The 67,640-nt window shown below is 64.2% G+C and overlaps 3 protein-coding genes across 4 annotated transcripts; 2 read left to right on the forward strand and 1 right to left on the reverse strand.

Moving 5' to 3' along the window:
- Positions 1 to 5,400: 5,400 nt before the first annotated feature.
- LOC144367639 (uncharacterized) lies at positions 5,401 to 8,183 on the forward strand. Its single transcript, XM_078024734.1, has 3 exons — positions 5,401 to 5,500; positions 5,818 to 6,187; positions 6,297 to 8,183. Exons 1-3 carry the CDS (start codon positions 5,401 to 5,403, stop codon positions 6,901 to 6,903), a joined length of 1,077 nt encoding a protein of 358 aa, XP_077880860.1. The 3' UTR covers positions 6,904 to 8,183.
- Positions 8,184 to 18,653: 10,470 nt separating this feature from the next.
- Positions 18,654 to 26,354, forward strand: LOC144367593 (uncharacterized). 2 transcript variants are annotated; one of them, XM_078024650.1, is made up of 3 exons: positions 18,654 to 19,384; positions 20,032 to 20,844; positions 20,879 to 26,354. In XM_078024650.1, the coding sequence occupies exon 3, from the start codon at positions 24,277 to 24,279 to the stop codon at positions 25,204 to 25,206; it is 930 nt and encodes a 309-aa protein (XP_077880776.1). In that variant the 5' UTR covers positions 18,654 to 19,384; positions 20,032 to 20,844; positions 20,879 to 24,276; the 3' UTR covers positions 25,207 to 26,354. The 2 variants fall into 2 exon arrangements, with proteins under 2 accessions (XP_077880776.1, XP_077880775.1); XM_078024649.1 differs by having other exon boundaries at positions 20,032 to 26,354.
- A 2,104-nt stretch (positions 26,355 to 28,458) lies between these two features.
- Positions 28,459 to 52,727, reverse strand: Litaf (lipopolysaccharide induced TNF factor). Its single transcript, XM_078024652.1, has 4 exons — positions 52,619 to 52,727; positions 34,251 to 34,475; positions 31,989 to 32,145; positions 28,459 to 29,125 (listed from the first exon to the last, which is right to left on the reverse strand). Exons 2-4 carry the CDS (start codon positions 34,468 to 34,470, stop codon positions 29,017 to 29,019), a joined length of 486 nt encoding a protein of 161 aa, XP_077880778.1. The 5' UTR covers positions 34,471 to 34,475; positions 52,619 to 52,727; the 3' UTR covers positions 28,459 to 29,016.
- Between the last annotated feature and the right edge of the window lie 14,913 nt (positions 52,728 to 67,640).

Genomic DNA, 67,640 nt, shown 5'->3' on the forward strand with positions numbered 1-67,640 from the left:
TAGTGACATTTTTAGCAAATGGATTCCACGTGCTCAGTAGCCGCGAGGTTCTCTGATTTCTGGGCCAGTTGGACAAGTCCGGTTTCCCAGGAAATGGCTGGATCTCCTTCAGGAGCTGGGCTCAGTCCTGCGGAGCTCCCTCTCCCTGGGCCCGGGGCTGTCCGACTTCTTCTTTGGGTCACACCAGGGTTGAGCCTGCTTTGTCCTGGGAGGACCAGGAGCCACGTGGCCGGTCACGGACGCTGCGGGAACAGGCTGCCCGCGCCTTCAATCTGGAACTGGGCGTGAGGTCTGACTCTTGGCTTCTTTCTCTCAAGGCTTTTGGGACTTATTGTCCCCTGTCGAGGCTGGCGGGAGGTGACTTGTCCGCTGGCTCTTCTTGGAGAGCTCCCGCCCACCCCCTGGGTGGGCCTGCAGCCCGTCCTGGTGGCTCTACGGCCCGTCCCCACGCAGTCACCCTGTCAGACACCGTGGCCCTCCCCACTGCTGGGTTCCAGTTCCAGTCGCGGGTCAGCCTCACGCCATCACTTTTCAACCTGGGGGTGGTTTACCGGGCCTGGGCCGGGCCCACAGGGAGCGGCACCCCGGCCCTTCTATTCTCTCAAACTTGGAGGCGGGGTCTCACTCGGTTGCTGGCTGCCCCCACCTTCCATCCTCCTGAGGTGCAGGGACACGGGTGTGGCGGCTCCGAGGACCTCGCCCCTGGAGGTCCGGGTGCCCTTCCCGGGCTGCGGGAGCCCAGGGTTCGAGGCAGTGTGGCGAGAGCAGGGCTGTGGGGGCCGCCCTCGGGGCCCACCGCAGAGCTCCAGAGTGTGGTTTGGGCTCCTAGCCCATCTAGGGCCAGTGCCGTCCTCCAGGGCAGGGCTGCTGGGCCGCCTTACCACCCGGGGGAGGGGTCGGGGCACAGGTGGATGGCGGCGGCTGCCAGGTTGCAGGTGGATGGAGCTCCCCGGGGTCACAGGCGTGCTGGACGCACAGGTGAGGGACGGTGCAGGGTCCACCTGCAGTCAGTGCCAGCCCAGGCCGTCCTCGCCTCCCGCTGGTGAGGGCTCCCACTCGCCCCATGGAAGCGGGTCCCCAGGCTGGAGGGGCCCTGGAGAGGGCGTGGCCGGGGAGGCTCTGTCCTGGCCCTGCAGCTGCCCCCTGCCTGGGGGACGGACAGGAGACCCAGGGGTGTCGGCCTCACGGGGCGGCCATCCGGAGCACCCCAGCTGGGCTCTTCCCTCCAGGGCGCCTCCCCTGCAGGCTGCGGGCCACGGTGCCGTCGGGCAGCGCCAGCTCGTCCCCTGCCTCGTTGTCGTTGGGGCCCAAAGGCCAGCACCTGGGCAGGAAGGAGGCCCGACCCCCTGGGAGGCCTGCTCTGGCCCCAGCGCAGGGGGGACAGCAGCTCTGCCTGCGCTCCCTGGACTCCCAGGGCCTCGGGAGAGAAGGAGGGGATTGGGGACAGCACTTGAGCCCCGTCACACTGTCCTGAGCTCCAGGGGCCAGTCCCCAAGCTCCCCAAGGCAGAGTGGAGCCAGGAGGGCAGCCCCACCCAGGGCCAGCCGGGCGCAGCAGGCAGCTCCCCTCGGGCAGCCTGGGAGCCGGGCGACCCGTTCAGCCTCGGCCTGGTCATCTGCAAACCCGACGAGGACCAGGGGTGGGAAAGGGAAGCTGTCACTCTCGAGTGAGGCAGGGGTCACCGCGCTCCTCCTGGCTGACACCCGAGGGGAGCAGGGGTGCAGATGCCTCTGAGCCATGTGGCCGTGTGCCCCCAAGGGGCCTGGGTCTGGACAGGACAGGGGCGGTGGGGGCTGGCTGTGTTAGAGGCCGTGGTGCCCGAGGCCCCGCGTCAGGCTGCAGAGGCCAGCTTGTGCATCATGGAGACCGAGACGCCATCCTCACTGGACAGTGGGCCTCAGCCCCCTCCTGCCTGGCAGCCAGGCCTGCAGCTGCCGCCCGGCCACCTCTGCCCACTCAGCCACACCTCGTCCAGGGGCCCTGCAACAGCAGCCAGTGCCCACATGAGCCCTGGGGCTCCTGACCGCAGGCACAGGCCGGCCCCCTGGAATAAGGCGGGGACGAGGAGGGGACCCAGGGCCTGCGAGAGTGGCTGAGCTCGCAGCCCTGCGCTGGAGGCTGGCCGGCGGCGGTGCTGCCAACCCCCCAGCACTGCCCGGCGGGGGTCCCCGCACCTCGACTGGGTGCAGCGGCCCGGGCCAGCGCAGCCCGGGAGGCGGGACCAGCCCGGCTGCAGGACCCCGGGTGCTGCTCTCCAGGCCTCCCGGTGGGCGTCATTTCCCACCGCCCTGGGTCCACGCTCGGGGGGACTCGGTGCCCCTGCCCAAGGCCTTCCCTGGTCACCCACGATGCCAGGGATGCGACTGCGTCTTTCTAGCCCATCACTTCCCCCGAGGGTGGCTGTGGGGCCTGGCCCGGCCGTGAACGGGGAGACGTCACTTGGCCCAGCCCCAGGGCCCCTGAGGGCAGGGGCACCGCCAGGCGGGTGCCCGTCACGGCACCAGGAGGAGGCCCTGGAGCCCGCGGCAGAGCAGAGCACCTCCTGTGGACGAGGCTGCAGGCCCAGGGCGAGGGAACCTGGGCAGCGGCCATCAAGGATGCCACCCGCCAGGACCAAAAGCTTCAGGTCCCCAGGACGGGGGCGTGGGGCATGAGGACAGCTGGGCTGCAGGCCGAGGGGTCACGGGCCAGTCCCCTCCGCAGCTGCTCCAGGTCCTCTTGCACCCTTCCAGGTGGAGTGGCAGGGGACGGGTCCGGGCCTGGCTCTGTCCATGTGTGGTGGCCACTGCCTGGGAAAACTGGGGGAGGAGGCCTGCTGGGCTGTCCAGGGGAAAAGAAAGCACGGTCACTGTGAAAGTCAGGGGCACAGGTCACTGCAGACCCTCAGGCCTGGGGAGGGACAAGGCAAAGTCCTGGGCCCTCTACAGGTGCTTCCTGCTCTCCCCACGGTCCACCCACCAGGGGCTGGACCTCCTCAGAGTCGTCCAAGTCCCAGATCTTCGCCTCCAGCTGGGCTTTAGCTGGGACCTGCTGCTGCTCATCCTGGACGACCTGGGGGAGGGGCAGGGTGGGGGCAGCCGCGAGGCCCCCAGGAACGGGGGAGGGAGGGGTCTCGGGGCCAGCAACAGGGGCCTACAGACAGGGGCTGTGTCCTGGGCACCGCTGCAGCCCGAGGGCTCCTGGCTCGCTGGCCTCGGCCCCTGTCCCCCCGCCTCGGCCCCCAGGGCCCCTCACCTCCACGTGGCCCAGTCAGGCGTAGGCTGAGGTTGGTTGCCTGCAGGGTCAGGTGTCCCAGGGGCTGGACGGGCTGCCCACCGTCCTGGAGCAGGGCCTGGGCCTCTGCCATCCGCCCCTGGACGCAGGCTCACAGCACCACTCTCGTCTCTGCGCCCTGGGCCTGGAAGGGCCCCGTGGTGTAGCCACAGCTGCCCCCCAATCAGCCTCCTGTCCCTCACCTCTGCTGGCCCAACCAGACCCCCAGCTGCACCTGGCCTGGCGCAGTCGGGACAGGTAGGTGGCAACGGGACGCACGTGGCCACCCTGAGCAGGGGTCCTGGGAGGTCCTGGCAGGACCCATCCCTGTCCCATCTCAGACCAGCTGGGACCTGGACATGTGGGCCACTTACCCTCCATGTGGGCCACAGGGGCTGGGACAAGGACAGCCGCACTGTTTCCCACCTCGTGTCCACGCGCCCCTCCGGCCAGGCCAGGCCATGAGAAGCCCAGGTGGAGGCCTGGCCACTGGGGCCTGCCCTCTGCCCACCCCACACCCACCTCCTGCAGGCGCTGGGCGAAGGCCGTTCCCCTACCTGGACAGGGGAAGACGGAGGCTCAGAGGGACAGTCCTCGGCCAGGGTCACCCAGCGGGGACACAGCGGGGGGCAGCACTGAGGACGCACTGTGCTCTGGGAGAAGGGCACCCTGAACCCACCTCGTGAAGTTCCTGAGGCTCAGAGGGGACCCGTCCCCAGACCCTCCCTCCGCTCCTCCCCTGCCCTCAGCTGGAGTCGGGGACCAGACCCCGTGCTGCCACAGCAACCTGCACGCACCAAGGTCAGTGCCCGCGTGTGGCCCCCGGGGGGCAGGACCGGGCAGTCCTCAGCCCACTGCAGGGGGCAGCTGAGGGGGCTGGGCCAGGTCGGCGGGTGGCCAGTCAGCAGGCCACCTCTAGGGAAGCCCTGGCCTGAGCTTCCATGGCTGGCCACCAGATGGCGGGGCCGCCCACTGTCCAGGGAGAGTGGGGAAGGACATGGGCATCTTCCTGCTGGACATGGGCCCTGCCCTGGCCACTCACCTCGAGTGCCCCAGGGAGGTCAGGGGCGGAGGACCTGCTGTGGTCGTGGAGGGTCAGGCCAGGGTCCAGGCCAGCGTCCGGGGCCAGCCGGCAGCAAGGCCGCAACAGGAGCCCACCCGGCCCAGCCTGTGCTCCGGAGACGGGAGCAGGACCCGCGGCCCCCAGCAGGTGCGCTCTGCAGTGGGCAGGCCTGGGCCTCACCTCCCGCGCCGTGTTCTGCTGGCCCTAGGACGGCCGGGGTCCAGGTTAGGACCCCCAGGCCCCAGGTTGGGGACCCCCAGGCCCCAGGTCTCCTGCAGCCGTCAGGAAGAGGGGGTGTGGAGGCTGGGCCAGCGGGAGAGGCCCGGCGGAGAGGCCCGAGCAGGCGGCCAGCACCTGCCTGCCCCAGGGAGGCTGGGCCCAGGAGAGCCCAGGGTCACGGCTGTCCCCTGCTGCAGGCGAGTGGCCTCTGCATTGAGGGTAAGAGGAGGAGGGCTGACACCCCACCCTGGGGAGCCAGAGCAGGGCAGGTGGCCCCTGCCGGGGGCTGGGGACAGATGGCCCACCTCCCACCCTTCTCTGCAGGAGCTCCGAGCCCAGACCGGGACCCCAGGAGCATCTGGGGGACCGCCTTGACCCCAGACTCCTCATCTCCAAAGACAACCAGGGGCGGCTCCCCGCCGGGGTCCCCCATGGTCCCAGCCCATGGCCCTCTCCCTTGTGTCCTGTCCCCATCTTCTGCGTCTGCACTCGCTGCCCCTCCCCCCTCGTGATAAGCCCCTCCCCCAGGAGGCCCTCCTGTCTGCCTCTGTCCCACACATGGAAACGGAGGCTCAGAGAGGCCATGTGAACCTCCCAAAGACACACAGCGAGGTGGGCCTCAGCTGCTGGCCCACCAGCCGACTCGGCAGTGACGGTGTGGAGGGTGCGGGGGGGGGGAGTCAGAGCACAAGCTGTCCTAGCCCAGCCACGCGGGAGGCCTCGAGTTTGAGGCCAGCCTCAGCAACTTGGGGAGACCCTGTGTCAAAATAATCAAGGGGATGGGGCACAGTGGGTCAGCACCCGGGTTCAAGCCCCAGAACTGCATCAAAAACACCACCTCCACTGCCCTGGGAGCCCTGGGAGCCATGCCTGTGCCTCCAACGCGGCCTGGCATACAGGAGGTGCTTAATAAAGCACTGATGAAGGAACAGTCGAATAAAGGACCCTCAAAGTCTCCAAGCCCCCGTAACCTGGGAGTCCGGGGAGTCCTCCTCCCTCTCCTGCTGAGGAGCCCCCAACCCCACCCCAGGTGCCCGGATTTTCCCTGCCCACCTGCCTGCCGACCTGCTCCAGGTGCAGAGGGGAGGATGGCTGGGCCAGCGCCCGCCCGCCCGCCCGCCCTTCCCTCCTCCCTGCCCACACGCAGCCTTCTCCCTGAAGGCCAAGGGCCGGGAGCAGGTAGCTCTGAGCACAGAATCCCAGTCCTGGGCAAGGCCCTTGGAGACCATCAGCCCATTTACAGAAGAAGAGACCGAGGCTCAGAGAGGAGCAGACAGAATAAGCACGTGACAGAGACGGGGCTGGTGGTGCCCGCAGGGACTCAGGACGAGCCTGGCAGCCCTGCCTTCCACAGGCCGCGAGACGCAGGGTCGCTGCAGCCCTCTGTTCATCTTCTGCAACCAGGGCTGACAAGGACACCAACGGGCTGGCCTGGGCACTGCCGGCAGCCGGGTACCTGTGGCTGTTCCGTGTGGGGACCAGGTCTCCCGCCCCACCCAGTGCCTTTCCTGCAGTCCCCTGGGGACCTGGTACAAGAGGTTGGCCCCAGGGCCGCTCAGGCTGCAGAGTGCAGCTTGGCTCCGCCCAGGGCTCCGCGCAGACCCCTCCCCGGTCCCTGCTGTTCCTGGTGGTCTGGTGGCTGCTCCAGGACAGGTAGAGGCTGCAGTGCGGGGGCAGGGTGAGGGCACAGGGTGGGGACAGGACACGCCCAGGTACGTCTGCAGAACCCAGAAGCTGGGTGCTCACGTGCTCCTCCCTGCAGGGGCGCCGTCACCTTGGCTGGGACAGTGGCTCAGGAAGGCGGTGCTGGCCCTGGAAGAGCAGCTCCTTGCTGGGGACAGGAAAGAAGGCGTCTGGGCACCCAGGAGGTCAGAGCTGCAGAATGGCTGCGGCCAGGGCTCGAGGGCCCTGCCATGTGGTGGTCAGGGCTGGACATGGTCAGGCTGGACTCGGGAGCCTCGGCCTCCCCTGGTGTGAAGTCCGAGGGTCTGGACAGCAGCGCTCCAGGCCTGGCCCCTGCAGGAGCCCGTCCCTCCCCTGCAGGCCAGCGTGGACTCTCCAACCCCGGAGATGTCCCACCTCAAGCCTCTCGCCTGGGGGCCCCTTGCCTGGGCGCCACGACATCTGGGGTGACCTGCGCCCAGTCAGCAGCGCCCAGCACCTCCTCCTTCCAGTGTAAGTGCCAGAAACTGCCCAGTGTCCCTGGGGACAAACGCCCCCAGGTGAGGGTCACTGTGGCCCATTCACCTTCCTCAAGGGGGCTGGAGTTGGAGCCAGGCGGGGGGCTGACCAGACCCAGCAGGCGCCACCAAGCCGCCTCCACAGCCTTGGGAGCGGCCACTGGTAAGCAGGGAGGCCTGGGAGGGTGAGGAGGGCCCTCGGAGCTGCCCCGTTCTCACCACTGGGTCTGGGCCTGGGGACAGAGGCCTCCCCACCAGGCCGCCCGGGCCTTCTGCCCTCGCTGGGCACACCTCGGGCTCTGGACGCCCTTCTGCAGGATCCGTGGCTCCTCCCAAACCCCAGGGCAGGGCTCGGAGGAAAGGACCGTCCCCTCCATTCTGGAAGGGGAAACCCGATGCCGGCTTCTCCCCCAGGGACCGACCACTTCCTTCCAAGTGACCGCTGGGGGCCAAGTGATCGCAGCCGGGAGGGGAGGCCGGGAGGGGAGGCCAGGAGGAGGGAGGACGCCAGGTGGGAACCAGGCCGTTCAGCTGCAGGGAGGCCTGTGGGGGGCCGAGGAAGAGGAGGCTGAGGAAGAGGGGTCAGAGGGAGCAGGGGAGGTGCTGGCCAGGCACCAAGAGGGACAAGTCACTCCAGGGTTGTCAGCGCTCGTCCCCACAGAGGGCAGAGGCTCCTGTCCTCCCGCTCCTCAGGCAGAGCCACCTGGAAGGAGGTCCAGACATGGGGCTGGGGACAGCCCAGGACCCCAGGCTCCCTGCCGTTGGGCCTCCTCCCCTGACCGTGAGCCAGGGCCTGCTCCTGCAGCTAAACCCTCCCCACTTCCAAGTCAGCCAAGGGGGCTCCCCGCTGTACCCCGAGTTCACTCCGCCACTTAGCAGCGGCAGCGGGAGGTGACCTTGAACGTGCACCACACCCACGAGCCCACGAGCTGGAGACCCCTGGGAGATAGGGACAGAGACCGCGTCACCTGCGCACCCCTGCGCCTAGCAGAGCTGGGCGTGCCGCAGACACACTGTGTGTGCGGAGGACCCACGGGCAGACTGGGTGGCTGTGTCCACTCCCCCACCCCATCCCCTTGTCCTTCAGGACACGCGGCTCAGCCACCCTTCCCAGGCCCCTGCATGAGGCGGAGCCTCGGATGAGTCTGCTCAGGAGGATACGGGCCAAGTGACATGTGCAGGGGACAGGCCTGGTCCACAGGAATGTCTGCAGAATTCTCCACCCTCTGTCCCCATGGCTGCCTGGATCCCGAGCACCCAGGGTAGGGGGGGACAGAGCCTGGATCCTCACGTGCCCCCGGCGGAGCAGAGCCTGGATCCTGGAGCACAGGGGAGGGACAGAGCCTGGATCCCGGAGCACGGGGGGGACAGCAGAGCCTGGATCCCAGAGCACAGGGGGGCGGGGAGCAGAGCCTGGATCCCGGAGCACAGGGGGGCGGGGAGCAGAGCCTGGATCCCGGAGCACAGGGGGGCGGGGAGCAGAGCCTGGATCCCAGAGCACAGGGGGGCGGGGAGCAGAGCCTGGATCCCAGAGCACAGGGGGGCGGGGAGCAGAGCCTGGATCCCAGAGCACAGGGCAGGGAGCAGAGCCTGGATGCTGGAGCACAGGGGGGCGGGGAGCAGAGCCTGGATCCCGGAGCACAGGGGGGCGGGGAGCAGAGCCTGGATCCTGGAGCACAGGGGGGCGGGGAGCAGAGCCTGGATCCTGGAGCACAGGGGGGCGGGGAGCAGAGCCTGGATCCCGGAGCACAGGGGGGCGGGGAGCAGAGCCTGGATCCTGGAGCACAGGGCAGGGAGCAGAGCCTGGATGCTGGAGCACAGGGGGGCGGGGAGCAGAGCCTGGATCCCGGGTGCCCCCAGGGGTGGGGGCAGAGCCTGGATCCCGGAGCACAGGGGGGCGGGGAGCAGAGCCTGGATCCCGGAGCACAGGGGGGCGGGGAGCAGAGCCTGGATCCTGGAGCACAGGGGGGCGGGGAGCAGAGCCTGGATCCCGGAGCACAGGGCAGGGAGCAGAGCCTGGATCCCGGAGCACAGGGCGGGGAGCAGAGCCTGGATCCCGGAGCACAGGGGGGCGGGGAGCAGAGCCTGGATCCTGGAGCACAGGGGGGCAGGGAGCAGAGCCTGGATCCCGGAGCACAGGGGGGCGGGGAGCAGAGCCTGGATGCCGGAGCACAGGGGGGCGGGGAGCAGAGCCTGGATCCCGGAGCACAGGGCGGGGAGCAGAGCCTGGATCCCGGAGCACAGGGGGGCGGGGAGCAGAGCCTGGATCCCGGAGCACAGGGCGGCGGGGAGCAGAGCCTGGATCCGGGAGCACAGGGGGGCGGGGAGCAGAGCCTGGATCCCGGGTGCCCCCGGGGGTGGGGGCAGAGCCACGCTGAAGCAGGACCTGACCAGGCAGGAAGCGTCGCCTACCGTCAGCGCAGCCTGCCGGTCACTAGCGAGCCACACAGAGTCAGGGCCCTGCTGTGGCTCTCCAGGGCAGCTTCACTCTAACACCGAGAGCCTTCCTCGCCCAGCGAGGGACAGTCCAGCTCCTGCCCTGGGGCGTGGGGGGTCAGCGGCAGCTCCGCTTCCACACCCAACTCAGCGGCTCCCGGGGACGCCCTGGAACACCCTGTTCCCACCCAGGCTCAGGCCCAGGGAGACCAGAGAGCTGGGCTCCGGGAGGAGGGCAGAGCCAGCGTGTCCAGCCCTGGACGGGGCCCTGCGAGGACAGGCTGATCCAGGCCACGCTGCGGCGGGTTAGACCCCTTCGGTGCAGCTTGGCCTTCCGGTCACTCTCAGTGGCCTCGATGGCCCTGCCCTTAGCCTGGGTGAGAGAGAACCAGAGGCACCGAGGTCACCTTCCCCCTCTGTGCTGGCCGAGCCACCCTCAGAACCCAGGACCCGGGGTCTACACTCCTCCTACTCACAGGAAGTGGCTTCAGGCCGCACAGAGTGGGCGCTCAAGGAACGGCGGACAGGGCAGAGTCCCTCCTCCTACCGGCCACCCCAGGTCAAGGCCCCCCCAGAAGAAAGCCCGACCCCCGCCCAAGGACGCCTGCACCACAAATGTCACCACCCGTGACAAAAGGGACCGTGGGGACGTGGCTGGGTGAGGGATCCTGTCCAGGTGGCCGGTGGCCCTTAAGAGGGAGAGGAGGGCTGAAGGGGGGTTGGAAGGCCTCCCCTCGAGGTTTAGGAGACAGAAGCCGCTTCTAGAAGTGGGACGCGGCCTCCTGCAGCCCCCGGAAGAACCTGGCCACCTCCCGCTAGCCACGCCAGGCCGTCTGCAACCGTGACCCCGAGAAGCGCTGGACACATTTCTGTGGCTTCAAGCCGCTGAGTCTGTAGCGATTTGTAACTGGACAATAGGAAAGAAGGTGCGGAGTTCCACGGCACCATGGCCACAGGCCAGCACACAGCCCACCTCTGCCCGCCTTCCCGCCTGGACTAAGCTAACCCCGGCCCCAGGCAGCCCCACTGAGGGGATAGAGCGTCTGTCTTAGAATCAAGATGGGGGACAACACTGTCCCTGGATAACCAAGAAGCTCAGGAGAACAGGCCGCCAAGCTGCGTGCAATTAGGGGTCCCCTCCCGCGGTCCCAGCGTGAGCTGTCGTCTGGGACGGGAGGCCCGGTGTGGGCAGAGCTGACGTTTCTCCTATAAACAGCAGAGATCGGGTCTCACCCAGAGTCTTACTTCCGATGTTAGCATTGAAACAGGACGCAGTGAGGGCAGGCTGCACAGAGCACGGCTGCAGGTCCGGCTGGGCCCAGGCGCCACGATGCAGCCCCCGGCCAGGACCTGGCCGCCCCGGGAGCCCTTGCTGCAGGGCCTGGGTTGTCGGCCTGTCCTTCCTTTCCCCTCGGAGGCTCCAAGGGTGGCCCTGCCCAGCCCCTGGAGAGCCACCTGCAGCCCCCGCTGACAAACGGGAGGGAAGCGGGAGGAGGCGCCCACCCCGTATCCCTTCCAGCAGCCGAGACCTCGTCTCCGGGGGGCGGGGGGCGTGGAGCAGCCCGTGGTGGGGGGATGCACGCTGGGGAGTGCCGTCCCCTCCCGGTCACTCCTCGAGGGGCCAGGAGGATTCTGAGGAGCCCTGGTGGCCGCACCTGAAGTCCTCAGGGGAGGGTCAGTGGCTTCGGTTCTCAGCCTCTGCACAGAAAGCCCCGCTGTCCCCGTCACAGAGTGGCCACTGCCAGGGCCTCAAGTCACGGCGGCAGACGGCGAGGCCCAGCCTGGACTGACCTGAGTCTCCCTGGGTCCAGGGCGAGCCCCCGCCCAGCCGTTGTCCACGGAGCCCAGTCCACAGGGCAGGGCTGGGCCCAGCTGCCCAGTCCTTCACAGGTGGCCCTGGCCTCTGCTCGGGGTCAGGCGCACGCTGACCTCACAGGGCCCACGGGCAGCACCGAGTCGTTAAGCACCGACTTTGCCCGAGGGCTACCAGGGTCAGAAGGCGGGAGCGGAACCCTCACGCTCCAATAGGCTGGCCGCGTCCTCACACCTGGACAGAACCAGGGATGGTGCCGGGAGCCAAAGGTCTAGGACCATACGGCCAGGGGCAGGGGACCCAGGGGCAGCCGAGGGGAGGCAGGTGGGGGCCACGTGGCCCAGCGTCACCCAACAGAGGCACGTCCGAGGCCACTGCGTCACCATCTCAGAAGGAGCACACACAGACCCAGGGAAGGACACTCTGCGGCATGATGCCACAGGCCACCGTCAAACATGGGACTTGTCATTGACCCGCCAGCCATCATGCTGTGTGTGACCGGGCCCGTGTTTGCTGTCTCTGTGTCAGAATGGCTCAGAGATCACCTTCAGGAAACGGGAGCCAGACCCCGAAGGAGGCCTTCCCTAGTGCCCGCCGCCCACGGTGACATCTGCCCAGTGTGACCCTGGGGCACAGCGTGGGGAACATGAACACGAGTCCCCTGCCCCGGGCCTCCTGTCCTCAACGTCCCCCTGTGGTGACCCCTTTCCTCCTCCCGCCACGAGGGAGGCAGCAGCAGCCGTCACGGGGTCTGGCGCTCTGGCCCCGGGCACAGCAGGGGTGGCTGAGCCAGGATGGGAACGGCTCCCAGGTGCACTGTGTCCCCTCATCAGCGAGCTCTGCCTCGGGGACCCCGCCCACAGTCCTCCTGGTTAAGGACCTTCCGACCCCGAGGAGCCCAGATCCCCAGGACTGTCCCTCCTCTGTCTCGGGGCTCCTTAAGGGACCGCGGGGACCGGCCACACCCCATGTCACAGATGAGGAAACAGACCTGAGAGGAGAAGAGGCTTGTCACCTCCAACTGGGCGGGGACCAGGGGCCACTCGTCCAGATGTGTGGCCAGGGAAGGGGCCCAGCATGGTGACTGGCGGGTCAATGACAAGTCACGTTTGACGGTGGCTCCTGGGCCCCCTGAGCCACGGGCAGGGCCAGGCGGGCAGGGCCAGGTGGGCAGGGCCAGGCAGGCCCCCGCTCACCCTGGGTGGACGGCTCGCTCACCTGGGTGTGCCGCACCCGGGCACCTCCTGGCCAGGGCACCTCATGGGGCCAGGGAGGCGAGGATGCGGACCTGGGTGTCCTCCTCGGGGCCTGGTCCAGGCGGGAGAGCGCGGACCGCTGCGTGGGCAGAGGCAGGCCATCGCTGGGTGCCCGCCCTGACCTGCTGCTCCTGCAGACCCCTGCCGTCCGGCTGTCAACAGGCCTCGACCGCGGGCAGCTCCCTGTCACCATCGCGGGGGCCAAAGGTGGGAAGGAGCAGGGCAGCTGGCAGGACCGACCCCAGTCCCACACGGCGCAGCTCGAGCCTCCAAGGCCAGGCGGGCGCCATCGCCTTCCACAGAGCTCCCTGCAGACCCACGGCGCCCGCCACACAACAGTTCCCAAGTTCGAGGCCGGCCTCGGCAACTTAGCAAGACCCTGCATCCAGCAGTGACAAGGCCGGGACGTGGCTCAGGGGTAGTGTGTCCCTGGGATCGGTCCTGGGTGCCAGAATAAGAGACGGCAGGGTTCTGGCCCTCACCCCGAGGCCCGCACTGGAGGGCGTGACGCACCCGATGATCTTGGAAATGTCCCTTGTGTGTTCTGTGAGTGGTCTGCCTTCACCCCAGACGGGCTCCGCGAGAACAGACCTGGGCGCCCTGCATACAGTCGGTGCTCAGCAGACAGCAAAGGCTGAGGGAGCAAGCACAGCAGTGAATCGTGAGACCCCTGCCAACCCCAAACCCCAGAGTGCCCAGGAGCTCACGTCTGCAGGGCAGGGGACCCTCAGGAAGGCCCGGATGGCCACCACCGGATCTCGGCCACTGCTCCCGTGAGGCCCAGGCGCCCTGCCCGGGGTGAGGGCTGCAGCGGCCAGGCCCGCGGGGCCAATGGCCTCCAGCACCCGCTGCAGCTGAACTGAGGGGGCAGAGGGACCGTGAGCCTGGCCCTGGACACCGGCCCCCCCCACTCGCCTGCCTGGCTCGTGCCGGAGCAGGGCCTGGCCACTGGCGTCCTCCCCTGATGGGCGTCCGAGGACCTCTGGGAGGTACAGCCTCCCCCAAGGCCTCTCCAGGAGCCTCACGAGGGAGCCGACGCCGGGCAGCGGCCTACAGGCCCGTCCAGGGCAGCCCACAGTTACACACCAGGACGAGATGCCAAGGAAGGCCTCTGGGCTGGGGACTGCGCGGCTCCGGCTAGCTCCAGCGCCCTCTGTCCCTCTAGCGTGGACACCCACAACGTCCCCAGGTCTTCCATGTCCTGAGGTGGCTCGGGCATGGCCCCACACGCCTGGCTGCACGTCCCACCCCGTGCCCGACCCGAGGACGTGCAGACAGGCGTGTGGGGCCACCCCGTGCCCCAGGACGGGAGCCGCACCCTCAGGCCAAAGGGGGACACATGGGAAGACCTGGGGACGTTGTGGGTGTCACGCTAGAGGGACAGAGGGCGCTGGAGCTAGCCGGGAGCCACGGCGACACCGGTCCCCGGGCAGTCCCCAGCCCAGAGGCCGTCTGTGCCCAGGCCGAGCCACGGTCAGGGAGAGCAGATGGGCCCCAAGGACGACCCAGGGAGACCTGGAACAGGGGCCACCCCTCCCAGGACGTAGAGGCCAGCAGAGGCCAGCAGAGCTGTCCACCCACTCACCCGCAGGGGCCCGCTCCTCGGCCACCCTGCCGGCTCCGCCTGCCGCTGCCTGTCCTGGGACTGTGACCACCGTCCCTCTGTGGGCCACACCCGCGGGGCCTGCCCCCAAGCCAGCCGCTCCCCCAACAGCATCTCCGCTGCACCGTGGCCGTGAGGGGGCCAGGCTGGCCGGGCTGGAGAGGGCGCCGGCTTGTCGGGAGCAACCGGCCACCGTCAGCAGAAGCCACCAGAGGGGACAGGGACAGGAAGGGGTGGTCACCCCGCCTTGGTTCTCAACGTCGTCTCCACGGCGAGCTGAGTCCTTTTAACAGCTCTCGCGCCACCCGGGTCCGGCCCTCGGCTCCCAGCCAGGCTGGACAGAGGGGAGGGACGGTACCTCGGTCACCCTGATGGCAGGTGGAGGGGCCTGGACTCCACCCGGAGCCCAGCTCCCAGGCCAGGCTGGACAGAGGGGAGGGACGGTACCTCGGTCACCCCGATGGCAGGTGGAGGGGCCTGGACTCCACCCGCAGCCCAGCTCCCAGGCCAGGCTGGACAGAGGGGAGGGACGGTACCTCGGTCACCCCGATGGCAGGTGGAGGGGCCTGGACTCCACCCGCAGCCCAGCTCCCAGGCCAGGCTCCGAACGATTCTCAAGACGCAAATTCTGAGCCCCGGGTCCTGGGCCGGGCTCGGGGTAGGACCCTGCCCAGCGTGCCCGAGGCGCTGGGTCCACCCTCAGACCACGTGAAAAACAGCGGTCAGAAAGACAGTGTCCCCGAGCCCCTGCTGTCCCCACGCTCCTTCTTTGGGATCAGTGAAGAGTCCAGTCGGGGCGCTCGCAGCCCTGGGGATGGACGTGCGTCTCCTGCCTGAGGGTCCAACCCGCCCCACTGCAGCCAGCACGCGGGTGCCCCTGTCCAGCAGGTGGCCACCCTCACGGGTCCTGTCTCTGTGCCCACATAGGTGTGTGTGCAAACCTCTGTGTGCGTGTGTGTGTGCACGCGTGTCCCTCAAGTCCTGTGGGTGTGGCGGGAAGGCTGGCTTCGCCGTGAGCGAATCCGTGTCCCTGGTCTGCGTGTCCCCGTGAGCGAGCTGTGCTGTGTACGCGCGTTCCCGAGTGTGTGCACATGCCGGGCACCGTGTCCCGCGCAGCCTCAGTGTGAGGGCCTCTGTGTGCACACGCCTCAGGGTGCGCGAGCCCTGGTCTCTCCACGTGTCCCCTGTGAAGGGCAGAGGAGCCAGCGTCCCCGGGAAAAGCACACGCCACCGTGTTTTTCTGTTTTGGCAAAAAGAAACTAGACTTTTTCCCTGTTGGGAGCAGGGAAGGGGGGCCCCGCTGGGGGGCAGGGAGGGGTGCAGAAAAGCCCCCCACCGACCAGAGGCCCCGCCCGCCTGCTGCGCCCAGGAGGGCAGAAGCCCCTCGGCCCTGCAGGACGGCCGTGCCCTGGCCAGTGCCCTAGCCGCCCAGGGGCCCTGCAGGGCCAGCAGAGCTAAGCTGAGCCGGGGCCTGCAGAGGGCTGGCAAGGGCCTCCTGGTGGCAGCCTGGGGACACGCCCAGCCCCAGCAGCCTCCTCCTCAAGACTTGGAGGCCTTGACCCAACAGGTCACCTTCAGTTCCAAGCTGAGGATGCAGAGCTGCGGCCGGCAGAGGCACAGTGACCCTGGGGACCAAAGGCACTGGCCAGAAAGACAAGCTGCATGTCACCCAAATGAGGATTTCGCCCACAGGACACCCTCCGAGGCCTCGGGCTCATCCTGACGGCCACCAGATGCCCCCGAGGAATCCAAGGCCAGGCACAGGGCGGCCAGGACGCACCAGGGGAGGACAGCGCAGGGCCCGAGACCAGAGCCTGCACAGCCGCTCAGTCCCGCCTGACGCTTTGCCCAGAGACCAGGGACACACCGCGAGCTCCCAGGGCCCCACCGACCCGCAGGCAGGGAGGCCAACACCAGGCTGAGGGCGCCCCGAGGCAGGAGGCGTCCGACTGCAGCCGGTGGCCTCCATCTGGAGCCTCTGAACCCCCGCCCAGCACCCCGGGTTTCCGTTTTGTGATTCTGATCTTGTGGCCCCAGGAGTGGAACCCAGGTCCCCCGCAGGCCAGGCCAGGCCAGCTGTCGCCGAGCTACACCCCCCGCCTTGTGTTCAGAGACAGGGTCTCACGAAGCTGCTGAGGCTGGCCTGGAGCTTGGGATCCTCTAGCCTCGGCCTCCCGAGTTGCTGGCATGACAGGCCGCTGCCACCTGCCCAGCTCAGAACTGGGCGGAGCCGTCCCTGGTCTGGAGTGGGAACTGGTGCCTGGAGGCGAGGGCCCCTGGGGCTCGGGGCCAAAGGCAGCCCCTGGTCCAGGGCGTGGACTGGGCCCTCCCCCGACTCCCACACCATCTGTCGGTGGCCGTGACCTCAGCTGGCTCGTCCACACAGGCCAGTGACAGGACCGTCCCAGGGTGACCAGGAGTCCTCTGGAGACACAGGCCACGCGGCCCGGGGAGCAGCCTGTCCTCCTCATGACCTTGAGGCCTGGCCCGTCTGGGCACCAGGCGGGGGGGGGGGGGGCAGAGTCTCCCGGCTCTCGGGAGCCTCCAGAGTGGGGAAGGGTCTTCTCCCCCGACTCCTGAGGCCCGATGGACAGGAGAGACGGGCTCTGGGAACCTCGCCTGCCTCTTGTCCGACTCGGACGCCCCGTGAGGGGGCGCTGATGTTCAGGCAGCGCGGTGAGCACACCCAGATCCAGGGACTCAGGAGGCCCAGGCGGGAGGATGGCAAGTTCAAGGCCAGCCTCGGCACATGATGGAGGCCCTGAGCGACTCCGAGAGGTCCCAGAGTTCCAAGAGCCTTGGAAAAGCCCCCAGGCCTGCGGGTCTCTCGGGGACCTGGGGGTGGCTCCTCACGTCCTCGCAGCAGTGGACTCCCGCCCTGCCCAGCACCGGCCTCCGCCCCGCCAGGAGGGCTCCAGGGGACCTGGCCTAGCACGGGGCCAGTGCGTCTGGGAGGAACAATGGCCTCTTTGTCGGCTCTGCCTCGTGGGAAACTGCAGCCTCCCACTAATCTCCTCCTTGGCACTTGTCCCCGACACAAGTCACCGTCAGGGGAACAGAATGAGGCAGCATCATCCGTCCCTCACGGGGGACCTGGGGCAGCCGCAAGACCACCCCGCCCGCCCCGAGCGCCGGCCAGCAAGCAGGGCGCTGACCAGTTCCGGGACTCTGAAGGGCAGAGCGTGGCCACCAGGCCACCAACAGTTCTGAGGCACCCCGCGCAGGGGGACCTCGGTCACCTCGCCCACCTGACTCCCGGCGGTCACAGAGGACCTGCTCCTGAGGTGTCCCAGGACCCAGGAAGACGGTGTCCAGTTTCTCCCACTGAAGCCCCAGCTCCTGGCACAGACTGGCCTGTGTGTCTCCCAACGCAAGGGACGGAGCCCAGAGCCTTCCCCGTGTCAGACACGTGCTCCGCCACCAGCTCCACTCCCGACTTCGTCTTGAGACACGTTCATCAAGGTGCTGAGGCTAGCCTCCAACTTCCAATCCTCCTGCCTCAGCCTCCTGAGTGGCTGGGACTTTAATAGCGATGGCCAATAAAGGGTACTGGGGGCTTTTTCTGCCCTGGCCTGAAGGTCCACAAACTCACAAGGAAACAAAGGGCGGTATTCAGGCGCGGCCCTCGGGTTCCGTGTCTGGGTTGGCTGTGGGGCTGGAGACCCCGGCCTCCCTCCCGGGGCCCGTTTGTCTCAGGCTGGCTGCGGTGGCCTGAACCCAAAGCCACAGAAGGGCAGTGGGTGGGGCCCAGCCGGGCTGGCTTCCCACTGCAGTCGTGCCAACCTGGAGCCGGGCCCAGGGGCACCACAGCCCACCCGGCCAGGGGTCCACCCACGGGGACCTGCCCCCAGCTGGGTCTCCTCAACTCCATGAGGCCGCCACCGAGTCACCTCCCGCACCTGGTGTCAGCAAGACGCGGCCTGCGACCCCCAGGCGCCAGGACATCTGACCTCAGGGTATAGGCGGCTGCCCACCAGCGCCTCCTGAGGACAGGGCCCGTGGCCAGCCCCTGGCCAGGCCGCCTGCCACCATCACAGCTGCCCCCACTGCTGCGACCTCAAGGCCCTCCCCAGCTCCACGTGAGGGCAGCCACCGAGGACCCTCCTGGGGTGGGCCGACTGCCCCCTCCGTGGTGGCCACTGCCCCAGAGCTGGTGGCCAGGGTTCTCGGAGCTCAGAACACTGCGCCCACATCACACTGCCCACCTGAGGGACGCCGGGTCCACGTGCCCACTCACCCTGCGCCTGGGAGCCAGGAACGGCAGAGGGTCACGGCAGCTCAGCTCGGTTCCCTCAGCAGGGAGGGAGGGAAGAAGGTCAGGGAAGGAAGGAGGTCAGGGAGGGAGGTCAGGGAGGGAAGGAGGTCAGGGAGGGAGGTCAGGGAGGGAGGGAGGTCAGGGAGGGAAGGAGGTCAGGGAGGGAAGGAGGTCAGGGAGGGAAGAAAGGTCAGGGAGGGAGGGAGGTCAGGGAGGGAAGGAGGTCAGGGAGGGAAGGAGGTCAGGGAGGGAGGGAGGTCAGGGAGGGAGGTCAGGGAGGGAAGAAGGTCAGGGAGGGAAGGAGGTCAGGGAGGAAGGTCAGGGAGGGAGGGAGGTCAGGGAGGGAGGTCAGGGAGGGAAGGAGGTCAGGGAGGGAAGAAAAGTCAGGGAGGGAGGGAGGTCAGGGAGGGAGGTCAGGGAGGGAGGCCAGGGAGGGAGGGAGGGAGGCCAGGGAGGGAGGGAGGTCAGGGAGGGAGGAAGGTCAGGGAGGGAGGAAGGTCAGGGAGGGAGGTCAGGGAGGGAGGGAGGTCAGGGAGGGAGGAAGGTCAGGGAGGGAGGAAGGTCAGGGAGGGAGTAAGGTAAGGGAGGTCAAGGAGGGAGGAAGGTCAAGGAGGTCAGGGAGGGAGATCAGGGAAAGGGGCAGAGCTGGGCTTCCCCCAGGTCCTGGGTAAGAAGCATGGCCAGGACAGGCACAAAGAACCCTAGTCCACCAAGATGCATCCCCAGGACCCCAGCGGAGGCGGGAAACCACAGATGGGCTCTAAGTTTGACTTGTAAATCAGCACAGGCCAGGTGTGGCGGCCCATCGACTCGGGAGGCTGAGACGGGAGGATCACAAATTTGAGGCCAGTCTCAGCAACGTAGTGAGGTCCTGGGTCGAATTAAGAAACAAAGGAAAGGACTGGGGGGTCCACAGCTCCGTGGTAAAGTGCCCGTGCAGTCCTCAGTACCAAGAAGGATCTTTAAGACTAGGTCCAGCTCCTAGAGGGTGAACGTGTCAGACTGACAAAGAACCAGGGCAGCCGTCCACCGTACAGTGTGGACCTGCGGAGCCAGGGGACCGCTCCCGTCCCCAGCGTGACGCGTGAGGTCGCATGCTGCCCATTCAGGACAGGACACAGCTGACGACTTAGGAATTGTTAGTTTCTGGAATTTTCCGCTGTCTATTTTTGGACTGTGGCTGACCACAGGAAACAAACTGGAAAGTGAGACCACGGAGGGGGGACGGCTGTAAACGGCCGCGAGGGCCAGCCACGTGAGCCTCTGTCGCCCGAGGAGGGCCGTCACCATCCCCTTGGCCAAGGAAGGTAGGGGACAGAGCATTAAAGTCAGGCTGAGGGTCGCACACGGGCGTGCGGCAGGGCAAGACTCGAACCCAGGCCACCAGCCCCTCAGCCTCCCGGAGCCAGCTTCCCTCGCTCCATGCCCAGAAATAAGAACCCGGCCCCACCAGAGCCCCCGGGAGGGCCCCGTCCCAGCCCCACGTCTCCCCGGGAGGCCCCCGTCCCAGCCCCACGTCTCCCCGGGAGGCCCCCGTCCCCACGTCTCCCCGGGAGGCCCCCGTCCCAGCCCCACGTCTCCCCGGGAGGCCCCCGTCCCCACGTCTCCCCGGGAGGCCCCCGTCCCAGCCCCACGTCTCCCCGGGAGGCCCCCGTCCCCACGTCTCCCCGGGAGGTCCCCGTCCCCACGTCTCCCCGGGAGGTCCCCGTCCCCACGTCTCCCCGGGAGGCCCCCGTCCCCACGTCTCCCCGGGAGGCCCCCGTCCCCACGTCTCCCCGGGAGGCCCCCGTCCCCATGTCTCCCCGGGAGGCCCCCGTCCCGTCCCCCCATCCGCTCTCCGTGCCTTGCCTCAGGCCCCGTGGGCCACCGAGATGGTCCCGAGCTCCCTGCCCCCTCCTTTTCCCAAGTCACCCCCTGAGCAGGACACAGCAGTGGACACCTGTTCATTTCGTAGGGAACCCCGAGGTGGACGGCGGCTCTCGGCCCTGCAGGGCCCACAGGCAGTGCCCGGCACCCCGCCCCCCACAAGGAGGAGACAGGACCCGGCCAGCTCCAGCCTCAGAGGTCGGTCACCACCACACAAGAGGGGTCCTGTCCAGAGGTGGGGAGCCACTCATGGAGGTCACCAGACAAGCCGGGGGAGGAGCTGGGACCAGAATCCGCCCAGAGCCTTCATGTCACCATCTGGAGGGGACGGGGGGGCACCCCTGATGGAGAAAGAGCCAGAGGCTCCCAGGTGGGGGGCTGGCAGGCAGAGCCCGGGAGGCAGAGGTGCCCACTTCCACCCCTGGGCAGTCCCTGTCCCCTCCCTCCTCAGCCCAGCTGGACTGGGGGCCTTCCCAAGGTAGACCCCGGGCCCCAGGCCTGGGCTTGAGAAATGCTGATGCTGCCCACCCTGTAGCCCAGCAGTGGCACTGGCCTCGACTTAGCATTTCTGATGAGGGGCTGGGGACAATGGCTCCCTGGGAGGGGACGGGTCCTCTGCCCCTGGCGGCACCCCTTCCAGTCTTCCTGGACAAAGCCTTTATTTCTTAACAAATGAATTTTCAATAAAAAAGGGACCTGGGGAGAGGGGTGGTCTCCAGGCCGTGGCTGCCCACTGTCCGGGAGGCCTGGGAAGGCCAGAGGGAGGCTGAGCTGGGAGCGGGAGAGGACGCGTCTCATGCCCTCGCTGGCCGGGGAGGGGAGGCCACAAGCCCGCGTGGGCCAGCAGCCCCATCAGCCAGGGCCTTCCAGAACCTTCTCCAGGGTGACGTCCCAGGGGCCAGTGGTGGACTGAGTCTGGACGTGTGGGGGGACAGGTGGGAAGCCTGGGACAACTCCCCGGCCCCGGGCCTGGTGCCCAAAACCACCCAAAGCTGCACTTCCCTGAGCTTCAGTCCACGATGGCGCCTCCCCGCTGCAGGGGGTCATCCACCTGGGAGCCCCAGAGCCCAGCTGCCCTCGGCAGACACTGCAGGGTTCACACACCCGGCCCCAGGCCAGCCGTCCTGGGCCCTCCACCTGGGACCCCAGGACTACGTCACGTGGAGAGAGCACGTGAGCAGGTGGCCACCCGCAGACCAGTTCTGGGGCCCAGGGCGGTGCCAGGCAGGAGAGCCCTCCCACACACAGAAGGTTCTAGTTCCTCATGTTGGAAGCCAGGCCTCCAACAGTAGGTGGCCGACACCCGGGGCCACAGTCCCCACAGGAGGCGTGGACAGTCGGCGTTTGCCCAAAAAGCCCTGAAGTTTGGTTGACACCCACTGCAGATCGCGAGGCTTGTCAGCAAGCGGTGAGGGGCACAGCCAATGAGGAGCCTCAGAGCCCCATGTCAACCGGGGCTCAGAGAGGTTGACTAATGGACCCGAGATCACACAGCCAGCATTCGGACCTTGGGAGCCCGGCTTCTCACACACTGCCTGCTGGGCATGCCCCAGGAGTGGGGCTAGTCCCCGATCCTGGTAGAGGACCAAGTCTGAAGCCGGCCAGCGAGAGGTTGCTCGGGGGAAGAGCCGACTCAGGAAATAGGGGCCAGAATCTGCTGGGCCGGGAGAGGCCCGACGGGGGGCCACCCTTGCAGACTCGGGCCTGGAGGACGTTCACCTCAGCTTCACGGGGACGTGGCCACACCTCAGAGAGGCCTCCGTCGGAGGAATGAGCCCGGGAGTTCTCTCACCTGCCCTAAGACGCCCGTGTCCCCTGGCTGGTGAGGGGCTGTCCACCTGCAGCCCGAGGACCGAGGACCGAGCCTGGGCCTGGGGCGGCTCAAGGCGCTGGGCGCTGGGTCTGCCCTTTGCTCCTGTAGGCCCTGCCGGCCAGCCCTGCCCCCCCCAGCTGGACTCTGGGAGCTGGCCGTCCCTGAGGTGCCCTGGTCACACCCTGCAGAGCTGCCCTCCCCCCGCCCCGCCCAGGCTCCTGGACACGGGTGGGACCAGGTGTCCCCCGAGGCTTGATGACCTGCAGGCGCCAACGCCATCCACGCAGAGGCACGCGTCCAGCCCACGTCTGCCACCAGGCGAGGCCAGAAAGGCAGGGACTGTGCCCTAAGGGCCACCAACCTGCTCCTGGGAGAGAACATTAAGGACCCAGGGGACTGAGGGACAAGAGGTGACACCAGCTACGCAGGCTCTCACAAGGGCAGAAGTGCCCCCTACTCCTGGCCCGGCCTTCGTCCCCGTCTTGGATGCTGGCCCCACTTCCCAGTGGCTCCACCGGTGACCTGGGCGTCGGTGCTTCCTTGTTCAATTAGCTGTGTGACCTCAGAAACCTTCTTGAGCTCTCTGAGCTTTTTACGGATTGGGGAAAAACAGGAATGACTTCTTTGCAGTGCTGGGATCGAACCCAGGGCTTCTGTATGCCAAGCAAGCACTCTGCCACCGAGCCACCCCCAGCCCTCACCGGCAGAATAAAACGGGCGGAAATGACAGGCCAAGTGTCTTTCGGCTTACACTTGAGGCGCACACTTGAGGCACACCACTCAGTAAGGAAGCTCAGGAGCACCCTTCACAGAAAATGGAGTGGCTTTGTGCTACAAGAGGCTCAGCCTAGGAATAAAGGAAATGCAAATTAGAGCAACCAGCTGCTTCTTCAGAGGCGGAACACACCTGCCATTTGCTCCAGTGAGACAGCGGGCGTGCACAGGGACTCCTGAGGGGGCACTGGCAGCCGCTTCAGTGTGTGTTTGTCAGAGACGGGAACAGCCCAAACACCCACCGACGGCATGAACCAAGTAAGGTTCATCCATGCAGTAGAACACTACACAGCCATGAAAAGGAGCAAGACTTGGGAACATCGTGGTCATCACCGTGGAATCCCAGGGAGGGCTCACTGGGGGATTGAATGGCCATAGCCTGGCCACGGGAGGTATTCCATTTGACCCTCACTGCACTCTGCCATGATGTGACCCACAAACCCGGGCCACTGCCCCCAGCACCCTCAGACCCGCTGACTAATTGACGAATTCCTGGCTGACATTTCTCAAAGATCAGGAGCCCAGGTCGCAGCTGAGCTGGGAGGGGTCAGGCTGGGCTCCAGGGACGCCCCAGCAGCACCCCAGAAGGCAGGCGCCCAGCCTGGGACCATCACCACCAGGACAAGCAGGAGGCTGGGGCTGGAACGGCGGCCGTGGAGGGTCAGCGGGCTTTCCAGACGCGCAGGGCAGGGCTCACTGTGGGGGAGCCCCCAAGTCAAAGGCCCGGGAAGTGGGGGACAGAGGGCACCAGGGTCCGAGGGCCTGAGCCAGGAGGATCCAAGCTCCAGGCCGACCAGTCTCCAAAGATAAAGAGGCGGGAGTGGAGCCAGCGCAGGGCACGTGGCAGCCTGCAGGGGGCGCTGGGCTGCCGCCCGCCACCCCCCCAGGGCCGGGGCCTTCTGTGGGGGAGGGGCTCAGTGGACACTTGCTGGGCCAGAGAGGGCCAGGGGCCCGGGGGTGTTCTTCTCTCTCCCCCCTAAAAGGTGGGCCTAGGGTCATCGGCACCAGAACGAGGGGCGCTGCCAGGCAGGCTGGGCCTGAGCCCTGCCCGCAGCCCTACTGTGCACCCACCTGGAGTCAGGGGCCAGTCTTCCCCACGGCCAGGCTCTGCCCTCGACCATCCCAGGCAGGCTCCCGCCCGGCCCCAGGTCGCTCACTGTTCCCACCTGGCCCAGGGGAGGGGCGTGGGCACCCCAGGTGTGCCTGGGACAGCCTGGTGTCCCCAAAGTCTTCATCCTCAAAAGCGCCTACCTGGTTCATCACAATGACTTTAAAAAGAATAGAGAAGCTGTGTGACAACAACAGAAAGTCTCAGTGACAGATACCGTGATTTACTTTTGGAGAACCGCGGCTTCCGCCCCCCCACGCTGGGGCTTGTTAGAGTGGGGCCACCCACAGCTGAGTGGACACGGTGGAATACTACCTGGGCGTCAAAAAGGACGAAGCCCCGATTCAGGCTGCGGCTCGGACGACACTCGAGGACGTCACCGCACGATTCCGTTGGCATAGAGTGGACAGCACACAGCGGTGGGTGGGGGCAGATGGGGGGGTCACATCTAACCAGCGCAGAGTGCTTCTCTCTCTCCACTGAACACCGTCTGGGCCTTCGATGGTGCTGAGGTGGCCTTGACCTTGGGATCCTCCTGCCTCGGCCTCCCCAGTGGCTGGGCGGCAGGCGTGGGCCACCACAGCGGCCAGCGGGCTGGTAAACGCGCTCTTGGGGGCTCTGAGCCCTCCCAGGCACTCATGGCTCTTACCCGGGACCACAGAGAGGGCCTTCAGCCTGCACCCGTGCAAACTAGTCACCGCCCCGAGAGTGCTGGTGGCCCGCTCCTGGGACCCAGTGACTCGGGTGTGGAGGGTCTAGGGCTGAGCTGGGGACAGAGCAGGACAGGCAGGCACAGCCCGGGCTCCGCCCACCGTTTCCGGCAGAGAACACGGAGCGATCCGGGTGCCAGGTCCCTGCCGGCTGCCCCTGGGCACAGGCCAGCCCCTGCCCCCTGGCACCCGGGTGAGGCCCAGCTCGCGGTTCTCGCGCCCCTGAGGCGGACCAGCCTCTCCCAACTGGCTTCACCTGCCTGGAGCCGCCGTGGGCGGGGAGGCCCGGCCAGCCGCTTGCCCAGCCAGGAGGAGGACGCCCTTGACACCCATGAGACCGGCCACTGCCGGTGGCTCACCCATCTCCCCACAGGATGGCCGCGGGCCCCTGGACGGGGACGGCACAGATGCACAGGGCCACCCAGACAGCGGCAGACACCCCTCACCCGGCACGTGCCACCTGTGCGCTCCCCACTGCTCCCTGGTCAGACGACCCGACGGAGACCTGAGACAGAGGCGCCCCACCCCACAGGGAGGACAGGAGGGAGGACCAGGGCAGAGCAGGTCAGCCGCCAAGAGGGCTGGCCCTGGACGGGGCTCCCCGTCACCTCCCTCGCCAGCTGCAGCCCGCAGATCCCATGGCACCGTGGCGGTGGCACGGATGTCACTCGCTGGGCTCCGAGGGCTGTGCTGTCCAGGGTCAGGGTTCCTGGCAGAAGCGCGAGGCCCAGCCCACAACGTCCCTCCTGGGGTCACGGCTTAGAGACGACTTCATTTCCTTGGACTTTCAGCTGCAGGTGGACACAGCACAATGCCCTCCTTCTCCTGGGCCAGGGCAGGCTCCACCGCGGAGGCTGAGGCAGGAGGATCGTATTCCCGCCTCCACCCTCTGCTCTGTGCCCTGGAACGTCCCACAGGACACCCGCCCTCCCAGGAAGCAGCTGCCAAGTGCGCACCACTTCCTGTTTTTCCAAAATGTCCCCATTGGGGATGGCGAAGTCTCCAGGAGTTCCGGAGGGGGTCTTGACCCTCCAGGGCACACGACCCTCCGGGCGGAGGAGACCGGGCAGGTGGGACTCCCGCTGCGGCCGTGGTCACTCGCCCTGAGATCACCCGTCAGGGACCTGTGCCAGCTGCCACTGCCCAGAGAAGGGAGAGGCCACGACCCCCTGGGGGAGGGAGAGACGCCCCAGTGACCGCCCGTCCTGACTGCCATGAGACACTCTGCGTGGACACCCAGGCCATCTCCCAGGACGAAGGACACGTGGAGGGTGAGGAGCCTCCAGCCGGCTACCACTCATGGTGTCCCTGCGGTGTCCCTGCGTCCCCACCCCGGGGCTCCTGGCTTTGGGAGTCCCTCCCCGTCCCCCACCAGCTGCCCAGTCCCCGCTGACACTGAAGCCGGGCGGTCAGGCCAACCCAGGACCACGCTGAGCCAGGAGAGTGGGTGACCTGGGCCTGGGATCCCCTGCCGGGCTCCCGGGTCACCCCAGCGCGGCGCGGGACCTTCTGGAAAAGGCCGAGCTGCAGACGGTGACACCGGTGGCCGGGAACCAGAGAAGGGGACGGCGGCAGAGTGGAGGGTTTTCAGGGCTGGGAGCATGTCACACCCACAGGACACACACCCAGGCTGAACCCCAAGGCCAGCCCCGGGCTTAGGATGGGCGGACAGTATGTGACCTAGACTGTCACTCTGGGTGACCTGTGACGGCCACATGTCCATGCAGGGCCAGCAGCTGTAGAGGAACAAGCCGTGGGGCTGTGGACAGTGGGGTACTGTCGCTGAGTGTTCACGGTGTGTTGAAAGGGAAGGGGATGGGGTGAGTGCTGGGCGCAGGGTACCACGCACAGGCCTGGGTCCCCCCACACCACAAAGGGGGCGAGTCCTTAGATGGGGGACACCTTCCTGGATGTGCGGGACCCTGCCGGGCTGCCCCTTGGGCCGTGAACTGGTTTGTTTCTTTTAAATTGCTCTAAATCTCGCTCCTTTAAAATTCTGAGATTAAGGGCTGGGGATGTGGCTCAAGCGGTAGCGCGCTCGCCTGGTATGCGCGCAACCCGGGTTCGATCCTCAGCACCACATACCAACAAAAGATGTTGTGTCCGCTGAGAACTAAAAAATAAATATTAAAAATTCTCTCTCCTCTCTCACCCTCTCTTAAAAAAAAAAAAAAAAAATCTGAGATTAAATAAAACCCTGAACCCGCTCCCGCCCTCCCGGCCCTCGCTGGATCCTTTCCGATTCCCTGGGTCCCTCCTGTCACCCCTGAGGCCTGGGGAAGGCCACACCAGGCTCCCTCTGTGCGGACGGAGGCCAAGCCTGGGAGGCTGCGAGGCCACAGTCACAGAGTTGAGCCCCGGGTGGCGACGGGAGCCATTGTCCCAGAGAAAGCATTTTCCTGGCCGTCCGTGGGGGTGACAGGTGACGGCCACTTGTGGATGAAAAGGCAGAATTCTCCTTTGAGGTCCCAGGAGGTAAGCTGACTGTGACCCGGGTTTGCATCGGACTGACCCTAAGGTCCCCAATAAATGGTGGCAGGACGGGGGCATTTTGATCCCCCAGATTCTAACCCATCAAGGACGACCCCGTCGGGACCTCGCACTCAGGCCCAGGACCCCCAGGCCTCGGGGCAGCTCCTGATCTGAGACGGCGCCTGGTGTGCGTCGGCCTGAGGTCACCTGGGCACCGTCGGGGCAACAGCCCACTCTGCGAGCCCCGAATCCCGTCCGACCCAGCACATGGGCCGGGAGCAGCCCTTCTCGGGAACCGAGAGTCGGGGTCTCGATGACAACTGAGCCACACCCAGATGCCATCATTTCCCTGCCCCTTCCAGAACGACTCTGCTCAGGTAGGAAAGGGAGTGGGGGTGGAGGCCACGGGCTGGCCGGTCCAGGGCTGGCCGGTCCAGGGCCCGCCTCCAGGCCTCACCACCCGGATCGACTGACAAAGCGCCTTCTGTTCCGCGCTGGAGGCGGACGGCTCTCCGTGTGCATTTCATTAAACCCGGAGCCGTGGCTGGCTGCCATCGTGACGCTGTGGGCTCCCGTGGCCAACGTCCAGCCGGACGCGCTGGCACCGGCCCCCACCCCTCCTGACGGCGCGGGACACTCAGCCAGTCTCCAGTGTGGTCCCCAAGACTTTTCTGCCGTCACAGAGCACACAAGGGCTCTCTGTGGCAGCCCCTGGAGACCCACAGGCACTTTCCTTCCCAGAGGGACCGATGACAGCTCACGGGAGGAACCAGAAACTGTACTGAAGCCAGAAGCAACGTGCGGGGCCAGGCTCACTGAGGAGAGCGTCGCGGGTCCTGCACGCTCAGACTTCACACACACACCGCCACGGTCACGCTCTGACTGTCCGCGAGGCCGATGTCCCTTCAGGCCTTGGTCTGTTCTACGTGTGTCAGTCCCAGGAGGGGACCCGGGGCCTGAGAAATGACCCAGCTCTGCCTCAAGGTGTGCACCACAGGGAACACACAGAGGCCCACTCTGACCTGCCGCTCCAACCACATCCCCCAACGTGAGAAATGGCGTCCACATCCGGGGCCCGAGGCCTCGGCACCGGGCCTGTGCGACGTGGTCTTCCTGCACGTCGGCCACCCCACGGGGAACCCCAAAGGGGGCCCGAACCACAGGAAGCCCGTGTAGACAGTGGAGGAGACGACCCCCTTCTTTGTCTGGTTCACGCCCTGGTCCCGGCACCCGGAGGTCAGGCAGGACGTGAGCCCACGGTTCAAGGCCAGCCTGGGCCACCCAGGGCCACCCCTGTGGAAATCACGCCCATCACACGGTTACAGAAAACGGTTCTGTAAGCCCCCCTTCAAGATCAGGCCCAACCAGGCCCCACGGTGCACACCTGCATCCCAGGGGCTCGGGAGGCTGGGGCAGGAGGATGGCCAGCCTCAGCAACTTAGCGAGGCCCTAAGCCACTCAGTGGGACCCCGTCTACATACAGTAGAAAGCAGGGCTGGGAGGGCTCAGTGGTCAGCGCCCCTGGGCTCAACCCCCAGTGATCTCCCCAAGTCAGGTCCAGAGCGTGGGAAGTCCAGGGAGGCCGGACACCACGAAAGTCACCCCCGGGACCTCCCACCCAGACACGGCACGGGGGCAGCAAAGCCTCGTCTTTTATTTTGCATCTGGGGCCCCGCGGTGTGCCTGGTGGGCGCCAATGGCCTTTCCTTGCACTTAACAACAACAAACGCAGGGGCTCAAGTGACCCATGGCCAAGGGGTCTGCGACCAGGACCCTGAAGCCAAGCCCACGAAGTCGTGAGGCAGGACCCCGTCCTGGGGAGGGAGGCCCTGGCCCTGGGCGCGCAGCGGGCAGGACCGTCTCAGGTAAGGCAGGCGGGCTTCGGAGTCAGAGCCACCACCAGAAAGGCCACTGAGGCAGGAGGAGGAGCCAGCCGGTGGCAGGTCACCCAGGGACGGCGGGCGGCCAGCGGTCACAGCCCTCCGGGACGACCTGGGGTCGCGGCTCCCTGGGACCAGCCAGCTCCAGGCCACCGTCTTTGCCTGTCCTGGGCGGACTCCAAGCAGCAGTTTATGGGTCTGGACTTTGTGACGTTTTCCCCCCAAAAGAAGAATCAAAGGTGGACTCTGCGGAGAGGAGGCCTCTCCCAGGGTGGCCTCCTGCGGCGCGGCGCCCGCTCTCCAGGGTGCCCGAGTCCTACAAGCGCTTGTAGGTGCCCAGGAGGGCTTTGCAGTTGGGACAGTAGTGGTCCACGTCCTGCAGGGCGTCCACGCAGAAGGGGATGAAGCAGCAGCCGGCCACGCACCTGGGAAGACAAAAGGAGCCACACGTCAGCAGCCGCGGCAGGTGGGGTGGGGCCAGCGTCCTGACACCTGGGAACCTGGGGGCACTAGGAAAGGGCACTTGAAATGGGGTCATCCGAACGGCCCTCAAGCCCAGTGGCGGGCGTCCTCGGAAGAGGGAAGGCTAAACGGCGCGGTGGCACTCCCGTAAGCCCAGACTCGGGAGGCTGAGGCAGGAGGATCGCCAGTTCAAGGCCAGCCTCAGCAATTCAGCAAAGAAGAAAGGCCAAGAGACACAAAGGCCCGACTGGAGTGCAGCGCCACAGCCAGGAGCACCTGGGCCACCGGAAACGGGGGACGGCGAGGACAGCTCTTCCCCAAGAGTGGCTGGAGGCAGCGTGCCCTGCTGCCATCTTAACTCTGGGCTTTTGGCCTCCGGGATCGTGAGAGAGCACTTTAAGGGTCTGTGGGGGTCAGGAGACTCCTACACCAAGCCTCCCCGCCTCCCCGGGGCCAGTTTCCAAACCTGGGAGCATTCAGCGTCTTTCAGAATCTCAGATGGGAGGCCGGTGAGTTTTGTTTTTGTGAAAAGCACACAGTGGGGGTTGGGGACCCTCTTGTTTGTTCATGGCACCAGGGCTCCAGCCCCGGGTGCTCTGCCACTGAGCCACATCCGGCCCTCTCTCTCTTATTTTGAGGCAGCGTCTTGCTAAGTTACTGAGGCTAGCCTCAAACATGTGATCCTCCTGCCTCAGCCTCCCCAGTCACTGGGACTACAGGCCTGCACGGTGACACCCAGCGACTCAACTCGGCTCTGAAGCAAGAAAACTGCTGAAGGGAATCTCCGAACAAGTGAGGCTGGCTGCCTTCACTCAGTCGTGGGCCCGTTTCCCGCCCAGGTCCCATCCCTCTCTTCACACAGCAACCAAACCGAGATCCCAACACCACCCCGCAGCCAGGTGACCCCAGGTGGCCACGTCCACACACACAGCAGGACTCCTGCAGCCCTGGAACCAACCCGGTCACCGCCAATCACAAAAGACACACACTGTGTGATTCTGCTGCTGTGGTCACATTAGAGGCAGAGGATAGAGCAGCTGCCAAGTCACCAACAATGTCGATGAAGTTCCGCCCCTGGCAGGAAGGCAGAGCCGAGGAGGAAACTTCTTGTGAAAGACACTTCCTCTTTCCTCCCTGCCTCAGTACAAAGCTCAAATCCAGGCAGCCACACCACTTGGAGGTTTCGCTACCACACATCCCCAGGCAAGCTCACAGATGGGGAAAGCCAGCACAGAGAGGCACAGCCACCTGCCCACTGTCACACAGCTGGTGTGAGGGGGTCTGGCCCTACTCTGCCACATTTAAGAAGAAGACAGACGGAGGAACAGAAAGTCGGTGTCAACCTCGAAAGCGAGATCACAGAGGCTGACTTGCAATCTTCATTTCTATTCTGTCTTCCTGTTTTAAAGATGATGTTTCAGAGGTTTTTTGTTTGTTTATTTTAGGGGTTTTGGCTGTTTGTGTGGGGAATGGTCCTGGACTCAAGGGAGCCTTACCACACTGAGCTACACCCCTAGCCCTTTTAGTTTTTGAGACAGGGTCTCTCTAAACTGTTCGAACCTCACTAAGTTGCTGAGGCTGGCCTTGACCTCCTGCCTCAGCCTCCAGTCCCTGGGATCCCAGGCCTGCACCACCGTGCAGTGCCCAGTGCCGGCAAAGTTTCACTCTATACAAACACCCGGGTGATGGACTTTGTAGCATTTTCTGTCCAGGGAGGGAAACCCACAGGCCATGGGGAGCCATGGGCAGGCGGGGGATCAGATGGCCAGGGACAGGTTGGTCTCCCAGCCTGACCTCAGGGAAGGGAGCAAGCTCTCTGGGGCTGCGAGCCCCTCTCTGAAACAAGGAAGAGAAATGGTGTTCCTTATTGCCCTGATGTCACAAGCACACGACGAGGACGTGGCACTGCCCAAGAGCAGAGGACTCCTGAGACCACTCCTGACCCCTCTCCTTCAAGGGAAACTCGGCGGTGGTTTCCCAAGAGCTCCGTGGCCGGGAAGAGGCCCGGACCTGCTGGGTGGGGTTCAGGTGTTCCCTCCAATTCCCCCCAAGAGCAGACCCTAGGGTCTTCACACATGACGCCCTGGGAGCAGGCGGAGAGCTCACTGAACCCCACAGAGGCAGCGGGGAGAGCGGCCAGTGGTGGAGGGACAGAGTTCTGAGGGTACTGGGCCTGGGTTAGTGCCCAGACCCCTGGGGCTCCTCAGAGTCAGCAAACCCACTATCAGGTGGGTCTGAAGTTCTACAAGAATCAGAGACCCCAAGGGCCTCACCCTGCGCACATGTGAGCGCCGCTGGGTCCCTCCGCAGGAGGGGCGGACGCTCAGGAGCCCGTGGGTCCCTGGTGGGTCCCTCTGCAGGAGGGGCAGACGCTCAGGAGCCCGTGGGTCCCTGGTGGGTCCCTCTGCAGGAGGGGTGGACGCTCAGGAGCCTGTGGGTCCCTGGTGGGTCCCTCTGCAGGAGGGGTGGACGCTCAGGGGCCCATGGGTCCTAGTGGGTCCCTCTGCAGGAGGGGTGGACACTCAGGAGCCCGTGGGTCCCTGGTGGGTCCCTCTGCAGGAGGGGTGGACGCTCAGGAGCCTGTGGGTCCCTGGTGGGTCCCTCTGCAGGAGGGGCGGACGCTCAGCTGCGGGGCTCCCAGCCAGCGGAGTCTGCACCCCGGGGCATCTGGGGTGTAATGCAGCAGGGGGGGCGGGGGTCCAGTGGGGACGGGTCAGGGATGCGCCCCGTTCCCCACGGGATGGGTGCAGCCCAGGGGAGGAGCGATGGCCTAGGGGCCAGGCCCTGGGTCCAGCCCGGCCGCAGCCCAGCGCGCGCAGGACTCACCCCAGCAGGCACAGGCTCCCGCAGGACAGCCAGGTGAGGGCGCCCGCGTTGTAGGACAGCTGAGTCACGATCATCTTGCTGCACGACGGGCAGCACATCTGGACCGGACGGTCGAAGAAGGTCACGGGCTGCTGCACGTAGACGGTCTGCACGGCAACTGGGCGGGAGGAGGGAGACACCTTGGCTGGGCTCCGCGGCGGCGGGATGCAGCTGGCCACGCCCAGAGCCACGCCCTCACACCTGGCCCACCCCGAGGCTGGGGGGTCTGTCCGCTGGCAGTCGGATCAGCTAAACGTGGTCAGTCCACATGGTGGACATCAGCTTCAAAAAAGGAGACTCCCACATTCGCTGGCCACAACGTGGATGACCTCCAGGACATGGGGCAGGGTGGCCTGATCCAGCCACGACAAAATGTCGTGCTTCTACTTATAGGAGGTCCCAGGGCAGTCGAATACAGAAACGTGGCACGGCCGTGGCCAGGGCCCGTGGGGCAGGAATTAGATGTTAGTGTCCAGGGGGCATTTCGGTTTGGGGAGACGACCAGTCTGGACATGGGTGGTCGGGATGGCCGCACAACTCTGTACCTGAGGCCACAGAGCTGCCTCCTAAAGGTCAAGGATTGTGTGTCTGGAGATTTCACGGTCAAGGAAGAGACAGCGGGCAGTGGCCAGGCCTGTAATCCCAGAGGCCGAGAGGCAGAGGCTCAAGGCCACCCTGAGCAACTCATCCGGGCCCTAAGCAACCTAGTGGACCTGCCTCAAAATAAAAAGGGCTGGGAGGGGCTCGGTGGGAGAGCACCGGCTCCAGGCCCAGGTACCACACACACAAAAGTAAGAAGCCGTAGAGGAAACGAACGGGGCAGCTTCGTGGGACCCTACTCCACGGCTCTCAAGACCTCACCCAGGAGGCAGACAGCAGGTCCTCCCACTGCCCTGTCCACTGAGAACGGCGGGATCCCGGCCCTGCGCCAGGTCCGCCCGGGAGCACCCACTGACAGGCGTGTGCCACCAGGCCCGGCCTCACAGACCTGGATGGGAGTCCAGGGTCCATGACGGGGCAGTCGTGAGAGCAGGGACCGTGCACCCAGCTCTGGGGGATGCTGCAGCCCAGGTCAGGAGGAGAGCGCATGAGGTGACGTGAGGGACCCCACGCACAGGCACGTGGCCATCACAAGACGCTCTGGGAGGGAACTGCTGCGCACTCAAGTTCCCAGAGCTGAGTGTCTGGTCAAGTGACTTCTTCTTCTCCTTTTTATGTCCTCAGGAGGCCACGGGTGAGGCTGTTCTGGGGGACTTAAGGACTGCCCAGAGAGCACTGGACAAGTGACACCCCAGTCCTTTTCTTCAGTCCTGACACAGGAGCTGGCTAAGTTGCTGAGGCTGGCCTTGAATTTTCGATCCTCCCACCTGAGCCTCCCAAGCTGCTGGGACGACAGGTGTGTGCCACCGTGCCCGCTCGTCACGGTGTACTGAGCGTCTACAGTGGTCACTGGTCCTCTTCCCCAGCCCAGCGCCTATCCACAGACAGAGGCTCTCCCGGGGCTCAGGAACCCCGATTCCTTTCTAACATTCCACTGAGGTGGAGACTCGCCAAGGCCTGCCCTACAAGTGGGCAGCTGAGGACGTTCAGTGACCTGGGCAGGCTGACCCTCCCCTCCCTCTCCCTGGATCAGACCCCGTGCAGGAAGCCCTGCAGGGCAGCGGCACCACCTGCACAGAGGGGCGGGAGGGTGCTGCCCACCCGCCTCTCCTGGGCCACCTCAGCCTTGCTCCCTGCCCACGCCCTGGCCTAGGGGACGGGGGCTCTCAAGCCCCAGCAGGAAGAGTGGGTCCTTAACACAAACTCCGGGTCCCAAATGCCCCTGGGGTGGCAGGTCGGGGGCAGGGTGGAGGCAGGCGTGGTGCCTGGGCGCCATCGAGAACTCTCGGGCCTGGGGAGGCCGAGGCCCTGACTACCGCGTGGAGAGGGGAGGGCTGGGCTGGGGCTCAGAGGCAGAGCGCCCGCCTGGCACGGGGGCACCGGGTCGACCCTCAGCGCACCACAGAAACAAAACAAGGTCTTGTGCCCACCTACAACTAAAACGTAAAAAGAAAACCAGGGCCGGGGTGCGCTCTGGGACCCAGGGCCTCGCAGCGTGGGTCTGAAACCCCACGTGACCCCTCAGGGTCGGGGGCGGAGTCACCTGCCCAGCACCTGCCCAGACCCTCCTGGTCCCAGGCCACAGGCCAGCGGAGAGCAAGGGACAGCAAGGGGGCAACGTACTTGCGTTGGCGTTGGGGACGGGCACAGGCTGGGTGTAATACGAAGGCGGACTCATGCCCTTCCCATCCGGGCCAGCCACCAGCCCCGTGGTCGGCCCAGGCACGGGCGCAGGAGGCGTTGGGTAGTAGCCGTTAACGGCCACCGTCTCTTCGTAGGACGGGGGTGCGGTTGGCGCCGAGGAGGGCCCGGGGGCTGCCTGGTAAGGTCCTGGAACCGACATCTTACCTAAAACACAAACAGGAGACACCAGGTGAGAAGTGCCAGGGCCGTCCCCTTGTCCAGCCTTGTCCAAGGGCACGGGCACTGTCCTGCAAGACCCACGCTCTCCACGAGGGCCTCCAGAGGCAAGAGCAAAGTCAGCGTGAGAGCCCTGGCAACATGACCAGACCACCCCCATGAGAGGTCGCCGTCCACACCTGGCACCAGGACTGAACCCGTCCCCCCCCCCCCCCCCCCCGCGTTCATTTTACCTAGAGACAGGGTCTCACTGAGTGGCTCCGTCTCCCTTTGTACTGAGGCTGGCCTTGAACTCGCGACCCTCCTGCCTCGGCCTCCTGGGCCAGCTCCACCGCACCTGGCCTTCCCTCTCACTTACTTTTTGTAGTGGACACCATGACTTTATTCTGTTTATTTCATGTGGTGCTGAGGAAGGACCCAGGCCCTGCACGTCGAGGCGAGGGCTCGGCCTCTGAGCCCAGCCCCAGCCCCATTTCTTCTCTGAACCCGTGGTTCCCACTGATTCTTTCAAGTCTTCCAAACACCAGCCGCAGACTCTCCAGGTCAGAGTGCCGAGCAGAAGCCCCACGTCCCAAGTGCACGGTGCCCGGGAGACAGGGACCCCCGGGGGGACCCGTGGGCGCTGACACCGGGGGAGGGAGAGTCTACGGGAGGTGGAAGGGAGTCCTGGGGCGTCACGGGTTTGCTGGTGCAGATTCGGCTGTGCCAGCGAGGCGGCCCTGTTCTGCACGTCAGAGTTTTTGAAAAAGCCAACACGCCCGCGCCAGGTCCACTCAGGAAAGCAAGCCCCGGGCAGCTGTGAGGGCAAAAAAAACGGTCTCCCACCCCTGGCAGAGCAGCTGCCTAGAATGACATCCCTGCGCCCGGGTGTGTTCTGCCTGACGCTGGTGCCTGGCAGCCAGGGGGCAGCTGGAGGGGACAGTGCTGGCCTTTGTGTGGCTGTTTTTCCAGCCGGGCAGGGCCCAGGCCGCTGTGTTAGAAGAGCCATTCAAACATGTCTCAGGAGAGACGGAGCGGAGGGAGGGAGGGCGGGCGCCTGGGCGCTGGGCAAGCCCAGGGGGAGGGGGAGAATCCTGGAGGAGCCTCCTGCTCCAGGACTGCATCATCTCCAGCTGCGCTGGCTGGTGCAGTGGCAGCCAAGGTGTGGACGTGTGCCCGAGACACGGCCAGTGCATCTGAGTTTGCGAGATTTAAGTTTAAAAACCGGGCTGGGGATGTGGCTCAAGCGGTAGCGCGCTCGCCTGGCATGCGTGCGGCCCGGGTTCGATCCTCAGCACCACATACCAACAAAGATGTTGTGTCCGCCAAAAACTGAAAAACAAAATAAATATTAAAAAAATTCTCTCTCTCTTTAAAATAAATAAATAAATGAAATTAAAAACTGGGGCTGCGGGTGTAGCTCCGTGGTACAGGATCAACCCAGCGGAACCCACTACCAAAAGCACAACATAGTAGCTCAGCCCTGGGAAAGCTCCTCACCTAAGTCTGGGACAAGCTGGGGGTGCAGCTGGTTCTCAGCAGGGGGTCTGGGGAACTCGGGGTGAGCGCTCGCCTCGCGGGTGAGGCACGGGGTTCGATCCTCAGCACCACCCGTAAATAAATAAGACACTGTGTATTCATCTTCACTAAATAAATGTTGAAAAGTAAAAATTAAACAAGTCAAAAGCTCCAACTTGACGTGGGGTGTCAACGCAGACCACACCTGGGCTCTGAACCCCAGGAACAAGTTGGTGTAGAGGACCCAGTGACTGGGGAAGCTAAGGCGGGAGGATCGCAAGTTCAAGGTCGGCCTGGGCGGCTCAGTGAGACCAGAGCAAGGGGCTGGGATGTGGCTGGGCGGTCCAGCCCTCTGTTGGATCCCCAGTACCAGACGACGGTGCTTTATGTTGGACCTGGTGTCGCTCTGCCCAGGTCTGTGAAACACACTGTCAACGTCACCTCTTTACAAAGCGGCTGTTAAACACGCTGCGTCACCGCCTTCTGCTCACAAGAGTGCTCAGAGCCACGGGAGCCATGGAGGGCACAGAGGGACTCAGCCTGGGAGGCAGAGGGCCAGGTCTGAGAGAAGCAGGGAGGCCCCCAGCCCGGGCGTAGAGGGGGCGACGGGCACCGGGCCTGCAGAGGGACGAGCAGAGGGCACATGGGGACTTCCACAAGACCACAGGGGGCTCTTGTGGGGGGCTGTGGAAGGGGAGGCGTGTGGCGGCTCGCCCACCCACAACCGGGAGCCCAGCCGCCCAGCCCCAGAGGCAGCTCCTGGTGGCCCAGCACCCCGCGCCCAGCGACGGCCTCGCTCAAGTTCCCAGCCCAGGAGCAGGTCGGTGGCCACCTCCCGCGGCGCACAGAGCCGTGCAGGATGCGCGTCCCTTCCTGTCACAGGAAGGCAGGCCCACACCAGCCCACGCGATTGACGAGGACTGAGTCATGTACAAAATGACAAGGGCAGATAAGGCCAGCGTGTGCCTGAAATATCACTGTGGGCTGCGGCGTCCAGGCTGTGCAGACAGTGGGTCAAACTGCCCAGTGACTCCACAGGCTCCCAGCTGCACCGGCCGCCAGGAGGAGGGGACCCGGCCACCACAGTGTGACACCCAGGTGTGGGTGTGGGCTTCCTCAGGCATGAAGGCAGGGTGAAGGGGGACGGCGCTCGGCCTCCTGCCCTGAGCACCCCCACCCGCTGGCTGGGGCCACGTCCCTGTCCCTGTCCCAGCCCTTCCCAGCTCAGCTTTGGCATCAGGTGCATTTACAAACCTGGAAAACCAGGGCCACAGCAGAGTTGTAAAGACACCCACCCACAGGCCACTGGTGCAAACGTTTTCTAATGAATTCCACAGCCTTCCTCCGCCCAGGCCCCAGGCTAGGAAAGGCTGTCCTGTCCTGTCCCTGCCACCACCTGGTTGTCTTAATTTGGCTTCCCCCAGGGGACGGGAGGCCACCTACTCACCTCTCCCAGCCCCAGAAGGATCTGCTCAAGCCCTGGGCCATCGTCCCCAGGCCCTCCCCAGGCTCCCAGGTTCCCGCAGTCACCACCCAAAGCCCTGAGGTCCAGGTTCAGCCCGGCCCAGGCCCAGGGCCCTGCACAGCGGGTAATGGCTGCCCCTTTCCAGGACAGACTGGAGAAGGCCTGGGAAGGAAACAGCGCAGCCACAGTCCTGCCACACGCACATGCAGCCCCGGACTCCCTTTGGTGGCCCAGTGGCAGGGCGGTCACCCCACGGATCAAGCAGGGCAGTCCTGGTGGAGTCCAGGTGGCCACAGTTACGGGAGCCTCGTGGGGAATAAAGGAACAAGGGTCTCCTCCCCGTCCCAGTTGTCTGCCTTTGTCATTAGGACCCTGAGGTGGCCCTCCACTGTCCACCTAAAGAACAGACTCTGCACCCAGCCTCCCCAGGCCTCCCCACAGTGGGAGAGAACGTAAAAGGGTAAGAGACGTCTGTCTTCTCCGTTTCTGGGCAACTCTTTTATTAGCCATTTCCAAATTTGGAAAGGGACATTCCAGATCTATTTTTTTGATATGGGAAACGGGACCAGAGGGACCCCAAGCCGTGGCCCCGGGCATGTGACCTGGGCAGCTGCCTAGCCGGGGCCTGCGCTGCTGGGATACATTTCCAAGATGCCTGAGACCCAGAGGTTGGGGACCTCCGCTGTGGAGAGGAGGCCCTGGTGACCCGCAGAGCTGGACTCTGACCGCCCGCCGGCCAGGCCGCACTTTCTCATCTGCAGACACGGAGCTTGGAATGCCAGGACCTTCTAGGCCAACCTTCCACATTCCAGGCCTGCAGCATCCGCTCAAGGAAGGGCCCTGTCGCGGGTGGTGACGCGGCTCATCCCAGGCCCTGGGGGACATCTGGGGGCCAGTGGCTCCCGGATCCTGGTCCCAGCAGCCTCCTCAGCCTGTGGGCCAGCTGCCCCGCCCCAAGGAGAAAATCAAATTCCATTTAAATTTAATTAATTAATTTAAATACAACTTGATTTCTGCCCAACAAGAGAAATGAAATACCCAGAAATAAGATTTTGCTGGGAGAGCTGAGCTCGGGAGGGCCACACGCCACCGTCACCGTTAAGACTCTGTCCACGTCGCCCACTGTCCAGAGGCACCCCTGCACTCCCTGGGATCCCCGCAGGGGCGACTTCTCCTGGATTCTCCCTGACCTTTCATGGACGCCACCCTGGTGTCCCCTACATCTGGACATTCTTCTCCAGGCACCTCCAGTCTTCCCATGACAACCTCAGGAGTCTACAGGGAGCAGCAGGGACAGTCCCTCTGCTGTCCTGGGGCCAACCACAGCTGGGGCTGGCTCTGTCCACGTCCACTCTGTCGCCGGGTCACGCCTTGGTGTCACCACCAGGAGCCCATCCCGCAGGCCATGTCCTGGGCACCACCTGGGAAGACGTGAGGCCAGCTGGGTGGCACCGTGCGGCCACCTCACCAGGCACCTGTCTGACTCCGAGGTCCTGGCCTGGGCAAATCTTGTATGCACCCACCTTTCTCTACCCCCTGGATCCTCAAACGCACTAAAATGAAACTTAAAGGGCTCCTTCTTTACCCCAAGGGGCCGTGTCGTCACCCCCACGGTACGTCACCAAGACAGGACTTACTATAATCACCTCCACTGACAAGTGACAGAATGGGGCTCAGAGAGGCTAAGCTTCTGGTCCACTGTCACGCGGAATGTGAGAAGGCTGGAGCTGGTACCCATACCCAGTCACCAGAGCGCCTCCGCGGGCAGTGGGCAGCCCAGCACCTAAGCCCCCCAGGTCAGACGCCAGAGGGAAACAGAAGTGAGTGGAGCCCACCTTTCAAGTCCAAGGCCTCCCCGCTGACCGCAGGCTTTCATGCGCCCTGGACAGAGGGGACTAAAAAGACCTCCCAGACGGTCACTGGGCGCTTTGCGATTCTGAATGGCCTCCTCCTAAACAGGAGCCTGGATCGACCAGGCGTGGACATTGACCAAGTTCTTCCTGCTCAGGTTGGAGAGAGACCAAAGCTGTACACCTGAAGCCACGTCCCGGGGTGGGACATGCTCTGTGTCCCCCCACCCCCGCCCCCACCAGGCAGCCCAGCCGAGGGCGCTGGGGATGGAACCCAGGGCCTGGTGCAGGCGAGGCAGGCCCTGGCCCACTGACCTGCACCCGGCCCCAGTCCAGCCCCTTGTTACTTTATTCATTTACTTATTTATGGTTCTGGGGACTCTACCACTGAGCCACGTCCCTCTGCCTTTTATTTTGATATAGGGCCTCACTAGGTGGCCAAGGCTGGCCTCAAACGCGCCTCAGGCTCCTGGACGGCCGGGATCCCAGCTGTGTGCACCACTCTGGGCCCGTCTCAGGACCACTGAGCCCAGCCCAGCCCAGCCCTACTGTGTACTTCATCTACAGACAGGGTCCCACCGGGTGGCGAGCTCCTCCCTCTTGAAGCTGGCTTTGAACTGAAGATCCTCCTGCTTCAGCCTCCAGACGGCTGGAATCACAGGCGTGCACCAGCATGCCCGGCTCAGCTTTGTATGCTACTCTGCGGAAACAGGAGGCAGAGGCCCTCAAAATCCTGGGCCCAGCAACCCTCAGAACCCTGGACTGAGATGGATGCGCCCATCCTAGAAACTAGGACACAGAAACAAACTCCACGAAGGACCCTCCAGACAGGAGCCACAGGGCAGCCTCGGCTGAGGCAGGAGGATCCAAAGTTCAGGGCCAGCCTCAGCCATTTAGTGAGGCCCTCCGCAACTCAGCAAGACCCTGTCTCTATTAAAGTGTAAAACGGGGCTGGGCTGTGGCTCAGGTCAGGGGCCCTGCGTTTAATCCCTGGTACCCCCCAAAAACTCCAGCCTGGGGCTGGGGATAGAGTGGTGAGCCCAGGCCCTGAATTCAATCTCGGTATTGGGGGACAGTATTGGGGGACAGGGGCACAACACGCAGGTCTAAACAGCCCAGGGTCCTCTGGAATAGCCGGCGGAGAGTTACTTCAGGTGCCCACCGCAGGCCCCTCCGTGCCCACAGCAGTGGTTCCTTCCAAGTCTGCGGAGCCAAACCTGGACGTCACCTCGGTCACTGTTCTGCCTGAAACCCCAATCGAAGGGAACAGACTGGGCTCGGGGAAGCCCGGAGATGGGCGGCCTGCCAGGTCCTCGCTGGTCACTCGGGCTCCAAGCCACCTCTGGGAAGAAGCTCACGTCCCGAGGTGCAAGAGGGCACCAGCACGGCTTCGCGGCTGTGCAGAGCCCAGGACCCCGACCCACAGAGGAAGCGCATCAGCTGCGGGCGAGGCAGGGGGACGGGGGAGCGAAACCTCTGGATCCAGACCGAGGTGGGGGCCACACGGTGTCACCCGTGCCCCAATCGGTTGGTTCAAAGTGGCTCATTTCGTGTTATGCTGAATTTTACCTCAATAAAATAAAGGGGCCAGGAGCTGTGCCGACGTCCCTAGCCCCCAGCCCAAGCGGCCTCGATGGGCCTGCGCCCTGGCCACCAGCCTGAGGTCCACCCACCGGGCCCCCAAGGCCTACGGCCACGTGCCTGAGCCTTCCCTTCAGGGTGGTGGCGTCCCGGTTTGGGGGGTCCTCAGTGCCCACTTCATCTCTCACTGTCTCCCCTGCACGCTGCACCTGCACCATGGCGTCCCCAGACGCCCGGCACGTTCTATCCTGGTGACCCAGTGTCCGCCTCCCTCCTGGCTCAGGCCAAGTCCCCTCCCATCTCCCCAGGCTGATTCCAGAGCCTGACCCAGAACCTGAGAAACACGTTCTCAAGGGAAGACGTGTCAGCGATGAGAAGCCTCGAGAGAGGGCCTCGGCCAGCCAAGGGCAACGTGGGGGGTCCCCGGCCAAAGCCACAGTGTGGGCGACTGGCTCCAGAGGAGATGGCTACTGAGCTGAGTGTGGTGGCTCCCACCTGTGACCTCAGGCCTGTGACCTCAGGCCTGTGACCTCACGCCTGTGACCTCACGCCTGTCATCTCACACCTGTGATCTCACACCTGAGACCTCACACCTGTCATCTCACACCTATGACCTCACACCTGGGATCTCAGTGGTGCGGAGGCTGAGGAAGGAGGACTGCGAGTTCAAGGACAGCCTCCGTAATTCAGCAAGGCCCTAACCTGGCAGGGCTGGGGATGTGGCTGAGGTTGAGCGTCCTTTGCTGAAAAAAGACAGACAGGCTTCGTCGGGGAGGCCCCTCTCGGCCGGACTCTGGGCTGTGAGGCTGCGCAGCAGGCCCGATGGGCTGTCCAGGCATGGGGGACATGGGGGACGTGGGGACGAGATGAAATCAGGAGGGAAGCCAGCCCCGGTCTCCAAGCGTCAAGACGGGTCTTGTCTCTGGCTTTGCCAACGTCCATTCCCAGCTTCAGGTCCATGAAAAAGGGAAGAGTACGGCCACCCCCTGCCCCAGCAGGGGCCACAGCCAACACTCCTGGAGCGAGGGCAGGTCACCCAGCAAGAGGCGCAGAGCAGACCTGCGGGGCCAAAGGCCAGGGAGACCAGCAGCCGGCCCTGGCTCACGCTCAGGTGACAGGTGGGCCACAGGGGGCCACCCACTGCGGATGTCCCAGGGGGGCAGCCTGCAGCCTGCTGCTCGGGGTCTCGCTGGCCTCTCTGTGGGGCTCCCTGGTGGACAGGGAGGCAGTTCAAGGACCCTCGGCCTTTTCCTGCCCACCCCACCTGACGGCATGGCCAGAGGGAGGGGGTAAAGGCCGGAGGCTGCCCGTGGAGCCCGGGCAGAACCCGGCGGGAACAGCGGAGGCCATGGCGTCGCGGGGCAGCTCCCTGGGGCCCAAGACTCCCCAACAGGAGGGTTTCCAGACCCGCCTGCCACGTGTCCCCCCATTTATAAGGCGGGGAGGCCGTCCATCTCTGAGGGGGCCGTGCGCAGGGGTGGGCTGAGGCCTGGCTGCTGCACCCCCGAGGGCTGTTCAGGAAGAAGGTGAGGGCCGAGGCGGTGGAAGGGGCCAAGGGAAAGCTGAGGGGACGCCTGCGGCAGCCGCTGCTGGACAGCGGAGCCCTGGGCCGCGCCCTCTGCTCCGAGCCAGCTGCCACCTCCAGGCTGTGCACACGGGGTCACGCACCACACTCCGCTGGGCCTGGGCTTTCCTGATCTGGGAAATGGGCCAACGACATACTCACCCCCCACCAGGGCTGCGGAGAGGGGTGTGTCCAGACACTGGGACGTGGTGGCTGGAAACGCGGCTGAGCTGCTCACAAGGAGCAGGGGAGACCCAGGAGAGACCCCAACAGACCCAACCACACACCTCGCTGTGCCCACCCCGCAGCTGCCCAGGTGGACTTTCAGGTCGTCCAACTCCCTGCCGTCTGGTGGCAGGGCCGGGTGGCAGTGGATCCCAGCTACTCCAGAGGCTGAGGCCGAGGACCAACTTCAAGGTCAGCCTCAGCAACTTAGCAGGACCTCAGCTCCCTTGTAGAGTGTCCCTGGGTTCAACCCCAGTACCAAAGACAAAAAAGAGAGACTCAGGTTACGCAGAACTTTCTGTACTAATTTTAATCTATAAATTCAAAACTATTATGAAATCAAAGATTTAAAAAAAACACAACCAACCTTGTGATGTATATATATATATATATGTATTTTGGTACTGAGGATTGAACCCAGGGTTGCTCAACCACTGAGCCACATCCTCAGCCTTTTTGTTTTAAATATCTATTTTTTTGATTATAAGTGGACACGATATCTTATTTTATTTCCATGTGGTGCTGAGGATCGAACCCAGTGCCTCACACATTGCTAGGCGAGCGCTCTACCTCTGAGCCCCAGTCCCCCAGCCTTTTTAAAAAATATTTTATTTACAGACAGGGTCTCACTGAGTTGCTAAGCGGCTGAGGCTGGCTTTCAACTCGCAATCCTCCTGCCTCAGCCTCCCGTGCTGCTGGGATTGAGACAGGTGCCACTGTGCCCAGCTCCTGATCCCATTTTCCATCCGTTCCTGTGGAAAACCCCAAAGTGCTCAACAGCTCGTGCAGCTGGCGGTGCGGATGGAGCACACAGGCCTCCCCCAGGGCTAGTGGGAGGTGCCTCTGGCCCCAGAACGCCCCCTCCAGCAATCTGCACCCAAGGTGACCCAAGCCAGGGGCAGTGACACAGTGCCTGACACAGTGCTGAGTGCTGAGCGCTGGGCGAGGCTGCTGATAACAGAAGACTGGAGGCCGCTGTCCTTCAGCAGGGCTGGCCGGTCAGCTGACCCCCGAGAACAAGGAAGAGCCAAGCAGGAAGAGCTGCTCCAGGCAGAGGCGTTCCTCCTGCACCGCCGTCCCCTGGAAACCCCTGGAAACTCCAGAACAGTGTCGGGGACACCCACCCTGGTGCCCTGCACGGCTCTATAGGACAGGTGTGCAACACTCCGGAGACACAGGAGACGGCGCCGGGCTGCAGGGCGGGGACCCAGGACACCCACTCCCAGGCAGCAAACCCGTCTCGGCCCTCCCCCACCCTCCCGCGTGCATCCTTCCGGGCCCTGGTGAAAGTGATGTCACCACAGCCCTTGGTCCCATGACTGGGTCTTATGTCCCTACCCAGCACCTGGCCTGGGTACCTCCCTGTTTGCAGAGTGATTAAAGCTTCTAATTACAGCTGGCCTTCCGGGTCCTAACTGGGTTCCACATCCGCAGAGCCAACCAACCGAGAATTGAAAATATTTGGGAAGAAAAAAAAAATCGGTACTCAATGTGTTCAGGCCTTTTTGGTCAATTATTCCCAAAACAATGCAGCATAAAGCTATTTACCTCGATTTTGCATTGATTACCTATTACAATCACCTCATTATTAGCGATCTAGAGCTGACTTAGGGCAGACAGGAGGTGTGTGCAGGTTATATGTAAACACCTTGTCATTTTAGTTATTTTCCAGGGGTGCCCTAACACCACATCCCCAGTCCTTCTTTATATTTTATTTAGAGACAGGGTCTCACTGAGTTACTTAGGACCTTGCTAAGTTGCTGAGGCTGGCTTTGAACCTGCGATCCTCCTGCCTCAGCCTCCAGAGCCCCGAGTTCTTTTTACTTTCTATTCTGAGACAGGGTCTCACTAAGCTGCCCAGGCTGGCCTTGAACTTGCCACCCTCCTGCCCCAGCCTCCAGAGTAGCTGGGGTTCCAGGCGTGAGCCCCCACACAGGGCCACGCCATTTTATATAAGGGACTTGAGCACCACTGGCCTTGGGTACTGAGGGGTCCTGGAACCCACCCCCTGGGGATGGGGGCGCTCTATCTGCTAGAAGGAGCTTGTTGTACCACTCCCACTACAGGCGGCACCCTGTGTATCACACAAAGCTCTTTTTCTCATGCTTTGTGTCACCGTCCATTTTCACCTCCCAGGCCACCAGGGATGTGGGAGCCCATGTGGGGAGCAGTGAGCCAACAGGGAGGCAGGGAAGGGCCAAAGGGGAAAGTGGGTCAGTAGTAACAGCGCTGGAGGCCCAGGGCAGAGGAGGCAGGGAGCCCCCAGGGCAGAAGCCCAGAGGCGGCACACCAGTCTTCCAGTCTAATCCAAGAACCAGCAGCTTAAGAGCAACTTGAAACCACCCCCCAAAAAAGCACTCAGCTCCTGCCAAGAAGGGGAGCTCAGAGCCTAAAAATAAGCCTCCAAACCCAGAACACCCAGAGAAACCACCCACAGCAAAGCCGCCCAGCAGCTCGGCAGGGTAAACACACATCGAGGCTGGGCCACGGCTGGGTGCCCTCCAGAAGTGCTCAGCACTGGGCGCCCAGTTCCACCACCTGCCAGACCACGGACCCCGCAAACACTACCCAAAGCCTCTGACCTTCTGAGATCAGCCCACATTTCTCTCTGGAGACGGACAGAGACAGACAGAGAGATGGAGAGAGACGCAGGGAGGGAGGAGGAGGAAGAGCAGCTGGGTCTGCATTTTGTGGTCTGTCCCATCCCTGGCTCCTCAGCATCCAGCCAGGGGCCAGGGGCCGCCCCACCCCAACCTGCTCTACAAAGCCTCAGAGGACTTGGACCCCAACAGAACCAAGGGACAGAGGTGCCATGGACAGCGTGAGCCACAGTGTCGGGCTCAGAAGAGATCCAGGCTGACCGCCCCTGCCTGCGGGCTCCCTGGAACCCAGGGAGAGGCTCTCTCTGCCTGGAGTCCGCAGAACCACTCAGCGTCCCGGGACCCCTTCCCAGGAACCTCATCTTCCAGGAGACGGCATCACGGGAAGTGGACCAAAGGTCAACACCACAGGCAGAAGGACTTTGTCACGGGCTGTCACCTGCTCTTCAGGCCCACTAGCTCCCCAAAATCGTTCCCCCTAAGCGGCCACTGCCCCTGCCCCGAAGTGGCACAAGTCTCTAGATCTTCGAGGGCTGCTGGGACCCTCACTGTGCTCATCCCAAGCCTGCAGACTGTTCCCTGCTGCTCTGCCTGATGCTGGAGGCATCGACCCTGGACCACGTCCTGCCTCCTGCGTGGGAGGTCAGCAGGCCAGGGAGTCTTCGTCCAGCAGGAACATCTGCTGACTCCCACAGCTGGGCCAAATTCCACGTGACCACGGGCAGTCCCCTGGGGCAGCTTTGAAAAGGATGGAAAAGAGCTTTGCCCTCAGCAAGACTTAAGGACCTGTGAGACCGGGAGGGGGCAGGAGGACCAGGAGGGGGCAGGAGGACCAGGAGGGGGCAGGAGGACCGGGAGGGGGCAGGAGGACCGGGAGGGGGCAGGAGGACCGGGAGGGGGCAGGAGGATTGGGGGGGCAGGAGGATTGGGGGGGCAGGAGGAGGGGGAGCGGGGGTGGGGGGGGCAGGAGGACCGCAAGGGGGCAGGAGGAGGGGGGGAGGAGGATTGGGGGGGCAGGAGGAGGGGGGCGGGGACAGAAGAGGGGGCAGGAGAGGGGGGCAGGAGGACGGGGCAGGAGGACCAGGAGGGGGCAATGGCTTCCTGGAGTCAGAAGGCTTCCCTTCCCTCACGTCCTCCCCCACGTCCCCTGGGAAGGGCAGCAATGGGGGTGCGTGTGGCTGGACCCTGGGCCTGGGGAAGTCGTGCACACGGGACAGAGCCGGCTCCAGGTGCCCCGCGACGTCCACACCCCACGTGCCCAGGACTATAGGGGTTGAGCTCAGGGGATGTGTGTGAGCAGGCACAAGGCCCTGGGTGCAAGGCCCAGCACAAGAAAGGACAGTGTCTGCAGGGCGCAGCGGCCGGTCTCCCAGCAGCTCTGCAGGCAGGAGGGTCAGGAGTTCAAAGCCAGCCTCAGCAACTCAAAGGAACTTGTCTCTAAATAATAAATTTTTTAAAAAGTGGGTGGAGGGCTGGGCTGGGCTGGGGCTGAGTGGTTCCGTGCCCCTGGGTTCAATCCCCAGTACAAAAAAAAAGTGTCTATTTTTAATAGAGGGGAAAACAACTCTTCCTCAGGACCAACTCTGAATCACCTGTGTGGCTAGCCCTCCAGCAGAGGGACCGCCATCTCTCACCAATCTCTGGCCTCCCTCTGGAGACCAGGCTGGACTAATGGCTCTCACAAGAAGATCACCAATGAAAAGGGACAGGAGGAGGCCTGTGATGGAGAAACTGGCCAAGGCCACCTTACCCTAGTAATGAAGGCAAAGTCCCCGATGATGCCTTGTGCACATCACTATCCTGTCCCCTCTCATGGGTGGGAAAAGAAGGGGACCTCACCTCTGTGGTCTTTATCCCAGCACTCATCCCAGAGTCATCAGGAGAAGAAACAGAAGACAGCTGGGCACAGTGGTGCACCTGGCTCAGGAGGCCAAGTCAGGAGGATTGCAAGTTGGAGGCCAGCCTCAGCAATTTAGCAAGGCCCTATGCAACGTATCGAGATTCTGTCCCAAAATAAAAAGGGCTGGGGACATGGCTCAGTGGTAAAGCACCCTGGGTTCAATCCCCTGTACCCAAAATAAAACAAATCATACAACCCAAATTTGAGGGACATCCCTCATCAATACTCCCCAAACTGTCATGGTCATGAAAAACAGAGAAGAACAGAAACAGTCACAGCCACAGAAACTGGGAGACAGAATAACTGAAGGCCCTGCGGTTCCCGGACAGGACTCTGGCACAGAAAAACAGAAGTGAACACTGGGAAGTGCATGGGGCAGGAGGTCCTCTCTGTATTCACTGTACACAAGTGAAAACTATCCAGCGTTAAAATTTTGTTGCCGGGGGCTGGGGATGTGGCTCAAGTGGTAGTGCGCTCGCCTGGCATGCATGCGGCCGGGGTTCGATCCTCAACACCACATACAAACAAAGATGTTGTGTCTGCCAATAACTAACTAACTAAATAAATAAATAATTTTTAAAAAAAAAGTTTGTTGCCGGGCATGGCAGTGTACACCTGTGATCACAGCACACAGGAGGCTAAGGCAGGAGGACTTTGAGCTGGAGGACAGCCTCAGCAATTGAGGCCCTGTCTCAAAATAAAAAATTAAAAGGCTGGGGATGTGGCTTAATGATACAGCACCCCTGGGTTGAATCTCCAGTGCCAAATAAATAAGTAAAACTTTGACTACCTCCAGCGTCACACTTCTAAATACTGGAAACAATAAGGTGAACTGGAAGAGACTGCTCTCATCCAAAAGCATTCAAGCTCAATTAAAAATAAAAAACTTAAAGATTGTGTGTGTGTGTGTGTGTGTGTGATGCATGCTGAGCTCTGTGTGTGTGTCTACCAACTGAGCTCTGTCCCCTGCCCTCAGTACTTTAAAAGTATACTTTGGTTAAACGCCAAAGATTAAGTGGGGGAGGAAGGGAAGGATTCTAACTTTTGTAATTGAGGAAGTAAAAAAAAAGAAAGAAAAAGAAAACCCAGAATTTTAGCAAAAGGACAGGGTTTCCAAGGACCCTCCAAAGCCGGGGACATCACCCACTTCCGTTCCCCCACAAACTCTCAGTCAAAACCCCCACAAAGTCGCTGTGGCCACATGTGGGTGGTAAATGCTTCTATAAATACAGCCCCTGCTGCCTTCTAGATTTAGGTATCAGATCAACACACAAAAAGGCCAAGGCCTTGGGGGAATAAAGCAGCTTTTTAACCACCAACTTAATCCTCTGAGATCAATTCTTCCAGAAAGAAAAAGAATGATTCAATTCCACTGGGCCCTGCTGCCCCCCAGCCCCAGAAAAGAAACCCCGGGCAGAGTCCATGAATATGCAGATGGCAGGCATGACCCCAGGAGAGGGAGGCCCTGGGCAAAAGGAAGACACCCCCAGGCAAGCGGTCAGTGCTCAGAAAACAGCCTCGTTTGTAAACAAGGAGGAGGGCGGCTGGGGAGGCCACCAAGGCCTGGTCTTTCAGGATCCTTCAGGGAGAAGCAAGATCTTACAACAATGTGAGCAGCTGGATCCCGGCTAGCATGAACCCTGGGCATCTCCACGTTGTGCAGGGTGAGATCAAATAGGGTTCAAAATTCTCCAGGGCCACTGGCTGGTGATTTGAAAACCACAGATTTCTGCCATGGAATTCAACCTACGTCTGGTTCCAGGGATGTCCAGGGAGTGAAAGGCACTGACCCTGAGGGAGAAGGAGGAAGGAGGAAGGACCCACACAGAGGGGAAATGGGCTTCCCGTCTTCTCTGGGGAAGGGAGAAAGAAACTGCTTATCTGACCCTGAACAGATTCAAATTCAGTATCGATGGTAAAAACATGGACCTCACAGTGAAATCCTTCAGAGAATTCTGTGCCTTTCTGCAGGGCCATCCATTCCCCCGTCAAAGATAAAGTTACCACAAGCTTAAAGCCAGGCTCAAGCGTGGCCGAACTACAAATTACCCTGATTTGTGGAATGGAAACCGGGGCCACCGAGCTGCTCCTACCATCAGAGTGGGCTGCTTCCCTCTGGATTCCTGGTGAAACCACATCCCCCCTTTGCATGTAAATAATGGCTTCGGATGAAACATGAGTCAGCCTGCAGCAGTACCAACCCTACATACCCTGGTGACAGTTACAGGGAAAACAAGCACAGAGACAAAAGGCAGAAGCCACCCAATGAGGGAGCGGTGCCGTCTCATGCACGTGGTGAGAGTAGGCTTGAGTTTCTTCTTACCTTCCACACTTTGGGAAATATTTCTGGATTGTTCCCACCAGGGCTTGAGCATGCCAGAGTCATCTTCTACCACTGAGCTACTTCCCCAGCCTTTCTCATTTTCTTTTGAGACAAGGTCTCCCAAAGTTGCCCAGGCCGTGAACTTGCCCACCTCCTGCCTCAGCCTCCTGAGTTTTAAATGTGTTTTTTCTTTTTTTTAAATATTGGTACATGAAGCCCGGGGCCTGGAATGGTGGCACATGCCTGTAATTCCAGGGTCTCAGGAAGCTGAAACAGGAAGATTGCCAGTTTAAGGCCAGCCTGGGCAACTTAGGAAGACCCTATCTCAAAATAAAAAGGGCTGGGGGTGCAGCTCAATGGTAGAGCACCCCTGGATTTAATCTGCACTACCACCAAAAAAAAAAAAAAAAAAAAAACTAGGAATGATCTTGATCTTGCTGGGTTCAACGTTAAGACCTAAGAAGGTCAACATGAAGCTGTCTACCCAAGAACACTCTCTAAGGCTCCTGGAGCTAAATAGCTTGAATTCTCGTCATGATTTTCCCTGAAGCCTCAGGCTCTGGATCCTAATGAACTCCCCCAGGGACAGTGAGCAGAGAACTGTCACATCACCCAGACACGTTCTCTAGCACCCCTCCCCTTAAACCTGCTGGGCCACAGAAGGCGTGGCACACACACAGGCTGTGGACTTTGGCCTGAAGGACAGGGAGGGGCCTGCAGCAGTCTCTCCCCTCCAGGCCCAGTGTCCAGTCCTCTTTTCTCAGCTCCCCCCACACCAGGCAGGTCCCCAAGGTGGGTCAGGGAAACCAGACCCCTCCCCCAAAGCCAGTCACCCTGCGCCCTAGGACACCACTCTCACCTTCCCAACCTGCAAAGAGCTGGCCAGAGAGGAACCCCGGCCTCCCCTGTCTGCCAAGAGATGCTAGGACCCCCTGTCCAGTCATGTTCCTGTCCATCTCTCCTCAAATATACGCACAAAAACGCACAGTCATCCCTGGGCCTTTGGTTCTGGACTTCAGAAGCCTCCTGTCACATAAGTTTTGATCCATGAACCTGTGATGCTTTCTCTAACTTGTCTTCTGTCCCTTAGGATGGGGAGGCTGAAGCCCAAAGCAATTAGACAGAATTCTTCTACTGAAGGGACCTGCGGCCAAGGGTCATCTTCATTAGCTCCAAAGATGCTGTGGCCCCTGCCCAGTGTCACTCAATGCCAGCTCAAACAATAAAATGAAATTATGACGACCCGGCAAAGTGCCGCTTGACCTCAAATAACCATTCTGCAGCAAGTAAAGACCAACGGGTGGCCAACGGACTCCGGAAACATCAAAAACCCACACGGGCTCAAGAAGCAGGGCTAAGGACATCGTCTACCTGAGACCACCTGGCTCCCTGGGTACCTTCGTGGCAGTCACAGCAAAACCAAACACAGGGCAAGTCACAGTGCCGGACTCTCAGGACTCCTCTTAGGGATCCCTTTCTCTGCACCCTCACTGGGGCTTGGGGGAACACTCTTCTTCAGGGAGAATCTGAAGTCCCCGAGAAGCAGCAGCCCAATTTCAAAGAAGCATTACTCATTCCTCGGGCAGCAAGGAGGATTGGATTATCTGTAGCAGAGTAAGCCCTGTCCATCTTGAAAATTAATTTAGCCTGGAAATGGCTCCCAGCTCCCTCTTCTGTGAGGGTTCCCCTTTTACTGTCCTTGACCCTGGGCTGGTCAGCAGCTCCTCTGCAGCTTTGCTGAGACTCTTCTGCTTGTTTGAACCAAGTGCCCATAGGTTCAGACCTACCAGGAAGAAACCTCCCTCCTCTCCCTGAGCCCTGGATCTTCAGTGCGCTCCTACCTTCCATCCCTGGCCTGAGCCTTCAGGACCAGGAACCGCCCAGGAGCACTGTGCACTGAGCACTTTTTACTTCCCCACGGCCAGCTCAGGAAAGCCACAAGAGGAAGAACAAAGGGAAATGTGTTTGCCAACAACAGGGAATTACTTCAATCTAGTGTCTTAGAGACTTAAGAAATTGATCCTACATCTTAGATCAATCACTGAGTCACTTAATCCACGAAAACATTACAACAAGGACACTTTTTCAAATGTGAATGAAAGCATCCATTATTAATGCCTTCAAGTAGCAGGAAAGAGAAAGATGGGCCTCTCCCAAGGTGAGCTACAATAAATGTTTCTTAGAGACTTGAGTCCACATTTAGGTGACAGGCCAAGGGGTGGCACTCCGTGGCAGGTAAGGCAATCAGATGCCCTCTGGATCCTGATCCAACCTGATAAAGCCAACACTGGAGTGGTTCCACATACCACCTTGGGTGCAGGCACGGGGTTGGTCCTGTTTGTAAAATGCCACTCTGAGAAGGCTGGGCCAGGGTGGAGGGCAGGGGAGGTGCCGGCTGGCATTCACGCAGATCGTCATCTTCCTGAAAAGGACCCCACCTGGTTCCAGGAAGCCTTGAACAGCTCCAACTCCCCACCGAGGGGAAGGATGCACCCCCTGTGGGCAGCTTCCAGAAAGTGGATTTCCCAACGACGACAGCTTGATCGCACAGTCAGTGACATCAGCTCCACGACCCGGAAAATGAGGAAGCCAGAGGCCGGGCACAGGTCCCCCCTGACCCCGTCGCCTGCTCCCTGACCCCGAGGAGCTGCGAGTGGAAGGCAAACGGCACAGACCCGCGGACCCGGAGACCCGAGGGAGGACACAGGTACCTCGACAACGGAGCCCCCCGCCCACAGCCTCGGCCCGGGCGGCGCCCACCGAGTGCCCACGGCCCCGCCACGAGGGGCCAGCGGGAGCGCGGCCCTGGGGCGCGGGGACCCGCCGGCCCGAGGCGGCTTTTCTCTCCGCGGCCCCGGGAGGCGGCGCGGGAACCCAGCTCGGGGTCCGCGCCGACGGCCGGGCGCGCCTCCTCCTGGACGCGCTCCGGGCCGCAGGGCCCCCACCCAACTCGGGGCACCGACCCCCGCGTCCCCCACCGGCTCGATCCCACGCGCGCCCCGCGACCCTCGGGCAGCCGGCCACCGACGGCGCCGCGCCCCGGGGCTCCTGGCAGGTGCGGCCGCCGCGGGGCCCCGCTCCCGCCCGCTGCCCCCGCGCCCGGCCCCCCGCCCGCGCCGCACTCACCGCCTGCACCGCCGAGGAGCCGGGAGGTCTGAGGTGGCGCGCGCTCGGCCGCGAGGAGGGTGCGCGGGAGGAGGGCGGGGCGGGGCGGGGCGGGGCCTGCCGTGGGCGGGGCCTGGTGTGGGTGTGGGCGGGTTCTGTTGTGGGCGGGTTCTGTTGTGGGCGGGTCCTGTTGTGGGCGGGGCGGGAGGGCGGGGCTAGGGGCTCGCGGGCTTCCGGCTTCTCCCGCCTCCGCGCGCCGCCAGGAGCCGCCCCGCCAGGGTCCCTGTGGCACAGCTGCGGCGCGGGTGGGCCCTGGCACCCATCGCCGCTCCTCCGCGCTCCCCGCACCCCTGTCCGCACTGGGGACTAGGCGGAAGCCACAGGCCCTTCCCTGAGCCCTCCGGTAGCTCACCGCTCTGGCGACCCCCCAGGTCACGGCCAGTCCCTCTGGCACGCCTGGACCCCCCCCCCCGTTGCACCCCAGATGCCCTCGCGCGGACCTCCGAGACCCCCGCTCGCGGGTCCTGGTTCTGCCGCGTCCGATTCTGCCCCGGCGCGAGCCCCCACCTGTGCCCCCGACCCCCCGGCCCCCGCTGGCCTCCTGCAGACCTCGCGGAGCCCCCACCTGTGCCCCGACCCCCCGGCCCCCGCTGGCCTCCTGCAGACCTCGCGGAGCCCCCACCTGTGCCCCGACCCCCCGGCCCCCGCTAGCCTCCTGCAGACCTCGCGGAGCCCCCACCTGTGCCCCGACCCCCCGGCCCCCGCTGGCCTCCTGCAGACCTCGCGGAGCCCCCACCTGTGCCCCGACCCCCCGGCCCCCGCTAGCCTCCTGCAGACCTCGCGGAGCCCCCACCTGTGCCCCGACCCCCCGGCCCCCGCTGGCCTCCTGCAGACCTCGCGGAGCCCCCACCTGTGCCCCGACCCCCCGGCCCCCGCTGGCCTCCTGCAGACCTCGCGGAGCCCCCACCTGTGCCCCGACCCCCCGGCCCCCGCTGGCCTCCTGCAGACCTCGCGGAGCCCCCACCTGTGCCCCGACCCCCCGGCCCCCGCTGGCCTCCTGCAGACCTCGCGGAGCCCCCACCTGTGCCCCGACCCCCCGGCCCCCGCTGGCCTCCTGCAGACCTCGCGGAGCCCCCACCTGTGCCCCGACCCCCCGGCCCCCGCTGGCCTCCTGCAGACCTCGCGGAGCCCCCACCTGTGCCCCGACCCCCCGGCCCCCGCTGGCCTCCTGCAGACCTCGCGGAGCCCCCACCTGTGCCCCGACCCCCCGGCCCCCGCTGGCCTCCTGCAGACCTCGCGGAGCCCCCACCTGTGCCCCGACCCCCCGGCCCCCGCTGGCCTCCTGCAGACCTCGCGGAGCCCCCACCTGTGCCCCGACCCCCCGGCCCCCGCTGGCCTCCTGCAGACCTCGCGGAGCCCCCACCTGTGCCCCGACCCCCCGGCCCCCGCTGGCCTCCTGCAGACCTCGCGGAGCCCCCACCTGTGCCCCGACCCCCCGGCCCCCGCTGGCCTCCTGCAGACCTCGCGGAACCCCGTCCCAGGCCGCGACCCGCGCCGCCCTCCCCGCCCACAGCCCTGCGCCTTGGGCAGGCCACCTCTGGGCGCGGCTCCCCGTCTGGAAAGCAACTGCGCCCATGAGGGTACCCTGGGCCCAGAGGGTCCAGGGACCTTCTGTGAGGGGCCGGGTGGGGCTCCGTGGATCCAGCCCCAGCAGGGCAGGAGGGGTCTCGCTTCTCTGTGGCCGGTGACCAGAGTCCCTTCTCAGTCCCTCACTGAAAACCCTGGAAGTCAGTGACCCCTGCCTCAGCGTCTGCCCCAGGGGGTACCCCCGCAGTGGGCTGGGGTCTTCCCACCAGCAGAGAGGCCCCCAGTGAGCCCGAGCCCTGTCCTGGCTGAGAAGAGGGCAAGTCCGCGCACACCTGGAGAGGCAGAAGAAGCGCCAGCTTTCTCAAGAATCCTACAAATACTTGTCTCCAAGTGATGGCATCAGGGATTTTTCCCCCGGTTTCTTATGTTTCATGCACAAACACGAATTGCTAGTTTAAAAAACTAATTTTCAAAAAAGGAATCCAGTTGCCAGAAGCAGCCTCCAGGTCTGTGTTACCCATTTACCACCAAATCTGGAAACCAGGGTTTCCAAACAGCTTTCCATTTCCAAAACATGCTCCCCACACATCGCACAGTCCCTTCTCAGCAGACTCAGACGGGGAAACCCAGCCAGAAGGACAGAGGCTTGCTGGGGTGGTGCAGGTCCACCCTGTCCCCAGACCCGATGCCCAGTCCTGGTCCTTCCCAAAGGCTTTGCTTCTGCTGCTGCCGAATTGGAGCTGAAATGGGGCAGAGGGAGGCCTCAGGTAGGGCCGCTACAGGGCACCAGGTAAATTTGAATTTCAGATAAACGACTGCTTAGTAAAACACACCCTCGATGCAGCAGAACCGTAATGTGTCCCCAGTGTAATTGCCTGGGACAGTCTTAAACTTAACATTGGCTCCTGGTTTATCTGAAGCCCACGGGGAACCGGGCACCCCATGCTTATTCCCAGGACTGCCTGAGACCTGCTTCCGACCCAGGGAGGACAGCAGGCAGTCGGCCACAGACCAGGGCCCAGCTGGAGGCCCAGGGAGCCGGGAGGAATGGGAGACCCTCCCTGAATTGGCTAAGCCTCCATCTTCACCCGGCCCAGGAGAAACAGCCCAGGCAGACGCGGGCTGGGCCTGGCCTGGCTGCCCAGAGTGAGCCCCATTAGCTGCTGTTCTCCAGATGGGGTGCTGACCCCTGAATGCTGAGTCCAGTGGTCCTTCTGCAGGCCTCAGGGGTCAAGTGCAGGCGGGCATGTTGCTTGCTGGCTTTGTGGTACTGGGGCTCGAACCCAGGGCTGCTCTCCACTGAAGTGCATCCCCAGCCCATTTTTATTTTTATATTTTGAGACAGGGTCTCGCTGAGTTGCCCAGGCTGGCCTTGGACTTGCAATCCCCCTGCCTCAGTCTCCCAAGTAGCTGCCAGTGCAGGCCTGGGCCGAGGTACCTGGCTGCAGGCCTGTTTCTGCTGAACACAACCTACCCGCGAAGGGTTGACAGCAGGCCCCCAGGAGAAAGAGGATCGGAGGTGCTGAGTGGTGAAAAACACAAGCTGCAGCCCGACTGGTGCTGGCCCTGGAATATAGCAGCACTTTTCCACCATAAACTCATGTTCTCCTGACCACAACCCACCAGCTATTCAGAGGAGGCCCAGAGAAGTTAAGTAACACACCCCAAGCCACACAGCGAGGCAAATGGAGATATTTGAACCTGGTCCAGCTGATCCCTGAGACTTTTACTCCCTCTGTGACATGTCCTAGGTACTAAAACTGGGGTAGAGAGGTATGGGTCCCAATTCCTGTGAGAAGCAGCAGAGACAGACAACAAGTCAATAGTAAGTGAAAACTGGGGCTGGGTGCCGCTCAGTGGAAGAGCCCTTGCCCAGCGTGGGTCAGGCTTGGGTTCCATCCACAGCACCAGTGACTTTGGGACCACAGGCTGGCTCTTTCCAACATGGCCACCTCCAGGAAACACAGGTCCCTGGGATAGAGCGGGACTTTCTTGATTCCTCTGATGTATTCCTCGACACAACTGGGGGTGGGGGACAGCGCCCACCACAGGGTCAAATTTATTTAACAAACAGTCACAGGGTCCACCAGACACTGTTCTCCCAACTGCTCTGTAGGGGAAATAGGATCAGCTCCACTTTATAGATTTGGCAGTGGAGGCCCAGAGAGGTTAAGCAAGTTGTCCAAGATCACACAGCTAGCAGTGGGCTTGGAAACCAGACATCTGTCTCCAAGTCCATGCTCAGCCACCAGGAGCATCCTGGAGGGCCCAGACCTGTGTCTCTCAGGCCACAGACCCTCAGGATTCTTCCCTCCAACACTGTCTCGCCCAGAGCGCCATCCACAGAACAGGAGAAAAGCAGTTCTGGGTGAGCTGTGGGACCCCTGCCTCCCCCTGCCTCCCCCTGCCTCCCCGTGCTGCTGGCTTCCCCTAGTTTTACAGCTGAGGCCCGAGAGGGGCTGGGAGCTGCCGGACCCCCCCCCCCCAGCCATTGCCAGAGTCGGGCAGACCCCAGATTCTGGGCTCCAGCCTCTCTGGGACATTCACCAAGGCCCCGCGGCGGTCTCCAGGGCGCGGCCCACCTCTCCGTGGACGGTAGGAAGCCCAGGCCCAGGTGGGCCCACCAGTACCCCTCCCTGGGCCGCGAGGGACTCCCCCGCTGGGTCTTCTCCCAGGCCTGGGCTGTGGCGGGCGCCCGCGTGTGTTTCCTGGAATTTGAACCTAAACCCCAGTGTTTGTCCATCAGCCTGGAGACGGGCACCAGCTGCCCGCACAGTTCAAGGCCAGGTTCTGTCCCCAAGGCCTGGGGGAGAAGGGTGGGTCTGGGGCCGCTCGCCTGCTGGGGCCGTCGGTCCCGGCGATTCCAGAAGGTGGTCTAAGAAGTGGCCGTGACATGGGCACTGGAAGTCCCCTCCGGTGGCAGGACTCTGGCCGGGGGTGAGAGAGCTCGGAGGGCAGCCTCAGCCCTCATTCACGGCTCTTCCCGAGCCTGTGGCCCGGGCTCTGAGCTCGGCTGGCACAGAGCGGAAGGCCGCCAGGCCTCCGGGACCTCAGGCGTGGGTTTCTGTTTGGCTGTGCCCTGGTGGGGCGCAGTCTGGGGCTGGGGCTGCTGCCTGCCGCCCGCCAGGCAGGAGTGTCGCGGGAGCGGCCGCCCTGCCCTTTTCGTTTTATTGTGGAGTGATTCTCATTAAGTAGATGAGGCTGGCCTCCAACTGGCGATCCCTCTGCCTCCAGCCTCCCTAATAGCTGGGGCTACAGGCGTGCCCCCCACTCTTGGCCAGTTCATCCGTCTTCATGAGGATCGTAGCCAGCCACTGGGGAGGCTGAGGCAGGAGGATTGCAAGTTCCAGGCCGGCCTCAGCAACGTAGCAAGGCCCTGAGCAACTCAGTGAGGCCCGTCTCAAAATAAAGCCAAACGGGGCTGGGGGTGGGGCTCGGCGGCCAGCCCCCCTTCCTCTCCAGGCTCCGCGGCACCCAGAAAGAAGGAAGAAGGGAGTCTGCGTGGAGGGTCCCCTTGCCCAAGGCCTCAAGTGACCAAGCAGGAAGAGAAAGGAGAAGTGGCATTTCCAAAGCCCCCCTAGACCTGCCCAGACCCCAGCAGGCGGAGAAAGAGGACAGAAAAGGACAGACCCAGGGCGGCCGGTCATGGGCCCTTCTACCTGGGGACCCACTGGCTGCGGAGGAGGAGCGGGCGGAACCTCCCGGAAACCTGCTCAGGAGGAAGAGCCCCTGGTGGCTGGGCCAGGGACACGGCCAGGGCCCAGTGACCGGGAGTGAGGCAGGGGCTCTCAGGTCCAAGGGCACCTGGGCAGTGAGCAGGGCCAGTCCTGGGGCCAGTGGTGGGGCCAGTGGTGGGGCCAGTCCTGGGCCAGTCCTGGGGCCAGTGGTGGGCCAGTCCTGGGGCCAGTCCTGGGGCCAGTGGTGGGCCAGTCCTGGGGCCAGTCGTGGGCCAGTCCTGGGGCCAGTCGTGGGCCAGTCCTGGGGCCAGTGGTGGGCGCAGGTGGCCTGAAGACCTCGATGCAAAGCCGAGTTCCAGAAGAGAAACCGCGAGTGCTGCCCAGCCTGCCCAGCCAGCCTGGGGCTGCAGCCAGGTCCCACAGGTGCCCTGCAGGGGCACAGGTCCCCTCTGGTGATGAAATGGAAGGGAAGGGGACGGGTGGAACAGAGCACCAGGCGGCCCAGTGCCTAAGGTCTCCATCTGACCCCGGCTGCTGGCCCTTCCAGCCTCCAGGTGGGGTCCTGGCCAGGCCCAGGGGTGCCCTACCGCTGAGTCACTCCCGACAGGGTCCACCGAGTGGCCCAGGCCTGGAACGTGGGGCCCTCTGCCTCAGCCTGTTGGGTGCCTTGGGGTGACAGGCGGGCCCCACGGTGCCCAGGACACATTTTACTTTCACTGTATCCTGTGGCTACAAAGAGGAGGAAAAAGGTTTTTTTTCTGTTTTGGTGGGGGGCGTTTGAAGTGGAAAATATCTAAAAGAAAGAACCCACAGACGACCAAGGGGCTCTCGGGAGAGGGGGAGGGGCGGCAGGGGCTCAGTTTACACAATTCTGTGATGTTTGGTTTTAAACCACCAGTGAGTATGGCTTTTGCAATAAAATAAAGAACTTTTTAAAGACTTGGAGGATAAATAAACACCCGGCCTCAGTCCCGGGAAGGGGCTGTGCTGTGGGAGCTGCCAACAGGCTTTTGATTTGAAAAAGACCAACTCCCTGCCCGGGCTCTGCCTCCCAGTGCCGCTCCCTCCCGTCCTTCTTCCCACTTCCTTCTCTTTGCTCCAGAACCCACAGATCACCCCGAATGGAAATGCTCCTTCAGGTGTCAGGCTTCAGTCTGGAAAACGAGGCCGAGGTCCAGAGCAGCCCTGACTGGGAGGACCCCGGGGACACAGCAGCAGGACAGCTGGGGGCAGGGAGTCCTTGGCCTTCACTGCCCCCTTAGGTGTCAGCACGTGGGCTCAGCACTGTCCCTGAGTGTGTCCCTGTGGACAAAGGATGTCCCCTTTCTGGAATCCGCTCCGACCCGTAGGACGCACCCAGAGCCCTGGTGTCCTGTTGTAGAGGCCACAGGGGGTCCCTGGACAGGGCCTCCCCGTTTCCCATGTGAGGGTCATTTCCCTCGGGCCAGTTCCCAGAAGTCTGTCTGCTGAGGAGACCAGCGAGGCCAAGCGGCCTCCAAGAGGGAAGGCTCAGCCAGCCAAGGACTCGCCCAGGCCCGGGCGGAGGCCAGCGCACCGCGTCCCCCGGGCGGAGGCCAGCGCACCGCGTCCCCCGGGCGGAGGCCAGCGCACCGCGTCCCCCCGGCGGAGGCCAGCGCACCGCGTCCCCCGGGCGGAGGCCAGCGCACCGCGTCGCCCTGGTGGGAAGTGAGACGTGGAGGGAGGGAGGAGGAGGGGACTTCCGCTCCGCCCCAGGAATCAGGCCTGAGCACCAGGGTGGTCCAGGGGACCCCGGGACCCTGGAGCCAGGCCCTCGGTGGCCCAGCCAGGCTGCAGGGTGGCGCGTTCTCCTGGGAACTAACTGCCCAGGAGAACGGGGCCCACGGGGCAGTTGGGGACACAGCTCAGCGTGGGTGACCTCAGGGACACCCAGGGGACCGCTCCCCACGGGAGAGGGAAAGGAACCTGGGTGGGCACTGTGGGGGTCCTGAACCCCACCACAGCCAGGCTGGGCAGGAGGGTGGCAAGCTCCAGGGCAGCCTGGGCCACTTAGTGAGACCCGGGGTCTCCAGACGTTGCCGAATGTCCCTGGCTCCTGGAGGCTGGACGAGGGTGGTTCATGATGGTGCCAGGGCGTGGCCCAGCCGCGACAGTGGCAGTCCGCCAGGTGCCGGCCCCTCCACCCGCGTCACCCTGGGGGGAAGTGAGACCCCGCTCTCAGACACGCAGCTAGACTCCCACATCACAGGCGAGGGCACAGGGTTCAGAGAGGCTGCGCATGGCCCTACGCCACACAGCAATCCTGAGGACAGAGCCCGGGAGGCCGGCGCAGCCTGAGCACCTCCTTCTCCACGGCGGAGAAGAACTAGCCCAGAGGAAGGGGGCAGGGGCTCGGGCTGGAAGGACAAGAGGGTTTCTATGGGGGGGGGGCGAAGGAGGGGGTCCCCAGGCCCGGAAACACCAGCAGAGTGGGCCTGGAGCGGGAATCTGAGTGGCTGGCTTAAGAGTGGGCACAGCGAGGACCCAGGAAACCTGCTCGTGGGGGCCGTGGCAGCGCGTCCACCAGGGCGGGCGGAGACACCCAGCGTCCATCCTCCACCTGCAGAACGGAGACACCCAGTCTACCTGCACGAGGTGCCGTGGGGCGTGAGCAGGGGCGGACACAGGCCACCTGGGCGGAACCTGGAGCTCATGTGCTGCGGGAGGCCAGGCCCGGAGGCCACAGGTGACCATCGGCCGTGTGGGTACAAAAGGAGCCTCCAGACAGGCAAACCCGCGGAGCAGGGCAGGAGGCAGGGCGGCGGCTGCAGGGAGAGGGCCGTCTGCAAGACCGGGCAGCTGTGCTGGGACCCACCGCGGGCACCTGTGGTCCAGGTCCAGGTGCGGAAGGCCCGGGGTGGACAGCGTGTGGGAGTCACAGCTCAGTTTAGCTGTCGGGGAAGAAGGACTCTGGGGGCAGAGAAGGGGTCCCCCACTCCCTGCCCCACCACGGGGACCCTCTGTCTCCATTTCCTTCTCTGCAAAATGGCGACACCAGGTGTCCCGCCTGCTCGGGCCACAGGGTGGGTGGAGGGGTGCCCTGTGCTGCCCGCCCACCTTTCCTGCACACTCCGGGACCCTCCAGAAGGCTTGGCCCTGGAACGGGAGACCCCCGGAATCTGGAAGGTCAGGGCTCTCCTGGCCTGGGAAGGAAAACCCCAACTGCCCCCTGGCCCCAGGGCTGGACGCAGGAGTCCCCCCTGTCTTCTGTCCCAGGCCTGGTCCCAGCCGGCATTTCCAGTTTCCAGACACCAGATGACCCCAGTGATCTGCAAAGGGGTCCCCATGGCCACCGACACCCGGGGCCCTGGATCCATGTCACCTCCAGAGTCCCCACTGCTCCATGTGGGTCTGGGGACCTCAGGAGAATGTGGCAGTCACCCTGCAAAATGATCCCGCCCACAGGACGGGGTGGCAGGGACCCACAAAGAAGCAAGTGTGCGAGTGGCTGTCCCCACACAATGGCCCCTCAGAAACCTGTCCCCGGGAAACAGAGGGTCTCTATCAGCCCCAGAAAGAGGCCTGTGTTCTGCAGGACCTGCCGGCCGCGGGCCAGCAGCGGATTACCCCGGGGGGCACGGGGAGGACGGGCTGGACGGCTGCGCAGGCAGGAGACCTTCACTCTGGCTCCTCCTGCCCCCGCCGGCTGCCGGGCACCGGGAGGGGACCGGGCCCCGACGTCGGGCCGCCCAGGATCAAAGCCCCTCTGTGCCAGTCCAGGTGCCCGGCCTCCCAGGGCCTCCCTGGAGGTGAGGACCCTGGAGTCCAGGGCGGCCCGGCGGGAGGGGCCGGGCGCCAGGCCGCAGCCTGCGACCCCAGCGGCTCGGGAGGTGGAGGCAGGAGGATCGCGAGTTCAAAGTCAGCCTCAGCGCCTTGAAAGCGACTCAGTGAGACTCTGTCTCTAAATAAAATACAAAAATTGGGCTGGGGATGTGGCTCAGTGGAGGAGCACCCCTGAGTTCAATCCCCAGTACCAAAAAACAACCCAAATCTACAAGTGGGAACAGCACGTCATGTCGGGTTGCCCTGGTTGTGCACTTGCATAACTCAGAGGCCGCGCTTGGCAAATCTGGAGTCCGGCTGCGTAGGAGCTCCACTCCCGTTCACGATGGCCCATGATGCAGCAGAAGGGGCACCGGTGGCTCGTGTGGCCAGGGCCACTCTTGGACGAGGCTGGGGAAGACGGATCAACCTGTCTGTGGAGGACAGAAACCAGATCCGACCACAAATGGACACAGTTGAAATCCTCCGCCTGCCCCGCCCTCGGAGCTGGCCGACCGTGGGCGCCCGGGAGGAGGGGCTCTAGCCGGGGGCCACCCGCCTCCCGACGGTCAGCGGAGTGGGCGCCCTGGCTGGCCGGGCTGTGATTGGCTGGCGCCGCCCGCCCCAGGCCACGCCCAGGACCCCCCACGGTCGCCGGGAAGTGGCCCTGGGACTGGAGCCGGGTCCGCCCCTCGTCGGCCGTGCCCTGTCCCGAGTCAGTGGGACCCAGCCCGGCCCCGCAGGGACACCGGTGTCCCCGAAGTCACGCCTGTCCCCGCGGGTGTGGAGGCTGGAAAGAGGGTCCCACAGCCCCGGACTCGGCGCTGCCCACACCATCTGGGCAAGGCCACTCCTGTGAGTCACGTCAGGTGACTTCCCAGGCTGCGCGACCTGGAGGGCGTGGTCCTCCCTTCCTGGGCCTCTGGAGGCGTAGGGGACGGTAGGGGAAGGAAGGGCTGGGACCGGTTTCCGTGGGAACCTCAGGGGCCTCTCCTGGGGACACCTGTGTTTAGAGGAACCTGCGGCCTGTGGCCAGGCGGGGGAGGGGCCTGGCGGAAAGCCACGTCCTGCCCAGTCCTGCCCTGCCCAGTCCTGCCCTGCCCAGTCCTGCCCAGCTGACCTGGCGCCGCCCACTCCCCCTCTGCCCGATTCCGGGGAGGAGGGGACGCTTGGGGCGTGAGTCAGCCTCTCCCGGAGAGTCCACTTCAGCCCAACTGTGCTGGACCTGCAGCCGGGCCTCCCAGCTCCTAAAGACCCCCGAGTGTCCATCCCCAGACAGGAGCTTCGTCCCCGCAGAATCGGGCCTCTGTGGGCCCCCCCAAGGGCCTGGGAGCCCCTTCCCCGGGGCCAGCCTGTCAGGTTCTCAACCCTAGGTTGGTCCCCAGGGGATGGAAAAGGTCACTACATGGCCCCTGGGGTCACCCGACGCGGGAGAGAAGCCAAACAGTGACGGTTGGAGATGGCAGGTCCAGGGTACCCTATCCTGGTGACCTGGTGGCTCAGTCTCACCTGCCCAGACCTGCCCCACCCCCAGGTGTCCATGAGTCACAGCCTCCTCTCAGCCCATCCCCGGTCGGGAGGCAGGGGCTGACCACTGGGGTGGGAGAGGACGGCCGGGCATTGCCTCAGGGGACCCCGCATCCGAGCTGTGGTCCAGGAACCTCTTCAAACTGGTGGGACCCCGAGGTGAGGGGTGGCTGGGGACAGGGCACCTGAAGCCAGACCGGGTGCCTGCCCATCATCCCAGCCATGGGAGGCGGAGGCAGGAGGATCACAAGTTTGAGGCCAGCCTCGGCCACCTAGTCAGACCAGCCAGACTGTGGAGGGCTGGGGCGAGGCTCAGGGGTCACGTCCAGCACGTGTGCTGCCCTTGGTTCACTGCGTAGGAACACGCACGCACCCTCCGTTACGTGTGCAAAGGCTGAAACCCCCCAGGCCTGGGCAGGGCCTGACAGTCCCCTCTGGTGCTCCTGGTGCAGGTGGCTTTGCAGGTGGCCTGAGCAGGAGCAGCCAGCACTGGGTCAGTGACCTCACGGGCTCCAAACCTCCTGGGCAGAGCGTGACTGCCCCCGAGGGAAGCGTGTGACCTGTGAAGTGGCCACGGTGGCCACGGTGGCCACGCAGTCCAGCAGCTTCCGCCTCTCCGCCTCAGTTCCCGGCCCCCAGCCCCAGCTCGGCTCCTGGCCCCCTGCTGGTGGGCGCTCAGGAAAGCCCCGTGGTGACCAACCGAAGGACCCTTTCCCCTAGCGGGGTGTGGTGGACAGGCCTGTGACCCCAGGCCTCGGAGGCTGAGGCAAGAGGATGGCTGAGTCCCTCAGGGCCTCCCAGATGGCTGAGGCTGGCCTACAACGTGAGATCCTCCTGCCTCAGCCTCCGGGTCCTGGGATGGCGGGCCTCTGGTTGGATCCTATGGATACCCTCTCCCAGGGGTCAGCAGGCCACCCTTATCCCCGAGTGCAGGGATCTGGTCTGCGAAACGTCCTGAAGTCCCCTCCCTTAGGGTAACTTGGGCTCCACTTCTGCAGGGAATGCGACGTGTCCTGTCCACCCAGGCCGGGCGGGAGGCAGGGAAACGCTTCTCGGAAAGGAAAGCACGTGGCCACAGTGAACCCTGGGGACCCTGGCCCCAGGAGGAAGGAGAAGAGGGAGGCACCGGAGGACCCTGGAGCCCTGGGGGGGTGCAGGGGGTGGGCGGAGAGGACCGGGTCCCCAGAGCCTCCAGTGAAGTCCAGGGTGGAGGACAGCAGGCGGACAGTAGGCGGCTGGTCGCTGCCCCCAGTTCCTGGTGACTCTCTGTTGTATGCTAATGAGGTGGCTCAGGGTGTGGGGACACACGGTGGCCTGTGCGACTGGAGGGGGGGACCCGCAGCTCACCCCCATCTGGGTCCAGCAGCCACCGGCCACAGCTCCTCTCAGGGCTGCGGAAGAACCAATCTGGTCAAACCCCCGGATGACCAGGACGTCACACGCCAGGAGTGGGGACAGGGGCCCTTGCCTGAGGACCCCTCCTGACCCCCGGGTGTCCCTTCTCACCCCCACGACACACTGATAGTGACCACTGCACTTTCCTGGGTTCTGCTGAGCAAACAGGGCACCCCGAGGCACCCCGAGGCACCCCGAGGCACTGTGCCCACAGAGCACTTGGGCCACCGCATGGTCCCCACGCCCCTGGACAGCAGCCACGGGTCCCACAGAGCAGCTCAGAGCGGACCCTGACTCTCCACAGCTGGCCCCAGACCCCAAGGCAGGGGCTGGGTGCCACAGAGCCCCCCACTTAGATGCCAGCACAGGTCCGGGCCACCAGGGCCCCTGAGCTGCCCCTTGTGGGTCTGTTAGAGCAGAGCTCGGTCAGCCGTCAGGGGTCAGTCAGGAGGAGCCGGGAGGGACGCCCAGGAGGCAGGGCACTTCCCCACGTCGGCACCCGAAGTCCTCCACCTGGTCAGCAGGTCTGTGGAGGCCGCAGCCCCTGGGCACGGCCGAGCCTCATGGTCACTGGCCATCCCTCTGCCTCCGAGGTCACCTCTTCTGGGGAACTCAGGGGACGAGCCCAGGCCATGCCTGCCCCCGCGCCCTGTCGGGGTGTGTGTTCAGGGGGTCACACCTGGGTGCCACAGAGAGCCCCCCGCGGTCCGGCCTGCGCGTGGGGGCAGGCACTTCCGCGGAGGCTGCGGGAGGAGGACCAGCGCCGGGTGCCGTGCTGCCGGGGGCTGGAGGCTGTCCCCCAGCGCGGATCCGACGGAAGGGACCAGGCCGCACTGTCCCACTTGGAAGGTGACAGGGCCCAGGGCCACTTCACTCTAGGGGACCAGAGGCACAAGTTAAGGACAAGAGGGAGTCGGCCTCGGGCTCCTGCCAGGGGTGGACAGCAGGGAGGGGCGGGCGCTGCAGAGAAGGACCAGGTCCCTGCAGCCGCTGGACGCGCCTGTCACTGGCCCTTCTGCAGGGCCCACGAGTGGCCCGGGGCCGAGACCCGTGACACTCAGGAGTAGGTCCCTCGGTCCTGAGGCTGCGGGCGCCACAGTCGCGCACATGTCCCCGGTGGACGCAGCCCAGTGTCCTCGTGGCAGCCCTGGACACCGCGGCCCTTCCCTGCCTGCCCCTCTCCGCTCCCCCTGCACCCACACGCGAGGTCCCGGCTCAGGTCTGCCCCTGGGGCCACGGACACTCGGTCCCCACGGGACTGGACACCGTCAGGGTCGCGGTGGGAAGGCGGCCTGGCTCCGGGGACCACGATCCTATTTTCTATTTTTATCAAAAGAAAACCCAGATCCAAGAGTTTCCTGTGCCACCTTCCAAGTGGCAATTTCCAGCTCAAACGCTGTGGGTGCGGGGCGAGGCCGGGAGAGCAGTGAGCGGCCACCAGAGGGTGGGGCGGGGGGCCTCTGGAGACGCCCCTGCAGCCTGGGGGGGGGACCTCCTGCGGGAGCCCCCCTCAGGGCCCCAGCAGGGCCACCTTGGGCGTCTGGAGACCTCTAAACACTCAGCTTTCCGGCCTCGGCCTCCTCCCTGCTCCCCACCCGCCCAGGCAGGGAGGAATCCCGGCCCCGCCCGCCGGCTCAGGCCAAGTGAAAACAAACCTGGGCGGCCAGCGCAGAGGAGGAGCCGGCAGTCCCGGGAGGACCACCGCTTCACCCCCGCAGATGGAGGGGGTGCTGCCGCCTCCTCGGCCTCAGGCAGGGACGAGGCCCGGGCCCCTGCAGATGGGCTGTGCACCTCCCACCGGGCCCTAGAGCTAGGGCCCTCCTGAATGTCAATGAGGAAGACAGAGTCCCGGGGGGCACAGTGGCTCAGGCCTGTCATCCCTGCCGCTCAGGAGGCTGAGACAGGAGGACTGCAGCTCAAAGCCAGCCTCAGCAAAAGCCAAGAGCCCAGCAGCTCAGTGGGACCCCCCCTAAATAAAATACAAAATAGGGCTGGGACGGGGCTCGGTGGCCGAGGGCCCCCAAGTCCAGTCCCTGGTACAAAAAATAATCAAGTCACGGATACGGGTGAGCGCCCGGGAGCAGGGGTGGCGGGAGTGCTGCCTGGGCGTCACTGTCGGGCTTCTCGGAGGCTGAGACGGAGGGCGGCTGGAGTCTGACCGGAGCTACCTTCCCTGGGCACAGGGGCTCCTGGCAGCTGGAGACGGGGCCAGGGGGGCTGTACCCCTGAGCCTCAAGCCAGACCCCGCTGTATTTTTAATCTTGTTCAGTCCCACTGGGTGGCCCACAGCCTCGCTCAGTTACTGAGGCTGGCTGCAAACCTGCGATCCTCCTGCCTCAGCCTCCCGAGTCTCTGGGAGGACAGGTGCCACCTGCCCGGTCCATCTCCATCTCTCCATTCTGCTCTTTGTGACCGCCCTGCTCCTGGCTGGCCTTTCCCTGTGGCCCAAAGGTGGCTGCCGGCAGTCCTAGGTGTATCCCGCGTCAGCTGAGCAATCCTGCTGACGGAGAACTTGAGTTTCCAGCCTCATGGTGAATCCCGTGGGTCCAGCCGGGTCGCCTGCTGATCCTCTGACCAATCACTGCAGGTAGGGACCACTGCCCACCCCGGGGTTGGGGAAGATCCGTCCCACCGAGGAGAAGTGGAGATGAGTAGTTACTGTCCCCAGAAGGGATGCGGGAAGCTGGTCACACACACCTCCACAGCAGCGAGGGGACAATAGCCGAGGCCCAGGCTCCTAAAAGGGCCGTGGAGACAGCGGCACAGGTGGGGCACTGCACGTCTCCAGGGGTTCTGGTCACATCCCTGTCACCGTAGGTGGGTGCATTTACCCAGACAGTTTCACAGGCGCCGTGGAGGCCCGAAGGAAGGTGTGTCATGGACTGGAAAACTCGGTCACGGTCTTTTGCAATCCCTGCCGTCAGGAGACAAGCCATTGCCTCACACCTCCGCGGGGCTGCCCGGTTGGTACGTGTGACACTGACTAGGAGGACGCAGGGGCAGTGACGCTGAGGATTCTGGGCCTGAGCCCAAGAGGCTGGGTTCCACTGTGACCCTCTGGTCAGGCTGCCCCAGAC

The sequence above is a fragment of the Ictidomys tridecemlineatus genome, chromosome 10 (assembly GCF_052094955.1).
Source record: "Ictidomys tridecemlineatus isolate mIctTri1 chromosome 10, mIctTri1.hap1, whole genome shotgun sequence".
Lineage (NCBI taxonomy): Eukaryota > Metazoa > Chordata > Mammalia > Rodentia > Sciuridae > Ictidomys > Ictidomys tridecemlineatus.

Excerpts from the sequence above, each read along its gene's own strand:
- LOC144367639 (XM_078024734.1), top strand. The coding sequence starts at position 5,401 with ATGCCTGTGCCTCCAACGCGGCCTGGCATACAGGAGGTGCTTAATAAA. Across the intron at positions 5,501-5,817 it reads CTCAAAGTCTCCAAGCCCCC|CACGTGACAGAGACGGGGCT; the intron begins GTAACCTGGGAG and ends AGACAGAATAAG. Across the intron at positions 6,188-6,296 it reads TGGTGGCTGCTCCAGGACAG|GGGCGCCGTCACCTTGGCTG; the intron begins GTAGAGGCTGCA and ends TCCTCCCTGCAG.
- LOC144367593 (XM_078024649.1), top strand. The coding sequence starts at position 24,277 with ATGGCTCTTACCCGGGACCACAGAGAGGGCCTTCAGCCTGCACCCGTG.
- Litaf (XM_078024652.1), bottom strand. The coding sequence starts at position 34,470 with ATGTCGGTTCCAGGACCTTACCAGGCAGCCCCCGGGCCCTCCTCGGCG. Across the intron at positions 32,146-34,250 it reads CGTCCCCAACGCCAACGCAA|TTGCCGTGCAGACCGTCTAC; the intron begins GTACGTTGCCCC and ends CCTCCCGCCCAG. Across the intron at positions 29,126-31,988 it reads GGGAGCCTGTGCCTGCTGGG|GTGCGTGGCCGGCTGCTGCT; the intron begins GTGAGTCCTGCG and ends TTGTCTTCCCAG.